Source organism: Canis lupus, chromosome 38 (assembly GCF_011100685.1).
Source record: "Canis lupus familiaris isolate Mischka breed German Shepherd chromosome 38, alternate assembly UU_Cfam_GSD_1.0, whole genome shotgun sequence".
Taxonomy (NCBI): Eukaryota; Metazoa; Chordata; class Mammalia; order Carnivora; family Canidae; genus Canis; species Canis lupus.
This window is the reverse complement of record NC_049259.1, coordinates 18,270,267-18,339,718: the sequence shown is the minus strand read 5'-3', so window position 1 is coordinate 18,339,718 and position 69,452 is coordinate 18,270,267. Positions and strand designations below refer to the sequence as shown.

General features: G+C 40.0%; 2 protein-coding genes and 1 non-coding gene across 4 annotated transcripts; 2 read left to right on the top strand and 1 right to left on the bottom strand.

Annotated features, from left to right (window-relative positions):
* Positions 1 to 10,510: 10,510 nt before the first annotated feature.
* Positions 10,511 to 61,648, bottom strand: TMCO1 (transmembrane and coiled-coil domains 1). Of its 2 annotated transcripts, XM_038586214.1 has the most exons (7): positions 61,419 to 61,647; positions 60,506 to 60,583; positions 55,231 to 55,290; positions 43,569 to 43,615; positions 41,886 to 41,953; positions 27,817 to 27,961; positions 10,511 to 11,095 (listed from the first exon to the last, which is right to left on the bottom strand). In XM_038586214.1, exons 1-7 carry the CDS (start codon positions 61,486 to 61,488, stop codon positions 10,997 to 10,999), a joined length of 567 nt encoding a protein of 188 aa, XP_038442142.1. In that variant the 5' UTR covers positions 61,489 to 61,647; the 3' UTR covers positions 10,511 to 10,996. The 2 variants fall into 2 exon arrangements, with proteins under 2 accessions (XP_038442142.1, XP_038442143.1); XM_038586215.1 differs by lacking the exon at positions 60,506 to 60,583 and having other exon boundaries at positions 61,419 to 61,648.
* Positions 23,174 to 23,663, top strand: LOC100684998 (AP-4 complex subunit sigma-1-like). The gene is given in 1 exon segment (XM_038586216.1): positions 23,174 to 23,663. A coding segment is annotated over 1 exon segment (435 nt). The 5' UTR covers positions 23,174 to 23,188; the 3' UTR covers positions 23,624 to 23,663.
* Positions 61,649 to 61,893: 245 nt separating the features above from the next.
* On the top strand, positions 61,894 to 62,022 carry MIR8798 (microRNA mir-8798). Its single transcript, NR_128738.1, has one exon. It is a non-coding gene; the product is annotated as a microRNA mir-8798 (primary transcript).
* The last annotated feature ends 7,430 nt before the right edge of the window (positions 62,023 to 69,452 follow it).

Here is a 69,452-nt window from a genome sequence, read left to right as displayed (position 1 = left end):
CATTCATATTAGGGAAGATCATCTGCTTTACTCAAAGTCTACTGATTGTTTATCACATCTGAGAAGTACCAGCACAGTAATTTCTAGAATGGTGTTTGACCCAGCTGCTGTGCACTGCAGCCTAGCCAGGCTGACCCGTAGGATGCCCCTCCACAGATACCAGGCATTACCAGTGGTTATTTTGGGACAGGTAGTAAAAGAAGGGACAAGAGGACAGTGCTGAGGAAAAAGACATGGACTTTTGCTATTTACATATCTTTATAAATATTTGATTTTTATCAAGCAAGCGGGAAGCCTGCTTCTCCCTCTGCCTGTGTCTCTCTCATGAATAAATAAATAGACTCTTTAAAAAGAAAAACAAAAGCCAGGTATTCAGTTAAAGTGGCATTCTAAGATAAAATTGAGGATGTAGCAAAGTCTCAAGAAAGAGCAGGGGCTGCAGAGGACCCGGAGGAGAGATCTAGGCAGCAGAGGGCAGGTGACAGGGAGGAGGAAGGGCTAGGCTGGTGGAGACGTGCAACAGGAGGAAAGATGTGGAGGTGACCAGAAAGGTGAGGGGGACCCTCCTGGGGCCACCACTCTTTTTCTCTTATTTTTCTTTATTTTTTAAAAAAGATTTATTTATTTTAGAGAGAGAGGGAGCATGCATGCATGAGTGGGGGAGGCACAGAGGGAGGCGGGAGGGGGGGGAGAGAGCACAAGCAGACTTCCTGCTGAGTGCAGAGCTCCGCCCTGGGCCTGACCCTGAGATCACAACCTGAGCCGAATCAAGAGTTGGATGCTTACCGGACTGAGCCACCCATGGGCCCCTTTCTCTCCTATTTTTAAGGTTGGTCGTTATGTCAAGGGAGCAACAAATCTTTTTTATTGTTTTTGTTGTTTTCATGGAGGCTTGAGGAGTGAGAAGGAGAGTCCAGTAGGAAAGGGAAAAGGTAACACACCTGCCGGGTGTCTACAAGGTCTGTGTCTTATGCTCAACCACAGGGAGCCCTCCCACTGGCCCCGTTACACCCATTCTAGAATCCTCGGTGTGTGTGGTCCGTTCTCCCTCCCTTGCTCAGTGCAGGGGACAGGTGGCTCCAAGAGCAAAGCGCGTCACCCCCTAGACCAGCCAGCGGAGCCAGTTACCATCACTAGGTGGCGCACGCCCCCAAGCAATAGGCGGAGCAGGCCCTGCCCTAAAAGTTAGAAAACTAGAGAAAGCAAACCCATACAACAAAAAAGGAATTCAAGAAAGAGCTCAACAGATTCAAATACCTATCGCTTTTTGAAACCTTGACCACCAAGTTGCTTTATCCTGTACCCCAAAACTTGAGGCTGGGTGGATATTGGTCAAGATAGAAATATCCCTGCAGCAGGTGGTAGCAAACAGCGAGATACAGAATAAGAGGCTGACGGCCCAGCAAGGACCTGATGATGGCTCCCACAGGCAGCCCATCTCCACCTCGGATGGCCTGAATCATCATCCATACAGCTTAATATTAGTAACCTACTCAACAGCCATTTTTCCCTTGTCCTAGGCTAGCAGAGCCCTGATTTTGCTCCAGTGTCTAAGTCCCCTCACATAATTAGGGCAAGTCACGAGCCAACCAGATTTCTTATTCCCCTTGGTATTGATGGGTTTGGGGATGGACATGTGACCCCAATCCAGTCGGTGAGCACTGGAGAGGCCGGGTATCTTCTAGGAAAAGATGCCCCCCCCCTTTTTAAAGATTTTATTTATTTTAGAGAGAGCGAGCGAGCTGGGGGAGGAGCAAAGGGAGAGGAATAAGCACACTCCATGCTGAGCCCAGAAGCCCATGCGGGGCTTGATCCCATGACCCTGAGATTGTGACGTGAGCCGAAATCAAGAGTCAGACCCTCAACTAAGTGAGTCATCCAGGCGCCCCAAGATTTCCTACTTAAAAAAATTTAATTTCTGTTGTTTAAGCCACTCGGTTAGTGGTACACTATTGGAGCAGCTCTAGCAAACCAATCCAGGAAGCCAATGGAGAGTTTTGAGCAGAAGAGTTGCACAATCCGGCTTACTTTTGCTACGTTACAAAGCGTGGAATCAAATGGACCAGTTAGGCTGCTGATGCAGTAAGCTCCGGGGGGTGGGGGGGGGAGGTGCCCACTGGGGGGGGGGGGGGAGGTGCCCGCGGGCCACAGCAGTGGTTTAGGTAGAGGCAGTGAGAAAGGCAAAGCCCAAGAGAATATGCTGATTGCGTGGGTGTGAGGAGTGTGGGCGAGAGGAACCAAGGGTGCCTGCATCTTACTCATCTTCAGCTTGTGGGGCCTCCCCTCCTCCTAGGTACTCTTGTCATTTTGTGTTGACATCTCTTTTTCATTTAAATAATATCCCCCAGAAATTGGTCTTCTTCCTTCACAGTCTATAGATTCTCCTCATAGATCACAGCCAAACCTATGACTTTGTCACTGGCATTTCGATGACTCCCTGATACATGGCTCCATCTTTGATCTGCCTTCTGAGTGCCAGAAACACACCCAGACGCCATCAGGCATTCCCGCCTAGCTATCCTACAAGCTCCTTTCATTCCTTTTGTCTAAATGGAATCATTATTTCCCCCCCAAAGTGTGCTTCTCTTCCTATATTCCCTTCAGTGTACCTGGGAAGTTCAAATGTGGCTTCAGCTTCAGATCTAGGGGCTTAAATAGTGTTGTCAAACTCCCTTCTCCCTCCCTGCTCCCCCCCCCCCCCCCATATCTCTGCTCTACTTCTGTATGTTTATTGGATTTATTCTCTGGTTCTTTTATATTCACCAGAAAAAAATGGTGAACGGTTTGAGCCTATGTACTCAGAGCTTGTGATCCAAAAGCATGAGAGGCCTTCGCTTTCCTTTGATGTCCTTATCAAATATTAGAGTAGTTCCTAGTTGGTTTTGTTTGGCCCACATGCCCAGTCTGGAGCCCAATTACGGGGCCAGGAAGATAGAGTACTCTAATTGGCTAGCCTTGGTTCTATGCCCGTCTTCAAGGGGACAATGTGAATGACACGACATACCACACGGAGCAGGGGAAGTATGGTTCCCTAAAGGAAACTGTTACCGGAAAAAGGAATGCCAACAGTAACAGGGGACCTAGACTCCAGTCAGACACCATTATATTCACAGTGATTCAAAGGATTACTTAGAACACTTAATTTTTATGTGTTCACTTGTCTATTTGACATCTACTTCCCTCACCCAGTTGGAGCTCATCAAAGAGTGACTGTGTCTTTTTGGTGATCACAGCATCCCCTGGCACACAGTAGGTGTTCAGTAAGTATCCGATGAATGGTTGGCCTCCTAACCCATCCAACACCCTGCCTTTTCTAATCTACATCCACCCTGCCACCAGAGTGATCTTAAAATGTCAATCTGATTGTGCCATTTCTCTGCTTGTAATCACTGGCAAATTGGGAGATTTCAAAATTCCTCAGGTAAATCATGGATAGATAGACCTCATGTCTATCAGTCATGAGGCTTGTCAGTTCTCCATTCCTCCCTAATGCTCCAGTCAACTTCAACTATCTACTGTTTCTTGCCTGCTTACTTTTGTTATGTTATTCTGTCTCCAATGCTTTTCTTCCAACCTTTTCTCTGCCACTTCCAAAAAATCCTTCAGAATTTGGCTGTTGCCAACTTTTGGAAACCGTTCTTGGATCTGTTAGACATCCTCCTCTGTGCTCACAAAACAATACAGTGTTCCTCTCAGCCTACGTTGTTGATTTATTCAAATGCTGCCTGTCTATATTCTAAGCTCCTCGAAGGCAAGGGTTTAATACTAACTTTTGCTGACCAGTACCCAAAATCCTCCCCAAAGAGAATCAATGGTTTCTTTCTCTATTCGTAGCTACTTCTATGGCAGTATACATCACAATCATCAATGTGGCTCATCCTTCTGGAGGATACTGTATCATTAATCCCTGCACCTGCCCTGGTGCTGCTGGGTTGCTCTGCCCTAAAAAGTCAACTGCGGAGTAGAATCACATGCAAAAATATTAAATGTACTCCAGACACTTTTAACTTAAAACATACAAATATACACCCATTCACTATTGTTTGGAGTCTCACTATTTTTGTGTGTTGTATGTGTGTGTGTGTGTGTGTTGGGAGGGGGTTGGGGTTTGTTTTATTTTGGTTTCTTGGTTTTGTTTTGATCATGACTGGCTCATTTATTCCAAAGAATTATTATTTGTTTTCCATGAATACTTTTTTAGCAGTAACACAAAAGAACCAAACATTTGCAAGTTTTTAAAAATTGGAAGAATTCAAATAGAACCTGTAATGACAAAAATCCCATATTTTACGGTGGATGCTTTCCAAAGATAAAATGTTTATAAACCAAAATGTATCATCTCTGATTTCCAGTTTTGGTTTCTTTAATGTGGAAAATGAACTGAAACACTAAGAAAGGACAGAAGGGCTGAATCTTTCTACATTTTTACTACTTTTTTCAGGTTCTGTTATTTCACCCACAAATACGTCAGAGCAATTATTTTTAGCAACTTGCTTTTATTGAGTCATTCCAAAACATTCAGTTTTCATAGATGCAATTCTTTTTGCCTTCACATTTCATTGATTTGCATAATATTTAGTCAATTTACATGATTAAAATTAACAAAACAAATAGCATTCTGCAGTCACGGGTGGGAGCTGGCGGACATAAGCATGGCTAAGAGCATTCGATACACTGTGAACATAAGCGTGGCTAAGAGCATTCGGTGCACTGTGAGCATCAGTCAGCATGCTCTGCAGGGGAGCAGAGAGGATGCAGAGGAAGGCCTGAGTAAGAGGGGGTTGGATACAGGACCTCTGACTATTTACCCCATTTTCCAGATGAGGCAGCTGAAGCTTAAAAAGAACTGGCCCATTTTTAATAAGTTTTCATATATGAAAAACTCAGAGATACAGAGAGGAGAAAGAACCTGGCCGTCTAAAGGTCAAATAAAACTTATTAGGAGGTGGTACTTGAAATGAGTCTAGAAGGGGACAGGAGGAGATCACACAGGTAAGCAGGGGAATATTCCAAGCAGAGAAAACAAGGGTGATAAAGTCCAGAAAGACTGTAAAAAATGAAGAATTCTCAAAATAAATTCTGCTGGAGTCTAGGTTTATCAGGGTATGAGGGGGCAGCAGAGATCCACACTGAGATGCTTTTCTGTGCCAAAGAGTTTACTCAGAGGCTCCTGGGAGCCACTGGACCACTTTCCTTGAAGAAGAACACAGTTAGACTTCTTTTTTTTTTTAAATAATTTTTATTTATTTATGATAGTCACAGAGAGAGAGAGAGAGAGAGAGAGGCAGAGACACAGGCAGAGGGAGAAGCAGGCTCCATGCACCGGGAGCCTGATGTGGGATTCGATCCCGGGTCTCCAGGATCGCGCCCTGGGCCAAAGGCAGGCGCCAAACCGCTGCGCCACCCAGGGATCCCCACAGTTAGACTTCTATCTTAGAAAGATGCTACATGTCAGGATAGACAACAGGCCAGAGTAAGGGGGGCTTCCAGGGAGGCTGCTGCAGGGGAGCTGAGGGACAATGAGGAGGGCCTGACTCTGGGGGCATCCACACACGGTACTCTCTTCCCACAGGGCCTACTGGCTTTATCCAACAAGGACGGGCAAGGACATTATCTTTCCATATATGTGGGGGCTTATGAGTGGGGTTATACCCACAAAAGAAGTAGGATAATGACTAGCTCAGTGCCTCTCTGTATGTAGGTTAAATACGCTTTTTTGGGCTAGCCCAGAAACCTAGTAAAACATTATATATCATTTTTATAAGGCAAAATTAAAGAGCATGTCCTAAAAGTTGAAAATAAAATCAAACAAATGAATAAACTCAAAGAAACGATTCCAGGTAACTTGAAATCTCAGTGATTTGCTATGAAGTCAGAGTAAGATGTATCTTAAAGAATTCCACCCTTACCAAAACAAACAAACAAAAACAACAACAAAACCCCACCAAAAAAACCAACCCACCAAACTTAAACTATTTCTAGTAATCATATTGTTGGCAACAATAATGGTAATTACATTCTGAGACTTCTGGATAGATATTAACGGGATTATGTTAGTGAATTATGTGATATTGTAATTCTATCACTTCTGGTAGTGGAAACTGGAATTCTTAGGATGGGATAAAAGAGATATGGATTAAAGAAATTAAGTAAAAATTTTGAGGCCCTAAGTTTAAGTAGGGAGTAGGGTATCAGTATAAATTCATAATGTAATTTATCTTAAAATGACAACAAAAAACGTACTGCCTATCTTAGTCCACAAAAAAGGCCTAGAAACGTAGCAATCCAGTCTCAGGGAGCATCCTCAGTGCTCTGATTACAGTGTCCAAATACCATTTTCCAGTAAAAAAGAACCAGGCCTCCTTGGAAAACGTGTTGCTTTCAAGTCAGGCAGGAAATTTAAGATGGTTCTGAAACATCTGGTCATATCACTCAGCAAGGATGCTCCCAATGACAACTAGAGTCATGCCAAATGGACCCAGAAGCCAACTTCAAAAGCCTCTCATTGGCTAAAAATGGTAGAATTTCAGTATCCACAAGAAAAATAATTTCAGTGACTTGAAGTGAATCAACTGCTAATCACACACACTCACACAAAAATTGTTCACCACAGTCATTCACACTAGTGAATGACTGATTATTCTGAAGACAAGACAATCCAACTTTTATTCTGGCTTTCCCCCCAAAAAATTTACCATTCTGTAACCAAAAGTAGATGGAGGGGAAGGGTCTATCTATAAAGGATTTTAATAAACTGAAGAGATACAAGAAATTAGAACATCATTTTTTAATCTCAACTAATTAATGGATCAAAAAGCTGCTAACATCTGGCAAGTTGAATTTAAATAAAATAAAATAAAGAAGGAAAAAGCTGCTAACATCACAAAAAGAGACAATAAACAGTTAAGTAAAACAGGTATGCAATCAGCAAGACCCGAACTAAGGGAAACTCTACAGGATAAACAGCTCAGTTTCTTCAATAAATAAATTGCAAGGGGAGAAGTGAAATAAACAGTGAGGAACTAAAATCTGAGTGGACTCCAAACCCTACAGCATCAGCATCACCTTGCACTTGTTAGAAGTGCAAATTCTCAAGTGCCACCCCAGACTTAGAAACTCTGGGGGGGATCCCAGCAGTCTGTTTTAATAAGCCTTGTAGGGGATTCTGATGCACTCTAGTTTGAAAACACTACAAGAGACTGGAGGAGATTTATAATGCTTATCAGCCATATGTAATATGGTCTTATTTGGCTCTTGATTCAAAAAAGATTGTAATGAATTTTGATATCTTTAGACAACTTACGGAATCAAGAAATTATTAATTTTTTAGGTTATATAAATGATGTTAAGATTATACACACACATAAACAGGGCAGCCCTGGTGGCGCAGTGGTTTAGCGCCGCCTGCAGCCCGGGGTGTGATCCTGGAGACCCGGGATCGAGTCCCACATCGGGCTCCCTGCATAGAGCCTGCTTCTCCCTCTGCCTGTGTCTCTGCCTCTGCCTCTCTCTTTCTCGTTGTGTCTCTCATGAATAAAAAAAAAAAAAAAAAAAAAAAAAAAGATTATACACACACACAAACATATTTAAAAGCATTGAGATATTTAGGGATAAAAGATGGGATGCCTAGGATTTGCTTCAAAAACACTATAGGAGGCCGGCTGGGGTAGATCTAAGATTGGCCACGAGTTAGTACTTGTTGAAGTTGAATAATGGGTATCTCAATGTTTTTTATACCTTTTAAGACTTTTTCAGATTTTTTTCCATTTTAAAAAGTATAAAAACTCAGAGATAAACGTAAATTAAAAGACTGTAACTTGGGATCCCTGGGTGGCGCAGCGGTTTGGCGCCTGCCTTTGGCCCAGGGCGCGATCCTGGAGACCCAGGATCGAATCCCATGTCGGGCTCCCTGCATGGAGCCTGCTTCTCCCTCTGCCTCTCTCTCTCTCTCTCTGTGACTATCATGAATAAATAAATAAAATCTTAAAAAAATATTAAAAAAAAAAGACTGTAACTTAATCAGAATTAAAGCAAAAAAAAAAAGAAAAAGAAAGTATAAGAAAGTATATGGCACTTTTACTTGTACTGAAGGTCAGTACTGAAATACACAAAGGTGTAGGTATACCAAAAAACCCCTAGTACCTATCAGTACGTGGCAAAGTGATTTTGACTTGGATGTATGGGAATTCTGGATGTTCATCAAACCACTGATGTCACTGTAAGTCCCTGATCCCACCGAAGAGGATGACTTCTATGGGAAATCAGGGACCACAGTCTAGTTAAGGGCCTATGAGTAACTACACCCATTTCCTTTCCAATTTCCAGACTGACTGAGATTTTGAAATGCTATCTGTTAATAAATTCAGATTTACCTGCATTTTTTTGAATGTTTACTGCTTCAGCATATTATGAGTGCAACCTGAGTAGGCTAATGCAGGCATTAAAAATGCTTGTTTTTTTTCCCCTTAAACTAGATGGTCTGGATCTAGTCATCCAAATGACTAGTCTTGAAAATTTTTCAGGGTAAGTAATTAAAAAAAAAAACTAATTATGGGGTTGCAATAGCCCCTAATATATCCTTGAATTCACTTTCTTGTGATGTGGTAGCTTTATTCTTTTGTAACACATCTATGGTGCTCTTTTAGAAACAGGGTGAATAGCTGTTACTCTCCTTCTCCCCTTTTACTCTCCCTCTTACCTTCTTCTATTGAAATACACTTTATGAAAACCTAGTCCATGGGACGCCTGGGTGGCTCAGTGGTTGAGCATCTGCCTTGGGCTCTGGGCTTGATCCTGGGTCTGGGGATCGAGTCCTGCATTGGGCTCCCCATGAGGATCCTGCCTCTCCCTCTGCCTGTGTCTCTGACTCTCTCTGTGTCTCTCACGAATAAATAAATAAAATGTTAAAAAAAAAAAAAGGTAACCTAGTCCATGACACATTTAATTAGAAAGTACTATCATCAAAACCTAAGGAGGTAGCCAGTAGGATGGACCATGTATTCTCACTTTACAAAGACATTGGCAGAATTTTCAGTGTGGTTCCTTCTCTTTTTAGGTTTTATTTTAGACAGTCCATCACTTTTGTCATCATGTTATCATGATCATTATTTTCGTCACGATCATTCTTTTAGCTATTATTTTGCCCAGAATGGTCAATGACATGGGGAAAAGACCATTAGAAATCATCACCATCCAACATTAAACACCCTGTCTGATAAAAGTAACCTAGAAATAAAGATTTCTGTTCCATTTCATCTGCTTTTATGGAGTTTTTGCTGTGTTCCCACCCATGTGACTGCTTTAAGAAAAAAACGAAAAACAGAAAAAAACCCAACTTTAGGGTTCACATTCTTGACCTGAAGAGATAGGAGCGGTGGGAAGAGAATCAGCACATACCTACGGGGAAGTACTGACGAGCCCGGACTATGTAACTTTAGATGGCTTCACTTCAAATCCTGACTCTGCCACTCACTAGCTAAGTGATAGTGAGGAAGTTACTTAACCTCTCTTGTCTCAGTTTCATCTTTTAAATGAGGGTGAGAACAGTCATTACCTTATGGAGTTTTCTCAAAATAATTAACTAGATAACCCATAAAACAATTAAATTTATCCATACAGTTTATCAATTTGTGTTGACCATTGTTTCTTATATCCCACACCTTCCTCCTGGTATTCTTTTTCTGTCCTGGCAACACATATATATTTCTTTTTTTAATATGTAAGTTCTATGCCCGTCATGGGGCTTGAACTCATAACCCTGAGATCAAAAGCTGCATGCTCTACTGACTAAGTGAGCCAGGCACCCTGGAATCATATCCTTTAATAATTCAGCTATCTTGGATTTTGTAGCTCTGAAAATACTGCTCCCAGTTTTACCCCCAAACTTATGGTTTAGCAGTACATAAAATTCTAGGCTGATAATTATTTTCCTCAGCACTGAAGGTATTATTCCGCTGTCTTCTGGATTTTATGCCATTCAGAAGTTTGCTATCAGTTTAGCAGTTGTTACTTTGCAAATGACATGACCTCTCTCACTGGTTGAATACATGCATCTAAGGAGTATGTATTTGTTACTAGAGTATCACTCCATACAAGATTTCCAATTTCATGGATCAGGCAGGGGAAGATCACGGTAAAAGCATCCTCTCATTTTTCATGAAGGACCATGGCAGGAACTAAAGGCCATTGTGATCAAAAGGAAGCTCTGCAAGACTGCATACCTATACCCTCGCCTCCGGGAGATGACTAAGAGTGACTTCCCAGGAATCCAGCAGGGTATAAAAGGGATGCTGAGGACTCTCATTTTTACACTCACGTGAGTTACTTCTTTCCTTTCCTCTCATGCTTTCTACTTCCTACAATAGGACAAGTCTATATTTTGAGCTTATAAGGCAAGTATGATAAAATAGTACATTTAAAACTTTTAGTTTAGCCCTTTGTGGCCAATGTTTATGTTCAGATTACTAAAAACATGTATCTAGGAATATGGTACAAAACAGATCTCACCTTGTAGATGAAATAGCTAAAATTTTGGCTTCTTTATTCATCTTCGGTCATATATTTGGCTTGGAAACAATGTACAACAAATAGTTCCAATTAAGATATCACAAACTGAATTTTTCTTCCAGAACTCTAAATGCTCATGGAGAGCCAACTTCCATGGTACAAGGCACATAGCACACACTTGAATCGGTCCCACAGAAAATATTCATGTAAGCCAAACAAGAAAGATGCTATTTGTTTCTCATTACATAAACATCACCTGAACTTATCTAACCAACAAACATATTTTTTTAAATTAATCTGTGACTGAAAGTACTATCATGTTTGTTGGGTGCCATTCTCATTAGAATAATATCCAAAAAGTCTAAAAATAACTCAGAACTAGAAAGTGGCCCAAGCCCTAAGGCTGTCTATGGCTCCTGCTACAAAATAGTTGCCAGTCTAATTTGAATGTTTAAAAAGAATGACGGGTATTACAGGGTTCTTCTTGATTTCAAGAAAATTTCCCAGAAGGAGGTGGAGGGCCAAGAAATCCACCTGCCTGCTTGGTGGCAGCACGTGAAGGGGCAAGACCAAGAATCTTCTGGATGTTCTGTGAAGAAAACAGAATTAAAATTCAGTTTTAATATGAGATATTGAGAAGAGTGTTTAACATAGATCCCATATGAAGAGAAGGCATACAGATTAAAAGTACCGTTATGATCTAAAACTGGACAATTACTACCATGTTATTTTTTAAAAGGCCTACAACATGATGGAGATCATAGAAGAATAAAAGCCCTCTCACCTAATGTGACCTTGGTCTACAACCAAAAAACAAAAAAGCTGATTTTTTCAAGTGGAGAACCATTAAAAGAGGTAATCTTTTATTTCAACAAGAAGCATATAAAATATACTCATTAGCTGTTTCTTATAGCAAGGCCTTTTCTTTGAATGTGGAACATTAGCTGTATTTTAGTCATTACTGCACCGTCAAAAGCTGAAACTGAAATATACAATTTCAGTTTTTTCAAAGTGGTAAGGAAACTTAGGTTCCTGCAAAGCAATGGGAGTCCAAAATCCTCCTACATTTCTAGCACTTCCCTCATCTTTTCCACTTGTCATATTATATCTAATTCAGCAGTTTTTTAAAAAAAATTCACCTTCATTAAAGTATTTCTCATAAAAATAACTTTTTATACTCATATTTTATTACTCACTATAACATTAAATTAAAGTATGTAAATACGACATCAAGCAAAATCAGCATAAACAGTTTTAGGATAAATACAGGCTCTTGAAAAGCATGACTCACCCGGTAGGAGCAGACAGGTGTGGGTGCAGAGTGCAAACCATGAATGGAGAGTGGGATGTAGGGATTAAATGCTACGCCTTTTTAAAGAGGAAACTGAGAGGGTTTGTAAATGTGGAAAGCTTCAGTAAAGATCAGGTGTTAAGATTCTGTATAGCATTCATAAGAGGGAAAAACCTTAAAGATCATCTACATTCTCTTGCTCAATTCTTTCATTTTTACATTTGAGGAATTTCAATGAAAACCTGGAAAAGTATGATGGTTTGTCCAAAATTACAAAGTTAAATGAAGAACAGAGTTAGAATTAAAACCCGTGTGTTTTGATTCATAATCAGATAAGTTCTCTTCAGCAGTATTTCCTGTGTTAAAGTTCTAGTCTTCAGAACAAACTACACCCCACTGGTAGGCAGGTTAGCATGTGTACATTCACTCAATAGTTATTGAGCACCCACTGTATGTAACGCACCATGACAATACCCATATCCAGCCTTCTCTGAAGTGTACACAATCCCTTAATCCTTCCATCATTGGGAATGAGGACTACTACTGATTTGAGTGTTTATATTTCCAACATAGTACCCTGTCAGAATATAATAGAATATGTAAATACGAAGACACAACTTTAGGAACTCATTCAAATTACATTTTAATATTTTTATGAATACGTTTTAATATTTTTATGAATGATCATAAAATACTTCATCCATCCACTCACTCACAATACTGCAGCTTGTGCTTTACTAAAAATGAAATCTGAGAAGAAGCTAAGAAGAAAAAAAAAAATCAATCATTAGGTCAGCCAGCTTCTCCTTAGTAAAGTTGGAGAATGTATTACTTTTATAATAAAAATAGCTCCTTTTTTGCCTAATTCTAAAAAGGTGCACAAAACAGTAAGACCAAATGATATAATGTCACTAATTTCCAATTTCTTTTACTTTTTTTTTTTATCCAATTTCTTTTACTTAATCAGTAAGTCTTTACTGACCACCTACAATGTAGCCAGCATTAAGCAAGGCATTGTGGGAAATTACTTTAAAAATAAAATCTGAAATAAGACATTACAGAATTAGCCGGTGATAAACACATTTGTCTAGTTAACAAACACAATAATACAGTCTAGACAAAATATACTAGGCATCCTTGATCAGTTATTCTGTAGAGACAGGGGCCAATTAGGTGAGTCCTTACCATTTCAGAGATAAAGACTAGTGTAAAACTACTGATGCCCTTTAAATTGCAAGTTTACTGTAATTTAAAGAAGACAATCAAAGGAAAATAGGAAATATATTGAAGGGTAGACTGTTGATAGTCTCATTTATGAAATAACAACATATAAATGACTATTAGACACAAGTCCACTGCTCTAGATGGGGAAGAGCTCAAATAGCAATAGAAATGTTAAAACAGGGCACTTCAGCAGCCAAGGCTGAAGTTCATGGAAATCCAGGCAGCTGTATACTTGTGGCAAGAGCCCTAGGCTTCCTTTGGGAACTCTAAATTAAGTTTATCAGTGTTACATTACTCAAGAATTTGCATTTTAATATAAATGCTATCTACTGCATGCAATCCTATCCTTTAGTGAAATTCTAAATGATCTTTTTAAATTCCTATGGTCTCACAAATGAACCCAGGTTTTATGATGGTTTTTCTCAGGGAAAATTTTCTCTGTTTCCCTGTCCATGAAGTCTTTTCAGTGTAGGAACTAACTGAAGCTCTCAAGATGCAAAAAGACCTGGGTAAAAGAGTAGAGGTCACCATTCTCCACGGCAGTAATAACATCCAACATTTCTATTAACTTTAAAGTTTATACATAGTTCTTAGGACTAGATGCCAGTCCTTAGTTATCCTTGCTTTGGAGATGAGAAAGTTGAGCCAGAGAGGTTACAAGCCAGGACATGAACAGATATACAACTTAAAGTACAGTTTTCCTCTATTAAACCACTAAGAGATCCTTGTCTTAGGAATAAAAAATTTTGGGACACCTGGGTGGCTCAGCGGTTTAGCGTCTGCCTTCAGCCCAGGGCATCATCCTGGAGTCCCAGGATCGAGTCCCACATCAGGCTCCCTGCATGGAGCCTGCTTCTCCTTTAAAAAAAAAAAAAAAAAAAGGAATAAAAAATCTTGTAGTAGGCCTGCCTATAAAAAAATTCTCAGTTATGAAGACTATGTAAGCACATGAGTATGTTATATCGTTAAGTAAATAAATGCATATAAATTCAAACCCACAGAAGGTACAACACACCAAGAGTAAGCCCTAATATAAATTATGGACTTTAGGTGATAATGAAATGTCATTTTAAGTTTACTGACCAGAACAAATGCACCACTCTGGTGCTAGAGGGTGGTAGTGGGGGAGACTGTACACATGTGGGGGCAGGCACTACATGGGAAATCTCTGTATGTTTTTTTTTTAAAGATTTTATTTATTTGACAGAGAGAAAGAGAGAGAGAGTACAAGGAGGGGGAGTGGCAGGTAGAGGGAGAAGCAGACTCCCTGCAGGGCCTGATGCGGGACTTGATCCCAGGACCCTGAAATCATGACCTGAGCTGGAGGCAGATGTTTAAATGACTGAGCCACCTAGGCACCCAGGAAATCTCTGTACCTTCCACTCAAATTTGCTGTGTACCTAAAACTGCTCTAAAAAATAGTCTATGAAAATGCATATAAAACTGTAAAGATATGGGACGCCTGGGTGGCTCAGCGGTTGAGCATCTGCCTTTGGCTCAGGTTGTGATCCCGGAGTCCTGGGATCGAGTCCCACATCAGGTTTCCTGCATGGAGCCTGCTTCTCCTTCTGCCTATGTCTCTGCCTCTCTCTCTCTGTCTCTCATGAATAAATAAAATCTTTAAAAAACAATAAATAAAAATAAATAAAACTGTAAAGATACATGAAAAATAACAGTTTATGCCCTTTTCTCATTCCTTGCCTCCAACTTTTTGAAATATTGCTAACCAGGATAACTTATTTTTTTTAAGGATTTATTTATTAGAGAGAGAGAGAGAGAGAGAGAGAGCGAGCTAGAATGAGCATGAGAAGGGTAGGCAGCAGAAGGAAAAGCAGACTTCCCACTGAGCACAGAGTCTGACATAGGGCTTGATCCCAGGGCTCTGAGTTCATGATCTGAGCTGAAGTCAGATGCTTAAATGACTGAGCTACCCAGGCACCCCTAAACAGGATAATTTAAAATAAAGACACGTTTCTATGGGTGCTATCTCAAAGTGCTAGGCATTGTTCTAAGTACTCCACACGCATGTTCTCATTTAATCCTCACAACAACTCAGTGAGGCAGGTTCGTTATCCTTACATGCAGATTAGGAAAAGTCAACCAGCAGGCCATGATTCAATACATTCTTACTGAACATGACCCTGTAACAGATATTTTTGTATGTATTATCTCCTTTATATCTTTCAATATGTATTTTGCTAAAAGACAAAAGCTATAATAATATATTAAGATGATATGGAACACTTAATATATATGCAAAATACAGTAATATTGCTAAGGTTACAGAAAAATATAAAACAACTATTTTGAATTTCTGTCCAGTCTTGTGTAATAGGATAACAACTGAGGAGTGTGTGTCAGAAGGGAAAAACAAAGGAAAAACATTTTCCCATAATCATGCCTTCTACTGGCAGGAAACCCAGAAAAACACCATTACAGGATTTGCGTTCCTTCCTCTTTGCAAAGGATAAGAACCGGTGATCAAGAAAAGGAAGTTGTTGGTTGCTAACTGGATATTTTGGGAAGACCCAGGTCACTAGCCATAAACACATTCTGCTTAAATGTTATTCCTTAGTCATTTGGCTAAAATAACTCAGCCATGGCAATCCTTAGTTTATCCTTTGTTAGTTTCTCTGGCATCAAGCAACCAGTCTTCACTTCCAATTGATTACACTTTCTCAAGTTCTCAAAACATAATCTTTAGTAGAGCCATAAAGCTGTGTGGAAATCCAGTCACTTCAGATGGCCCTATCCAACAGCCCCAGGGTTTTCACATTCTATCTAGATAGGTTGTTTGGGAGAATGATGTAGAGGTGAAATATTTACTGAAAACAATGGCAGTACAGTGGGGTCCCTGAAATATTACGGGGTCAGCAGTAGAAGATTTTTGAGTCCCGGTACTGGCTAACCAGGCAAACCAGCAAAAAAGCAATGTCTTCTCACCTTACCAAATCTCAAATGTCCAACCCCCTATGAAGAAGGAGGTTGACTAGAAGGAGGCTGACTAGATCAATCACTTTCAACCCTTTAGGCCACAGAATCCTTTAAAAAAAAAAAAAAAAAATTCATGAAAAAAACCCACTACAGAAAACGGGTAAAATACTGTTAGGGACTTGAAGCCTCCTGCTGGGCCCTTCAAACTTTTCTACCAAGCACTTTAAAGGAGCCAAAGTCCCCTGTGGCTCTAGTATTCTAGAATGTGACTATGCTGTAACAAACTATATTGCAGGTTTCAACATCTATCTTCCAAAGCGGAAATCAAAATTCTGAAAGGAACATGAGCACATCAAATCTGCACTAGAGTAATGCCACTTCCTTTATAATGCTGATGACATTTTCTGTCCTAGGTTGTCTAAAGGCCTTGCTTGTGATAAAGGTCTTTTTTTTTTGAGGGGGTGAGGGGTACCCCCTCAGGGGTCAGAGGGGTCAAGTGATCAAGTGACAATCTGAATCTGTCTCTCTCCTAACCATCTTTCCAATGAAAATTTCCTTAGATCTTGTTTAGCCCTTTATTTGAGGATTAGTCAAGGAGAATGTTCTGAATTTTAGTTTAGTGCATGCAGGAAGACAAGATGCATGTTTGCATGTTATATGTACGTATGTATGTTATGTATTTTTAATCCTATAATGAACAGTAGGACACAGCTGGTACAGAGTGGGGTATCTAAAACTCAGAATGAAGCTGAAGTCTTACTGGTTCGAAAAACCAAAAGACAAGGATTAGGGTAACCACAGCAGCTTAAAATTGAGTGAGAAAATCCTGGAAAACAGTTAACAAGAGGGGTTCAAAACTACATTTAAACTGCCCAAATCTCTTAAACTATATATGTGTGAGACAGCCTTCATGCAGCCCAGCTGCGACTGAAATAACTTGAGATTTCAGGTAGGTAGGTACTGCCTACCACAAAGGAGAGAGTGTAGAGCCTGAGTGTCAGGTTATCTGCCTGCTTAACTAAAAAACTCAACACTCTCCCAAAGAGTAACAGAATCCAGAGTCTTTACTACCTATCCTAACAAGGTCCAATACACAATCCAAAATAATTAGATATATCAACACTGTTTTTTTTTAATTTTTATTTATTTATGATAGTCACAGAGAGAGAGAGAGAGAGAGAGAGAAAGAGGCAGAGACACAGGCAGAGGGAGAAGCAGGCTCCATGCACCGGGAGCCCGACGTGGGATTCGATCCCGGGGCTCCAGGATCGTGCCCTGGGCCAAAGGCAGGCGCCAAACCGCTGCGCCACCCAGGGATCCCTAGATATATCAACAAACAAGAAACCAGATCCATACTTAAGAGAGCAGGCAACAGAGTCCAACCTTCAGATTGTCCAAATGCTGGAATCAGTAGATAAGGTTTGTATTTTAAAGCAGCTAAGTAGGGCAGCCGGGGTGGCTTAGCGGCTTAGCAGTTCAGTGCCACCTTCAGCCGTTGAGCCATCCAGGCGTCCCAAGTAAATAAAATCTTAAAAAAAAAAAAAAAAGGGCAACTAAATAGGGGCACCTGGGTGGCTCAGCTGGCTAACCGATCAACTCTTGGTTTCATCGTTTAGTACAGAGTCTGCTTGAGATTCTCTCTCTCCCTCTCCCCTCAGAGTTTCAGGGTCCTCTTAGACAATACTGAAAAGACAAAGGTGTAAGAAACTGGTATCACAGAAGAAGAAGAAGAAGAGAGAAAGAATGGGCAGAAAATAACCTAGCAGGATAAAAAAAAATTAATATGCTAGGCAAATCCAGCCAAACTGCTGAAAACCAAACTTAAAGAAAAAAATCTAAAAGCAGCCAGAGAAAAGTGAAAAATTATCTACAGGGATACAAAGATATGAAGGACTTTTTTTTAATATTTTATTTATTTATTCATAGAGACACAGAGACACACAGAGAGAGAGAGAGAGAGAGAGAGGCAGAGACACAGGCAGAGGGAGAAGCAGGCTCCACACAGGGAGCCCGACCTGGGACTTGATCCTGGGTCTCCAGGATCACACCCTGGGCTGCAGGTGGTGCCAAACTGCTGCGCCACCGGGGCTGCCCAATATGAAGGACTTCTTACAGAAACAGTAGAGGCAAAAAGATAATGGAAAGGCATTTTTAAATGCTGAAAGATTAGAACAAACAAAAAAACCCTAGTCAACCCAGAATTCTATATCCAGTGAAAATATCCTTTAAGAATAAAGATAAAATAAAAATATTTTCAGATAAATGAGGATCAAGGGTATTTGTCACTAGCAGACTTGCACTATAAGAAACACTTAAAAAAAAAAGAGAAAGAAAAAGGAATCACTGAATGCTGTACTGTGAGGTATTGACATCAAGCCATGGCACACAACAATTCCCCACTCAGGAGTCTTATATTCACTACGCACTATCAAGCCTCCATGCTTTTACTTATATTATTTCCCAGACCAAGAATGTTCTGATAAGATTGGAAAACCCCTACTTATCCTTCAAGATACAACTAAAATGTCCCATTTGTATAAAATCTTAGTTTCATCCCTTAGCCATTTTGCTTCCATAGCACATTTTTTTTCCTCCAATACTATTTTATACATGCACACACGTATAAAGAGCATCAGTCATACTCCACTTAAGGGTCTTTCCACACAGACTATGAGTTTCACAAAGGTAGAAACCACTGCTTCTTACCCTGTACTCTCAGCATCAAAGAATTCCTGGCATAATATAAAGACTTGAACCAATCGTCAGCAACCACAGGCAATACTTTAAATAAAGCCTTAAACTCATGCACTCATACAAATCACAAAGAGATCAGATTAAGGTAATGCCTGAATAATCTGTTGTCACTTACTAGTTAAGCTATCATTTTCTGAACCACCTGCATTCTCTAATTGATTTAAAGTTAAGTACTAAAAATGCAAACACTCTGCTTGTAGATGAGCTATACTGACATTAATGAACTAAGCTCTAAGTCTTAAAGTGACATATATTAATGATGAGGGACAGGAGATGACAGGCATTTAGTCTTCTCATTTTGATGGCCTTAAGATATACTGACACGACATAATTAGAACCTGTTTTTATACATACACAGGGCATATCAAAATCTTTGCCCTGAGAAAGCCAAGAATGAAAAAATAAATAAAATTTACTTATTTTTATCATTCTCATGACACACCTGTTGAGAGAGACAATAACAAATTCTCACTGATCTTTTACAGATTATAGTCATACATACATACAGTTGCATGTTAAGAGATGGGTGATAAAAAAAAGAAATAAAACTTTCCTCCATTCTTCCTCAGCACCACTAGTTCTTTTTGCTTCCAAAGAAAGAATTCCATTCATAGGTTTTACAGTCATATAAATTCATAAGAATGGGCCAGTTTCTTCTTAGCTGTTTACCAGGTAAATTTGCTTGGGTTTTTACTGAGATTTAGAGCACTTTTTATACAAGAGATCACCATTTACACAATCTACTACTGACTCATAATAGGGAGAAAATAAAAAAAGCAAGTACTTTAATTTTGGGAATTAAGGAAATTTCCTTCCATTCTTGAATTTCGTCACTACCCAGGACTAACTTAACACCCCTGCTGGAAGCTGGCAGACCTACCATTTCCGCTGCTACAAATTCACACAAAAGAAATAGTTGCAGTGTGAAGGTCAAGGCAGCTAATCATATAATCACTAAGCATTACAGAATTTTTAAAAAGGAGAAAGATAAAATGGGAAAACACAATTAGATTTATTTTCAGTTAATGACATATCATGCTGTTTCAATCTATAAAAAGCAACCTTATCCTACCTTGAGCCAGGAAACAAATATTAATTTACAAAATACCCCAAAGGAGGGGGCACCAGTTGATTTTTTTTAAAAATGTGACTGCTAACATTCTATATCATTGTCTTCTGATTATCCTAACATGTTGAGGTTGTCCACCAACCCCCTCGCACCTTTGTAAAAACAGACTCAGAGAGACTCAGAGATGTTGACATTCCCAAGGATAATTAGCCAGTAAAGTGGCAACAAGATTCAAACACTGGTGTCTTACCTCCAAATACTGTATCTCCTCAAACTTACAATGTGGTCCTCCTCTCTCCCCATCACTTTAAAGTTTCTAAAGTAGGAATGTGGCTTAAAATCTATCATATGATCAGTATAGCGTTACTTTTGCTCTCCCTTGAAATCTTTTAAGGTAATGGTAAATCAATTAATAATATCCTAGCATGGAAAAAATATGTACTAGATGAAAAACAGATTCACAAATACTTATGTGAACTAGTATTATATCATAATTTAGGTTCAAAGTTCAATCTTTGTTTCTGCTTCTATTCTGAAGGACTAATATAATAGAATTAACTTTAGGGGCACCTGGGTGGCTCAGTGGTTGAACATCTGCCTTCAGCTCAGGCCATGATACCAGGGTCCTGGGATCGAGTCCTGCATTGGGCTCCCCGCAAGGAGCCAGCTTCTCCCTCTGCCTATGTCTCTGCTTCTTTCTCTGTGTCTCTCATGAATAAATAAATAAAATCTTTTAAAAAAAAGAATATAAATGTACTTCTATATCCTCATATTTGATAATGATTTTTTTAAAGTGAAGCTATAGGTAGAAAAATTAACCCTTTAATTTCACAAGAAACAAAAGTTCCATGACGGCAAGGACCATAATTTTGTGTCAATTTTGTTTAAAACTGTATACTAAGCACCCAGCTTGGAGCCTGATACAGATCTGTGCTCAGTTTTGTTGAGTGAATAAACGAACAAACAATCTATCAAGGGATTATTACTAATGTGATGATGAGCTCTTAAGGATGGGAGAGAAGACTGAAACAGAGAGATACCCTTAATTCCACTGAATATCATACCTCCATCATAATAAGGGGAGCATTATTGTCATGTCATGAAGGGCATGTTGGTTTAATTACACCATCACTCACATTTAGTAAAGGAAGTGGATTCTGGTTAACATTGTAGAGATGTTATTAACTGACATATGTAAATATAATCATAATCTTTCACAAATAAAAGACTTTAAAAACATAAATTCAGGAAATCCAGTGGTAAAAGTATCTAATCACTTCAGCAAACTCTTGATACTTTCAAGGTACTGCTAAGAAAGGATTCTCATTCTCCTAGATGCTCTACTCTAATTTACTACTATCAGAAGACTTCCTTGTTAAAACAAGCAAGGCCACCCCCACTGCTGGAGGTAACTTGCATAAAATACACGTGGTTTTTACACGTTCAGCATAAAAATTAACCCTGAGCAAATGAAATTATGGTTTCACTCACTGAAACAAAAACATGAGAAATTACTCGTACCTTTTAATGTTAAATGGTCTCAGGTTGGTGGTGAACTGGCCTTAAGATTAACAGTCCTGGGTAAAATGATGCAGTAACTGAACACCAGCTGGCAAATCCGCAAAAACATTAAACATAAAATTGCAGCATGACCCAGCAATTCTATTTCTGAGTACACCCAAAAGAAGTAAAAGCAGAAACTCAGAAAGACATCAATACACCATGTTCACAGCAGCATTAGTCACAACGGGCAAAAGGTGTAAGCAACCGAAGTGTCCACTGACGGATGGATAAACAAGAAGGGGTATACACACACAATGAGATATTATTTGGCCTTAGAAAAGGAAGGAAATTCTGACACTTGCTACAATATTGGATGAACCTTGAAAACATGCCAGTCTCAAAAGGACAAACATTATATGATTCTATTTATATGAAATCAAATCCACAAATACGAGTAGTCAAATTCATAAAAAGAAAAAAGAAAGGTTGTTGTCAGGGATTGAGGTGCAGGGGTGATGCAAAGCCTATGTAGGGTTTTCATGTAGGAAGATGAAAACATTTTAAGATGGATGGTGGTGATAGTTTTATAACAACGTAAATCAACTTAATGTTGTAGAACTGTCCAGTTGAAAATGGTTAAACAGTAAATTTTATGTTGTGTGTATTTTAACACAATAAATGAGAAAGATTAATAGCACTGGAATTACTGGATATAGGAAACAGGAAGTAGCGTCTGGACATAAAGAGAGGATTAACTGGAGGATTCTGCAGGAATACGGCTACCACAGGCAGTCACACTGGTAAGTTTAAGCCTCTGAGACTCTCTAGGCAGGAGATACTCATTTGGCCTACTCCTATTCCTTTACCCTGAGGGTTCAGATCACACTGCCTGGCTCACCCTATGACATCAGCACATTTCAAAAGACCTCTTATCTGAACAAGATGTGAAGGAAGGAGTGCCTCCACTCAAACACCTGTCACTGGGACTGAACAGACCTTCAAATTTCAAAGGTGAGTTTAGATAGGCACTCCAGAGAAAATCCTATGAGGCTGATGGCAAGGATTTGTTGTATTCACATGCACACCAGATTCAAGACCAATCATTCACCTCGCTGCATTCTTTTGACCCTTTGGCTTCTTAGGCTTTGAAAAAAAAGGAGTAGGCAAGCTGCGATCTCAAATGAATCCGTTTTTATGTTTTCCTTCCTAAAAATCCACCTAATAGTTGGCAAAGAAACAATAAGATACACCAGTATGAACTCCAAATGGATTAGCTAATCATTTAAGTGCAAAGAATGAAACCAAAAAAATACTAATAGAAAACAGGATGAATTTCCTTATAACTTTGGAGTGCAGAATTTTCTAACCATAATCTAAAATCCAAAAGACCAATCTGACTGAAAAAGAAAAAAAAAAACAGCAAACAAAATTTTGTGTGGCAAAAACCATTGTAAGTAAAACTGAAACACAAATGACAAAGGACGCCTGGATGGCTCAGTGGTTGAGCATGTGCCTTTGGCTCAGGGCGTGATCCCCGAATCCCGGGATCAAGTCCCACATCAGGCTCCCTGCAGGGAGCCTGCTTCTCCCTCTGCTTGTGTCTCTGTCTCTGTGTCTCTCATGAATAAATGAGTAAGATCTTTAAAAAGAAAACAAAAACAGAAAAAAGTCAAAATGGCTGCCCCAAGGAAGCCCGTACCACGCAGCTAGCAAGGGCTGGGGAACAAGCTTCTGTGGGAAAGGGGGAGAGGGGCTCTCGGAAGAGCTCTCGCCAGAGCCGTAGGCAGGACTATCGCCCCCACTCCGCGCCCCCCCCCCCCAGCTGCACAGGTTCTAATTACAGAATTACAGGCACCTCTTGACATAACTTTTGAACTATCTGGAAAAACACTGGCCAGAAAAAAAAAATGATAAATTTTTTCCTAATGGTGAATAAACAAGGACAGACCCGACTTTCTAAATACTGTGAACATGTGGAGATTAATAAGCGTACACTTCTTGAAACGGAAATCATAAAGAGCTGTCTCTCCTGATCCAGTGAACAATGCTCTTTCATTGAATTTAAGGATTTCAAGCTGATATATCGACAGTATGCAGCTCTCTTCATTGTGGTTGGAGTTAATGGCACAGAGAATGAGATGGCAATTTATGAATTTATCCATAACTTTGTGGAAGTGTTAGATGAGTACTTCAACCGAGTGAGTGAATTAGATATAATGTTTAATTTGGACAAAGTACACATCATTTTGGATGAGATGATGTTAAATGGCTGCATTGTGGAAACAAATCGGGCAAGAATTCTTGCCCCTCTACTCATCCTTGACAAAATGTCAGAAAGCTGAATGATGGCTCTGCCAGACAAGAGCTACTTGTAAGTGAGAATACCATGGAATGAATACCTTTCAACATCTGTAGCCCAAAAAATCTGGAAGACTCTGTATTGCAAAATGGGGTGTCTTCCAAAAACAATTTAAATAGGTGTTTCCCACACTTCCTAAATGGAAAACAAAACTGCACATTAAAATATGGTGTACAAAGAAAACTTTTCTCTGAACTAAGAGACAAGTTTTGTTTTCTAGCCATAAGCATTTTTCTCCCCACTTGTTCAAATTTTGTTGCGTTCTGAGGGTAACTTTTTTGTTCTTTGTTTCTCTTTGTACATTTAATTCCGGACTAGCAGCATGGGAAGAACATGTGACAACTATCAGCCAATAAAATTTTAAACATAGTAAAAAAAAAAAAAAAGAGAGAGAGAGAGAAAACAAAAACAAATGACAAGCTAGAAAAATTATGTGTGACTTACAGTACACGGAGAGGGCTAATCTCCAACATAAAAGCTAAAAAGTCAAAAAAAAGACCAACAACCAGGGACACCTAGGTGACTCGGGTTGAGCATCTGCCTTTGGCTCAGGGCGTGACCCCGGGGTCCTGGGATCAAATCCCACATCTGGCTCCCTGCAGGGAGCCTGCTTCTCCCTCTGCCTATGTTTCTGCCTCTTTCTCTGTGTTTCTCATGAATAAATAAAATCTTAGGAAAAAATATAACAAGTCTCTCTCTCTCTCTCTCTGTGCCTCTCATGAATGAATAAATAAAATCTTTAAAAAATATATAACAAGCGGACAAAAACAGATAACCAAAAACTTCTATGATATAAGGCAAAATATGACCAATCATTATGGAAACCTGAATCATTCTATATTAGTTTTCCCATTACTCACTCCATTTTATATCCCCAAACAAGCAAACAAAAAAACCCCAATTCACTATGTTCTCTTAAAACTACTTTATACCACAGTATATATCGGAAACCAAGTGGCCTACTTCTTTGCCTAAGAATGGCCTCACTGGGGAAATCATAGTACATCTATTATTTGAATTTCTGAAAGCCTTCTGTTTTATGGCTGCTCTTTTCACAGGCATCTACACAATTACCATGTAACCTAAGATCCTAAGAAGTAAACAAAACAAAACAAAACATGGAAATAGTAAGCTAACAAGCATTTTAATTCAGAGAGAAGCTTATATTTCATAGTAACACTTCAAATGCTAAGGTATATCAGAATGGATAGAAGTTCATAATCCTCCAATACATATGCTAACAACTAGTGAGGAACAGGTCAGAAATATACAGCTACTAAAATAAAAATTATAAAATTAGGTCACTGGTGATTTTTCTATGATTTTTAATATATTACAATACCTTGTTTAAAATTTGGGTAATAAAATGATCTGCCCAAGATGAGCACCACTCGGGATGCGGCAACAAGTCAGAATTCACCATTGATTTTGGGGAAAAGAACTGTATACAAAACAAATCTTTCAAATACAACACTGTTATATTAGCTATGCAATACTGTAATATTGTCCCATTCCAGGCACTGATAATATCAGTGTATGGAAAGGACAAGTAGAAATCAAAATTTTGAGTATGCACCCTTCCCGGCTCAAAACACATTGAGTGTGTGTGTGTGTGTGTGTGTGTGTGTGTGTGGCCAGGGGTGGGAGTTGCCACCCTTTTCCTCCCCTTCTCTGTACTCAATAAGCAATTATTTTATTAAGCTGTACCACTGAAGGATCTACCTTCCTATTTAACTTTATAGCACATATTAAGCACTGTAGTTCTCAGGGGCTAGCCTACCATGCTGGTCCACTGACTGTTTTTATAAATAAAGGTTTATTGGAACACAGTCAATACTTATTTATATATTGTCCATGGCTGCTTTCATACCTTAATGGCAGAGCTGAGTAGCTGTGACAGTCTCTGCCTGAACCTTCCAGGATTAGCAGACTATGGCTGACCCCTTGCCTGGTTTTGTAAATAAAGTTTTGCTGGAACACAGCCATTCATTCATTTACATACTGTCTAGGACTGTTTTCATACTATAATGGCAAAGTTGAGTAGTTACAACAGAGTGTATGGCCTGAAAAGTAAATACAAAAATATTTACTATCCAGACCTTAACACAAAAGATTTGCTGATAAATGAACATTGCATTCCTGATAAGATTTAACTGCTCAACAAACACCTCACCAGATTCTCTGAAATAACGGAAAGGAGTTTAAAGACCAGCTTGACCTGAACTTCCTCAACGATCATTCTTAACATTTATTTCATTTTAAAAACTCTACAGCTTCAGGGCAGCCTGGGTGGCTCAGTGGTTTAGTGCCACCTTCAGCCCAGGGCATCATCCTGGAGACCTGGGATCAAGCCCCACATCGGGCTCCCTGCATGGAGCCTGCTTCTCCCTCTGCCTGTCTCTGCCTCTCTCTCTCTGTATCTCTCATGAATAAATAAATAAAATCTTTAAAAAACACACACACACAACAACAACAACAAAACTCTACAGCTTCAGATGGTGATTTCTAGGTAGCAATGTCCAGGTAGTGCAAATGGTCCATCTAAAATGCCTTTTGTGAGCTATCACACATAAAGTATTAATATCTGCATGTAATTAAAGTAGAATTGCTCTTAGTTGCTTGAAGTAGAATGTATGCATCACTGTAGTTCATTAATATTTGGACACAAGCTGGAATTTAAAAATTTCGGATTTAAATAATCAAATTTAAGAGCAACATTCTGGAAATCAACAGACCTCTGCTAAACCAACAAAGGAGATCTGTGTTGTCACTATCCTGGTTTTCATGTTTAGACAGACTAAATAAAATGCTTCACTACAGAGACATTTTGAAAGGTGTATTATACATCTCAGTTACACAAGAATACAACTTCCAGTGGACATACCCACTTAGCTGCTCCATAAACATCTCCAACAGCTTATCTTCTACCCAACCTACTCCTTGTTCCTCTATACCCCCCTCTTAATGAGACTAATCTCCATTTGGTCACCAAAGCCATACCTGGGAGCACATAAATTTCTCCTTTCTCACCAAGTTCTGCTTCTTTACCTCTGCATATGTCTCATCTTTGCCCTCTCCCTTTCATCCTTCTCATCACTGCAATAGTTTAGGACATAACGATTTTTTGCTAGACAATTTGGATAGTCTTCTGGTATTTGTGCACCTTGCCAGGCTCCTCTCACAACTATCCTTCAGAAAGCAGTTAAGTGTCAGAAAACGTTGCCAGGAAGCCTTGAAACCTGGTTGCACTAAATCTACAAAAGGAGGAGGTGGGAGGCAGCCAGAGAAAGAGCATTCACAAAAAGTAAATCTGAGTGAGTGGGACATGGGAGCTGTCAGGCAAGTCAGAATGGTTAGAATGTTGGATGAGAGATGAGGTGAGGAAAAAGCCTTAAGCAGTAGATCTTTGCAAGTTTCAAACTATAATTCCATTTCCTACTTTTCCTCACATGCTAGGCCAACCAAAAAAATCTGCTACCATTGACAGTATTCAGAAGAAGAAAAAGTACAAGTCTCATGTGTCAACTTCCCCATGGCAATGCCTGCTGAATGGTAGCTGTATTCAAAAACTGAAATATAAAAAGTTCTTAAGCCAGAGACTTTAATTAACCCCTCTTACTTTTTAAGTTCTATTTCAAAAAGCTACTTCATTCTCTAAACCTTTCCGCCTGAATCTTCCCCCACTAATCAAATGTTATGTTTCTCTCTGGGGTCTCCCAACGATCTATACTTCTCTCTTGGCTCTGTTTTTTCACTATGAATGTCTGATAATCATGGTGGCCAAATGTAAATTTTCTAATGCAGACTTGAGTATCTCAACTGTGAATAACCTAAAGTCACCCAATGTTACGTTTGTGTTCCTAAAGTGCCAAAAAGCACTGGCATAGAGAAGAAATGATACTGAGAAGACCAAACTTGCTCTTCACTTTTGTATCTTTAGATGGTTCCAATGAAGAAGGAACCTAGGAGCTCCAAGAATGGGATATGGAACCATGTTTGGTTTATGGCTACTTCTCATCCCAAAGAATCCACAGTCTAGATCCATACACATTTAAAACAGCTTCAGAGGAGCTACTGGGATTCTATAATATTTCTGGTATTAAAAAAGTAAAAGCTAATTTAGGGCCAGAAAGCAAGGAAGAATAAATGTATTTAATAGTGGATATGGTCACTCACCTGTCGAATTGACATGGTACAGAGAATATACAGAAAGATGAAGGAACAGTCTGTGGTGTCATCCCCCAGCAGATTTCGATGAGACAGTCCTTGGATATAGGAAAGGGGGGTGAAAGGCAGTTTTGCCACCACTCTACCATCAAATCTAAAAAGGAAAAAACAAAGAATTGTTATTTTTGGAAGACTGACAAGCTTCTTAGTTCCAGGGAAGAATCTGAGACAGAAATAGAACTCTTAAGTCCCTTGATCTCTAAAACACAAAGAGTAAGTAATATTCTAAAAAGAGACCTAAAGAACAAGGATGTAAGGAAGGGCCTAGATTTTTCCATCAATCTTTTTCTAAACTGATTCTTAATTCTTTCAGTATCAGAACCCCTTAACACTCTGAAAAATTAATGAGATGCCTACATTATTTAAAGGTTATAGTTATCAATATTAACTGCTTTATAAATTAAAACTGAGGAATGTTAAAATATTTATTAAATTATTTAAAAGGTAGCAATAAATTCATTATATGTTAAGACAAATATTTTTATGAAAAATAACTATCTTTTCCAAAACAAAAAAGAATTTAGTGAGAAGAAAGGCTTTTTTTTTCTTTAGGCAAATGTCTTTAATGTTTTCCTTAATAGAATATTGCTGGATTCTCATAGCTGCTTCATGATTCAGGCTGGTGCAATAATGTATATTATGAAGCCCTGAAGCCTCTGGGAAATTCCACTTTACACTAAAAAGATAGTAAGAATAAAAAAGGAAAATAACATCTCAGAATTATTTTGGCAGTAATGTTTATCTCAAGGACTTACTAAGAGTCTCAAAAAGCTCCAGGGATCCCCAGACTATACTTAGAGAATCACTGTTTTAAACTATGGCACCAATAAGTATTTAAGAACCCTTTTTTTCCAAGACTCAGAGACTCCCAATACACACCTTAAACAGGCTAAACACTTCTGAATAGAAATTCATGGAATATATAGTGGTGAATGAAAAAAGTAGATTCTTAAAATGCACACACAATACTCTTGAGATAACTTTTAACATACTGTTAGTGTTTGAAAGTTTTTTTTTTTTACTTCTAAATTAGAAAGGAAAATTTTTTTTAAAGATTTTATTTATTTATTCATAGAGATGCAGGGAGAGAGAAAGAGAGAAAGAGAGAGAGAGAGAGAGAGAGAGAGAGAGGCAGAGACACAAGCAGGCTCCATGCAGAGAGCCTGACGCGGGACTCGACCCAGGGTCTCCAGATCACGCCCTGGGCTGCAGGCGGCACCAAATCGCTGCACCACCAGGGCTGCCCGGAAAAAATGTTTCTAAAAGAGAAAAACTTAGAAAAAAGCTATAAGAAAATGCATATCAGCATTTATGTTGAAGTGCTGAGGATGTTAGCTTCTTTCATATTTTTCTATAAATAAGTAGTATCAGTCAATAACAAAAATCATAAAAATTAATGTGATTAAAGATAGTGATATTTTACATTAGAGAAATATATGACTGTATCAGCTAAATTATCCAAATAAAGTCTCTAATTCCAGTTAAAATAGCCAGAAAATTCCCTCTTAGAAAAACACTTGGGGGGGCTTGGGTTGCTGTTGGTTTAGAGTCCGACTCTTGATTTCAGCTCAGGTCAGTTGTGAGATCAAGCCCCAGGTTGGGCTCCATGCTCAGCAGGGTCTGCTACAGATTCTCTCTCTCTCTCTCTCCCTTTCCCGCTGCCTGTCCCCCACGTGCTCTCTAAATACATACATACATACATAAACAAAATCTTAAAAAGAAAAAAGAAAAACATCCGGAAGCCTGGCTGGCTCAGTCAGTGTAGTGTGAGACTCTTGATCTCAGGGTTGAGTCCGAGCCCCACCTTGGGTATGGAACTTACTTAAATAAAAATTAATACACACACACACGCACACACACACACACACACACACACACACATATAAAGGAAAATGCTTGGTATACAAAATGTTTCTAGGGAGAGGAAAAAGAGAACTAGCAATACCTCTTTGTTTCCGGGGGAAAAAAAAATCCCTAAACACCCAGATCAACTACTTTGGTTCTAAAAAACTTCTTAGACAACTGTGCTGCCAAGAATATAGAAGAGAGTGAATTTGATACCTTCTATATGACTGTCCACTTACTACTTCCAACTGCCTTTCTAGTGCATATTTATACAGGGAAAGGCTCAATCATGAAGTGACTTTACTTGTATACGACAAAAGTATTTAAAGATCTGCTTGAAATAATCACTGTCATTCTCTTCCACTAGCTTCACAAAAGCAAAACAAAAATAATAGCTTTTTCAGGGGAAGATATTCCCATTTTCTCACAAGTATTAGGTGCAGTTGCCCCAATATTTTCTGGTTATACGCTATACACAACATGCTGCTCTAGGTATGCCACTCTGACCGTCCTACTGCACAGTTAGACTATAGGAAGGGATGGAACAGATATAAGCTGTCTATCCCCCCTTATTGCTAACATACAAACCCAATAAATTCACTTTATGTAGTCATTTTATTTTCTGTCATTTTCAACTTGAAATTATAACCAAAAAGCAAAACCAAAAATAAAACCTTTTTAGAATCAATAAACAAATTCAGTAAAGTTTCAGGATATAAAATCAACATACAAAAATCATTCTATGCATTTCTATACACTAAAAATGAGCTATCTGAAAAAGAAATAAAGAAACTAATCCTATTTATAATAGCATCAACAAAAATAAAATATTTAGGAATAAATTTAACCAAGGAGATAAAAGATCTGTACAATGAACACTCTGACACATTGATGAAATACGTTGAAAAAGACACAAATAAATGGAAAGATATCTGTGTTCATAGATTCGAAGAGTTGATATTATTAAAATGTCTATACTAACCAAAGCTAGCTAGCTATTTATTTTATTTATTTATTTATTTATTTATTTATTTATTTATTTTTAAGATTTTATTTATTCATCACACACACACACACACACACACAGAGTGGCAGAGACACAGGCAGAGGGAGAAGCAGGATAAAAATTAACTCAAAATGAATGAAGAACTTAAACATAAGACCCAAAAAGGTAAAATTCCTAGGAAAAAACACAGAAAAAAGTTCCCTGACATTAGCTAGGACTTTCTTGTATATGACAGCAGAAGCACATGCAGCAAAAATCAACTATATTAAATGAAAAAGCTTCCATATAGCAAAAGAAATAAGCAACAAAATGAAAAGGCAATCTATGGAATGGGAGAAAAAAGCATGTAAACCATGTATCTGATTAAAGGGTTAATATCCAAAATATAAGAAACTCAAAACTCAACAGTAAAAAAAAAAAAAAAAATCTGATTTTTATTTTTATTTATTTTTATTTTTTTATGATAGTCACACAGAGAGAGAGAGAGAGAGAGAGAGAGAGGCAGAGAGAGACACAGGCAGAGGGAGAGAGAGAAGCAGGCTCCATGCACCGGGAGCCCGACGCGGGACTCGATCCTGGGTCTCCAGGATCACGCCCTGGGCCAAAGGCAGGCGCTAAACCGCTGCGCCACCCAGGGATCCCAACAATCTGATTTTTAAAAGGGCAGAAGATCTCCATAGACATTTTCCTCAATAAGGTATACAAATGGGCAAGTACAAGAAAAGGTACTCAACATCACTAATCACCAAGGAATTATAAATCAAATTCACAATGAGGTATCAATTCACTTCTGTAAGAATGGCTATCATCAAAAAGACAAGAGATAACAAATGCTGGCAAAGATGTAGAGAAAAGGGAATCCATGTACAGTGTTGGTAGGAATGTAAGCTGATGCAGCCACTATGGAAAATACAATGGAAGTTCCTCAAAAATAAAATAAAAATATAACTACCATATGATTCAGCCATTCCACTTCTGGGTATAAATCCAAAATAAATGAAATAAATTCCTATCTCAAAGAGATATCTGTACTTCATGTTCATCATAGCATTAATCACAACAGCCAAGACAAGAAAACAATCTAAGTGTCCACCTACAAATGAATGAATAAAGCAAATGTGAGATAGATATATACACATTTACACAATAGAATGCTACTTAGCCACAAAAGGGAAGGAAATCCTGCCATTTATAACAACAGAATAAACCTTGAGAGCGTTATGCTTAGTGAAATAAGCACAGACAGAGACCAAAATAATATGATATCACTTAGCTATGAGATCTAAAAAAAATGAACTCATGGAAACAGAGTGAGATTGGTGGTTGGGAGACGCTGGGGGATGGGAAAAATAGGAAAATGTTGGTCAAAGGATACAAACTGGGCAGCCCGGGATCCCTGGGTTGCGCAGTGGTTTGGCGCCTGCCTTTGGCCCAGGGCACGATCCTGGAGACCCAGGATCGAATCCCACATCAGGCTCCCGGTGCATGGAGCCTGTTTCTCCCTCTGCCTATGTCTCTCCCCCCCCCCCCCCCCTCTCTCTGACTATCATAAATAAATAAAAATTAAAAAAAAAACAAAAAAACAAAACAAAACAAAACTGGGCAGCCCGATGGCTCAGCGGTTTAGCGCTGCCTTCAGTCCAGGGCGTGATCCTGGAGACCCAGGATAGAGTCCCATGTTGGGCTCCCTGCATGGAGCCTGCTTCTCCCTCTGCCTGTGTCTCTACCTCTCTCTCTCTCTCTCTGTGTCTCCCATGAATAAATAAATAAAATCTTAAAAAAAAAAAAAAAGATACAAGCTTCCAGTTATAAAATGAGTAAGTTCTGCGTATCTAATGTACAGTCTGGTGATTATAGTCAACAATATTGTATTATATACTTTAAGTTGCTAAAGCAGTAAATCTTAAATGTTCTCACTGCCACAACAAAGTTATAACTATATGAGGTTACGGATGTGTGAACTAACCTTACTGTAGTAATCATTTCACTCGATGTGTATCAATTCACTACATGTAAATCACGTGTGTACACATACATAAACAATGTTATATATTATATGTCAGTTATATCTCAATAAAGCTGAAAAAAATATTTAGAGAAAAAAAGGAAAACTATTTATGTCCTATAAGTTATTCATTTCTGTGTATCTACTATGCATGACACCTTAAGCCAGCCATAAATATGAAAAAAAAACTTCCATGAATTCTTATTTTTATTTATTCTTTATTTATTTTTAAGATTGTATTTATTTATTCATGAGAAACAGAGAGAGAGGCAGAGACACAGGCAGAGGGAGAACCCCAGGCTCCATGCAGGGAGCCCGATGTGGGACTCGATCCCAGGACCCAGGGATCACGCCCTGAGCTGAAGGCAAATGCTCAATCTCTGAGCCACCCAGGCGTCCCAAATTCTTAATTTTAATGAATTGATTTTTCTAGGAGACTTGAAGATCATCACAGGAATAGCTAAGTGAAGTGGTATCTAGCCTAATAAAGAAGAGTCAGTGAACAAAAGGGAAAGGTACAAAGAGAGAGATAGCTTATTTTTTTTTTTTTTTTTTTTTTTTTTTTTTTGGAGAGAGATAGCTTATAAATATCATTATACCTCAGTAGATTATTTCTTTCAGTACACTTACTCTGTGGTTCCAGAAGGCAGGACCATGACTCATGAGTATGGGAAGGTCCAGTAAAAGGAATTACTTTCAAACCCTAAAAACTACTCAATAAATGCATGTTATTTCAGAAATCACCAGATTCCTCATTGTTGGAAATAACTGAACAAAGGAGGGAAAATTACCTGTTAGAGGTATTTTTTTTTAAGATTTATTTACTTATTCATGAGAGATACTGAGAGAGAGGCAGAGACACATGCAGAGGCAGAAGCAGGCTCTATGTGGGGAGCCTGATGAGAGACTCGATCCTGGGACTCCAGGATCACACCCTGAGCTGAAGACAGATGCTCAACCTCTGAGTCACCAAGGCGTCCTATGCTAGAGGTATTAGTGAGGGGATTTTTGTACTGGGCCAGAAGTTGTGTATTAAATGACTTTTCAGGGATCCCTGGGTGGCGCAGCGGTTTAGCGCCTGCCTTTGGCCCGGGGCGCGATCCTGGAGACCCGAGATCGAATCCCACGTCGGGCTTCCGGTGCATGGAGCCTGCTTCTCCCTCTGCCTGTGTCTCTGCCCCTCTCTCTCTCTCTGTGACTATCATAAATAAATAAAAATTATTAAAAAAAAAAAAGTTAAATGACTTTTCAGATCTCTTCTAATTTTAAGATTGTTTCTATTCAAAAGATTTTATTTATTCATGAGAGACAGACAGTGAGAAAGAGAGAGAGGCAGAGACACAGGCAAAGGGAGAAGCAGGCTTCATGCTGGGAGCCTGATGTGGGACTCGATCCTGGGACTCCTGGATCACTCCCTGGGCCGAAGGCCGGCACTAAACCGCTGAGCCACCCAGGGATCCCTAAGATTGTTAATATTTCAACTTTATGGAAATGATCCAGGATGAAAGAAATAAATAGCTCAAAGCAGGGCCTCCTATTGCTTCTTTGGAAATCTGGAAACTCCAGTCCTTTCCATCTTAATCAAACCTCAGGCTTTTTTCTTAAAATCTGCCAGCTGTCAACAAATTTTAAGATTAAAAGGTATATTAGAGATAGTGTATCCCATTCTACAATAAACAGATGATTAAGGTGAAATGCAGAGAAATTATGTTAAAAACCGAAAAATATAATCATAATACGTACTAGAATTTTCATTTCATATGCCAGCTTATAAAAAACAGAGATATAGGGATCCCTGGGTGGCGCAGCGGTTTGGCGCCTGCCTTTGGCCCAGGGCGTGATCCTGGAGACCCGGGATCGAATCCCACGTCAGGCTCCCTGCATGGAGCTTCTTCTCCCTCTGCCTATGTCTCTGCCTCTCTCTCACTCTCTCTGTGACTATCATAAATAAATTAAAAAAAAAAAAAAAAGATGTTATTTAAAAAAAAAAACAACAGAGATATAGACTTTAAGGTCCTCACGGTCTTAGACAGAATAGTAATATATTTTTATTTTTTAAAGATTTTTGTTTGTTTGAAAGAGAGAGCACACCAGCAGGGGGAGGGGCAGAGGGAAAAGCAGATTCCCTACTGAGTCAGGGGGCCTGACGTAGGGGCTCAATCCCAGGACCCTGAGATCATGAAATGAGCTGAAGGCAGCCACTTAACTGAATGAGCTACCCAGGCACCCCATTAATATATTTTTTAAAATGCACAGGCACAATGACCAGAGCAAAAACATGACTTAGAGCCCAACAATTGTGCTCCTTGGCATCTATTCAAAGGAGTCGAAAACTCATGTGCACACAAAAACCTGCACACGGGTGTTTAAAGCAGCTTTAATCATAATTGCCAAAACCTGGAAGTAATCCAGATATAAATGGATAAACAAACTGGTATATCCAGACAATGAAATATTATTCAATGCTATAAAGAAATGAGCTATTGGCCATGAAGAGATGGAGGAACTCTAAATGGATATTACTAAGTGAAGGAAGCCAATCTGAAAAGGCTACATACTGTATGAGTCAAACTATATGACATTCTGAAAAAGTCAATACTATGGAGACAGCAAAAAGATCAGTGGTAAAAAAAAAATAAATAAAAAAAAAAAAGATCAGTGGTTGCCAGGAGTCCGGGTGGTAGGAGAGAAAGGAATGAATTGGCGGAGCAGAGAATTTTTAAAACAGTTAAATTACTCTGTTTGATACTATAATGATGGATACATGCCATTAACATTTGTCCAGACTCACTGAATGTACACCAAGCGTGATCTCTAATGTAAACTGTGGACTTTGGTGGTTGATGTGTCAGTGTAGGTTCACCAATTGTAAAAATGCACCACTTGGGCAAGGGAGGTCGCTGATAGCAAGGGGTAGAAGGTATATAGGAAATCTCTATCTTCCTCTCAATTTTTCTGTAAACCCAAATCTGCTCTAAAAAAAAAAAAAGGCTTATTAAAAAATTAATACAGCACTTAAATTAATAGTAAAACACTTATATTACATGAACTTCCACCAGTATTGCAAAGCAAAATAAGTAAAAAGCTACTGTTGTCAGTGTTCTGAATAAGAATGTTGACAAAAAGAAAATAGTGTCCTTAAGAACTAAGAACAGTCTTCCTTCTTGCCAATAGTAGCCTTCTATAAGAAGTTTGAATATAATGAAGATTTTCATGTCATTTTCTTCCTAAAGACATTGTATTTGATTTCTTTGATGTCTATGGCTTAAAGAAAAGGCATCTAATATTTTATCTTGTACTACTGAACTGCATAAATAGGCATTTCAATATTGGTGTAAGACTTAAAAATGTAATCACTAAGTAGTTGCTAGGTAATTATACAATATATGTTTTTCAGATATGGCCCTTGACTCAAGAGATTTAAGAGTGGAGAAATAAAACGGAAATACATAAGATATCATGGAACACACAAGAGATTGCCATTCAGTGTTAGATGGCTCACTTGAGTGACGATGCTATGAAAACTGCAGAGAAAACCCACGGGGCCTCCGCTGATGAGGGAAGTGCTCTGACCCCCACATGAGCTTGTATATAGCTTTGAAAACTATCAAAGCAGCAATATGGCTATTATATTTGGTTGCCATCTTTATTTGGCTTTCTTTAGTATTTCATTATGAAGTATTTAACCCTCTCTGGTTGTTCTAATTCAATTCAGCTTAGACCTAGGGAGGAGAAGAAGGCAGCAGAGAAGAAAGGAGGGAGGGGAAATTTGGAAAGAATGAAACCAAGTCATTTGTCTGATCATATATGATTATCTATCTAGAAAATCAGAGAACCAAATTAAAACCTATTAGAGTTTAGCAAGATGGTCAGTTACAAAATAACAAAAATTGGTAACCTACTTTTATACCACTAGCAATGAGCTAGAAGATATAAAATACATGCAAAACCTATTTGAAAATAAACTACAAAAGTTATAAGATAGACTTAGCAGAAACACCATGTTCCTAGATGGGAATATTAAAAATTATAAAAGTGTTTAAGATTTTAAAATTAACATATAAATCAAATATCATCAACATATAATCAAAAACTTAAGTCAAAACTTGAATGGGATTATCTTAGGGGAAACTGACACATTCTAAAATTCCCATGAAAGAATGTGTGTCTCAAGGGGTGCCTGGGTGGCTCAGTTGGTTAAACATCTGCCTTCGGCTCAGGTCATGATCCCAGGGTCCTGGGATCGAGCCCCACATCAGGTTCCCTGCTCAGTGGGGAGCCTGCTTCTCCCTGTCCCTCTGCCCTTCCCTCTCCCCCTTCAGCTTATGCTTGCTTGCCCTCTCTCTCTCTCAAATAAATCTTGGAAGGAAGGAAGGAAGGAAGGAAGGAAGGAAGGAAGGAAGGAAGGAAGGAAGGAAGGAAGGAAGGAAAAGAATTGAAAAGTGAAATGAAACAAAACGAAAAGACTGACTCAGGAACAGTGAGCAGTGCAGTTAGAACACAATAGTTTGTAGACAGTAAAAACAAAGTCGAAGAACAGGCTGGAGCCAACACATGGAATGCCATGAAAGCCAGGTTAAAGAGTTTGGACTTAAATCAGTAGTCAGAGTGGCACAATGCAACATAAGGACTTGAGTAGAGACACATGAGTTATAGCCCAGCTCAACGTTTTCTAGCTTTAAGACTTTGGGCAAGTTAAATAACTTGGGAGTCTCATATTCTCATCAGTATAATAAAGACTATAATCCTCATTTCAGAAGGTTGTTAAGATTACAAAGGCAACATATATAAAGGCCAACAGTGGCCAACAGACTTCCTGTTCCATCAGTAGCAAATGTGGTTATTAGACAACGGGTAACATGCTTTTGGGGACAGTTAACTTACTGCTGCAGTGACAGGAGGCACCCGAGGATGGAGAGCAGCTAGGAAGCTACTGGCATGCCCAAGGTCAAGCGGTAATAGCAGAGTGGAAAGGCAATGAGCTGAAACCCGGATGAGAGCTGGTGCAGCATGGATGAAGAGGAGGGAGAGGAGGGAAGTAGGGAGGAAGGGTAGGAGGAAGGTAGGAGGAAGGGTAGGATGGGCAGATGGATGGATGACTAGATAGACACAAAGAGTTGAATAAACAGGAACTCTTAACTGATGGAACAGAGGACTGACAATGTTAGAGATAACTCAGTGTCTAACGTTACACTTGGGGCAGGGTAGATACACAAGAAACGTGTGCTGAAAGGAAGAGGGGGGTAAGCAATAAAGCTTTCAATTCCAGGTTAGCAGAAATGAGCACCACTGAAAGACACAGAAGTATCAAGAAGAGTGTGGCTTTGGCAGAGAACGTGATGAGTTCCAAGTAAGCCTCAAAAATAACGTAAAGAGAAATAAGTCTCTCTGATGCTCAGGGACAGACAGGCATGTTCCGCAGCCCAAGGAAAAGGCAAAATATAGCTGGGGTAGGGTGTTATTACTATAAAACTTCTCTCTCTAAGAGAGCTCTATAATGGATCTTCTACAAATTACAAGGTCCTCTACATAAAAAAGAACAGTAAATTTTTAACTAGTAAATCAATATTTCCTATATAGATGTCTATTCTATTTGAAGGCAATACATGGCATGAGGGCTCAGGCTGGGCAATTTTCTTTTATCTCCCACAGTGTGAGGCACAAAAAATGGCATGCAGCTTTTTGACCTGAATAAACATTAAAAATAGTTGAAACCTATAAATATTCATGTAGCACACTCACAAAAAATTGAGAACTGGAGGAAGAATATCAAAGGAAGGCAAATGAAAATTATTAACTCAAAAGAGAAAGAAATATAAGAAATATGGTATAATACTTTGTGGTTATGTGATTCTATGACTATATGCAGATATGTCAGCTTCCTTTAGTAACTAAAGCAATTATAGATTCAAATCAAAACTGTATGCCAAGCTCTAGTTTTAACTACAGAAAAGAAAGAAAGAACAGGCAAATTGTTCTAAAAAGGTAATCTAACATTACGTCCTACTGTAAATAATGAACATAAGCCAAAATGATTCATTTCCATGTTTCACAACTTCATTTACAATACAAGACTTCTCCCTACGTAAACCTAAAGTCAACACTCTCATCATTAAAGAGATATAGTCTTTGAAAATTAGATTTATATTACTCTAACCTGTCAACAGGATGCACATGATTTTGCACTATTTTTTCCAAACACTATTGATAAATTAATACTGAAATAAACACTCTCAGTATTTTTTGCTGATATTAGCCTGTCTTATTACAAGACTCTCTGAGCTATCCTACGCTGAAATAAACTATGACCTAAGAGTCAGTAGAAGACATTTTCATTTGAGCTGAAGCCTTTATTTGTTGGTGCAAGATTCTAGTGCTCTTCTAATCTCAGTTGTGGAAGCCCATACAGAAACAGGGACCAGCAACTCTAGGTAGCTTGGAATGCTGAGCCTCCTACATGGGGAGCAGTCCTCCAGTCTTGTGATGGACTTTATGGGAATGAGAAATAAACTTCTGTTAGAGAACACACACACACACACACACACACACACACGTGTGCGCGAACATATTTTCATCAACTACATTCAGACTTTTAAAGTTTTAAGAATTTTGTTCCAGTGTAATTGGTTTGCTAACTAATATTTTCATAAGTGAACCACTGACATCTTGCAAATTAATAATTATAATTAAAAAAATTTTGGTTCAAGGGGTGCCTGGGTGGCTCAGTCAGTTAAGCATCTGACTCTTAAGACTCTTGATTTCAGCTCAGGTTGTGATCTCAGTGTCCTGGAATTGAGGCCTGTGTAGTCATCTCTGTGGCCAGCAGGGAGTCTGCTGGAGATCTCTCCCTCTGCGCCTCCTCCTGCTCATATATGCCCTATCTCTCTCAAATAAATAAATAAATCTTAAAAAAAAAATTATGTTTCACATTTCAAATGGCATCAAATTCTTATCTCAGAATAGTATAAAAACCATGACAGTGGAAACTGAGTTGTATATTTACAAATTTTTAAGATTTATTCAATAAATATCTTTACAAGCCTTGAAACTCTAAGGATATGAAAACTGTTACATGTGAAGACTATAAGGAACTTACAGTCCAGTAAAAGCAGACATAAACATAAATTTGATAAAGAAACATAAGAATGAGGAATAGAATAAAGTGCTGAACCTCTAGCAAAGCAAGACTCAAATTTGTCACAAAAATCACTCAATCAAGCTAAGGTCAATCAGAATAGACACACATGCACACACAACACTAACCTTAAAAATATTATTTAGTAGTATGCGTGAAGAGAAACCTAAGGAGAAGTTAATCATTGAATTTAAAATGTATAGCTGAGGACTTACCCAGCTCTATACTGTCCAGAGTACACTTTAAAAAGAATATCTGAGTATTTGTGTTGTACCATGGACACTTAGTGGTTAACTATAAAACCTTTCAGTGTTTGCTTTGCCTCATAATTCATGGGAATATATACCCAAGAAATGAGATAAAGTATGGCAGGATGAAAAGAGTATTGAGTTTAGAATTACAAGCCAGAAATCATGAGACTTCTGGATACCTTAGGCAAGTTATTTTACCTTCCAAAGGTTCCTTTCAGCTCTAAAGGTTCTATGATTTCAGTAATCATTAGTCAAAAGGAAATTTTATATTAAAATCATTTGGACACCCACTCTAGTCCCTCACCTAAGTAAAAATAGCCACTCACTTTCTTCTCCCTCAGCTGCACTTCACACGGATTTCTAGTATAATATCCATCAACATATTTGTTTATCTTTTCTTCCCATAAAACTGGCTATTACTGAGGGCGGGGGCCACACCTTATTTGTCATATTCTGATACTCCCACAATGCCTGGCACAATGTGGGCACTGAACTAGTAGGGAGGAAAAGGGGAGGTGCAGGGAGAGAGAGAGACAGAAATGAAGCAGGGGAGGAAGAGTAGGAGGAAAGAAAGGAAAAGAGGGAGGGAGGGAAATTCTCATTCCTGTGGGATGATTCAGGTGGGCCTTGAAAAGTAATAAATGACTGCCTGTCATGTCTGGATACTTTCCCAGTTTCTGTCAAAAGCAGTTCCACGATTACTCAGGCCTGCTACCTGCCAGTTTAGACAACAGTAACTTAATTTATCATTATACAAGGTAATGGTTGTTAAGACTCTAAAAGAGTCAAACATCTCTATAAGACTACCCTCATTTTGAACAAGTATGCTAGTCAGTAACTTAAAACACAGGGGGCATATTAAATTCTCTTTAGAGGCTCCATAATACCTTAGTCTTTACCTTGTACATAAAAGATTCTCAATATTAAAGAGGGTGAGGAGGTGCCTGGGTGGCTCAGTCAGTTAAGCATCTGCCTTTGACTCAGGTCATGATCCTGGAGTCCTGGAATTGAGTCCCACATTGGGCTCCCTGCTCAGTGGAGGGCCTGCTTCTCCCTCTCCTTCCCCTCCCCACCGTTGCTCATGTTCTCCCTCTATCTCAAATAAATACAATCTATAAGGAAAAAATAAAGGGTGAGAAAGTTATCATATAATTGAATTCTCTCAAAATTGAATTTCCTTGATTTTGGTAATTGGATTGAAGTTATATATGAGATTATCCATGTTCCTAGGAAATACACATTTTAGTAGTTATGGCAGCTCCTCAGTGGCTCAGTCTGTTAAGCATCTACCTTTGGTTCAGGTCATGATCCCAGGGTCCTGGGATGGAGCCCTGGGGGAACTCCCTGCTTAGCAAGGAGTTGACTTCCCCTCTCTCTCCACCCCTCCCCCTCTCCCTATGCTGCTCCCCCTGCTTATGTGGGTACTCTCTCTCTCTCTCTGTCAAATAAATAAAATCTTTAAAAAAAAAAAAAACAAATTAGTAGTTATGGATAAAAAGGGCATGAACCCTATACTCTTGAATAATTAAGAAAAATACATAAATAATATATATATGTAATAACATAAATAATATATGAGCATATAGTTGATATGGAGAGACAGAAAAAGAGAAACAAGAGAAATGTGAATCTGGATAATGGATATATTATTCTTGTAACTTTTCTGTAAATTTGAGATATCAAAATAAAATATTACCAAAAAAAGTTAATTGCTTACAAATACACACACGGAAAGAACAATAGTTAAGTAAAAGCATATTACTAAAGGGTACTCACATAGAATTGAACATTCCCATTAGGGCAGTAAAACAAAAGCCAATTGCAAACATGGATTTCATTCGGACCTATAAAGAGACCAATAAATTGTCATTTCACACCAAAGTCACCACTAAAGCACACCCCAAAATCGTGATTTCACGTCATGTTTAAAATGCACCCCATAGCAAAAAGCTATTTACTGGCTAACCCACCCTCCACCTCCATGCCCTTCTCCTTGCCCACGTCTGGTGAACAGTATTGGGGTGGCCATGTGACAATTCTGGCCAGTGAGTTACAAATACAAGTACTAAACCAGACTTTGAAAAGGGACAAACTTGGCCTACATCCTTTTAAGCCTTCTGCCCATTCTTCTTGCCTGGAATGAAGAATATAATGCCTGAAGATAAAGGATAAAGCACCTTCAAATAAACAACCATAATCTGAGAATGGCTAACCTAAGTCCTTAATGACAGTACTGAGCTGCCATACCAGTCCAGTACTATCAACTTCTGGATTTCTTTCACAAGTAAAAAATCTTCATTTGTTTAAGTTGTTGTTGGTTAGATATTCTATTACTTGCAGCTAACTTCTTAATTACATATGTGGTAAATAAATAAACGAAAGATCATAAAGATGTAAGATTAAGATTAATAGTTATCTCTGGATGATAGTTGTTTGTTTTTTGCACGCTCTTCTGACTGAGTTAACCTGGCACCCCTGGATGACAAGGTTTATCAGCGATTTTTCTCTCTTCTTTCTGTAGTTTCCAAATTTAGCCTCATAAACATTTAATAATTATGTCAACAGAATAGCTACTTTCAAAAAGATGTACTTCTAAATTATAGCCTTACTCAATAAGAATTTCAAGGAACGGAAGATAATATAGCAAAGGTCTCTTAGAAAGCAAACACAATTGTTGCACAGTTCAGATGTCCTGTGTTAAACATACAGAAATTAAATAGAAAAATTAGTCAAGCTATATAATTAGCCTATCTATGCTTTAGAAAAACTCTTCAACAAACTCTATTCTTTATAAATGATGAGTAAATGGGTAATAACATTATTTTCCTTTACACTTTATGGTATGCCTGATATACAGAACAAAAGGTCTCTTAAAGAACAAAGGCAACAATAAAGGCCACCTATAATGCTCCAACTCAGATCCTGGTGTGACACAGGTCACCAGAAAACCAAAGATTCACCAATGACATAAAAAAGAAAAAGAAAATAGACTACTTCATTTGAAACATAAGGGCAAAGCTAATTAAGAACTGTGAAAGGGGGATCCCTGGGTGGCGCAGCGGTTTGGCGCCTGCCTTTGGCTCAGGGCGCGATCCTGGAGACCCGGGATCGAATCCCACGTCGGGTTCCCGGTGCATGGAGCCTGCTTCTCCCTCTGCCTGTGTCTCTGCGCCTCTCTCTCTCTCTCTCTCTCTCTCTGTGACTATCATAAAAAAAAAAAAAAAAAAAGAACTGTGAAAGGGACAAATCATGACCTCTGAGACAGCCTGAAAGAGCTACCCTTATTATGGAGATGAAGTTCAAGCCCAGAGCATATTTTCATTTCCATCTTATCCGGGAACACCCATGACATTATTGGGTGAATTTCTGAAAAGGTAAGTACAATGTACATAATATAAATCAGTCTTTTGCTATAAAACATTTTGTGGTTTACCACAATATTATACTTTAGACTCTTACCATGGAAAGGTCCCTGTTGTTATTTTTCAGTTTCTCTTCTTGCCTCTCTGTAAAGAATTAATGAACTGGTTAATATACACAATGCTGAGCACAAAGCAGATGTTAAACTGTCACTGGTGACTACAAAAGCATTTCTGTCTCAGGATCACTTAATAATAAGAAGAGCTGAATATCTGGAATATTGTATGCTTTATATTAGTAGCAAACTCAAATGCAGCAGAGCACTGAAGTGTTTCAATTTAAATAAATAAAAATCTTTATTAAAAATTACCTCTGGTATTAGTGTCTTAACTCTGTACACTAAGATATATTTTAAACTACAGTGATGGAAAAGTGTAAACACAATGTTTGTACTTAGGTTTCAAACATGAGTTACTCATCTCATGTTTTTTCCCCTTCTTTCATTTTCTTCAAGAGAGCAGAGTCCAAAAACTAAAAGTCAATCAAGACATATTTAAAATTCAGGTTTTTTCATATTACAGTTAATTACTCTAAAAATAAGCGTCGTTTTCTAGGTAAGTCACTTAGAAAGCTAGACAATTTCACATATATTTCCAGCAAGTTGTTACATCCATTTAATCTGAACTGCTTAAGGAAGTCTCAACGGTACATTAATGCCCTTATTTACTGTACTCCATCAACAGAAGGGATTTGTTTCCAGGAAGAAACTGAAGTCCCACAAAGGGAAAGTGACTTGGTAGAGACCCCATGGGCATTCCATGGCAAAGCCAGGACTAGAATCCCAGTTTCCCAACTCCCAACCCATTGACCTCTATGTTCGCTCTGATACTGTTCTCTTTGATCATGTATTATTATCGCCATTTATTTAACAAATACTGGTTACCTACTATGTGCCAGGCACTTTTCTGAGCACTGGAGATACATGAATGAAAAAAAGTACACAAAAACCCCCACCCTCATAGGAAGACTACAAAATAAAAATATAAGATCCTTTAAATTTTTTTTTTAAGATTTTATTTATTTATTCTTTTTTTTTAAATTTTTATTTATTTATGATAGTCACAGAGAGAGAGAGAGAGAGAGAGAGAGAGAGAGAGGCAGAGACAGGCAGAGGGAGAAGCAGGCTCCATGCACCAGGAGTCCGACGTGGGATTCGATCCTGGGTCTCCAGGATCGCACCCTGGGCCAAAGGCAGACGCCAAACCACTGCGCCACCCAGGGATCCCTTATTTATTTATTCTTGAGAGACAGAGAGAGAGACAGGCAGAGGGAGAAGCAGGCTCCAAGCAGGGAGCCCGACGTGGGACTTGATCCCGGGTCTCCAGGATCACGCCCTGGGCTGAAGGTGGTGCTAAACTGCTGAGCCATCCGGGCTGCCCATAAGATATTTTAAAATAAAAAAGCCATACCATTAGAATAAACTGGTGCGAGGGCTAGCAAATTTGAGCAGGTAAAGGAAAGGAGGAACTAAAAGAGGCCTACAGGGAGGCTGACTTGAGGAGTGGACCACAGTTTCCAAACAGTACACAGCGGGATGAAGACATGACCCCTTGCCCTGAACTGCTCCTACCCAGTTTATTCGCCCTGGGAGGGAAGGATATGGGGAGAAGAGAGTAGGATGCTGCAAATATATGGAAGAAAAGGAACAGAAAGAATGGAGCTAAGTCTACCTTGGGGGTGGGAACTCCTTTGCTATCTAGGCAGTCCTCTTACAATGTAACAAGACGTTTTTAAATTGGGAGGGGTAAGGACTGGGGAATGAGATGACCAGAAGGTAAGCAGGCATAAAATAACTGGAGAGGGAAGGGACTACCACTACAAATAAAAAAAAGGTATAGGAGATCTCCTATGCTAGAAGCTTTGACATATTCCTGACTCCCTCCTTTCTCATCCAGACACCACATCCTTTAATTATACCTCATACATATTTTTTAAAGATTTGTTTTTTGAAAGAGAGAGAGCGTGCACACTTGCAGGGGAGGGGCAGAGGGACAAGGAATCTCAAACAGACTCCCTGCTGAGCACTGAACCCAACACGGGGCTCACCCTAGGACCTGGAGACCATGACCTAGGCAAAATTAAGAGTCACACACTTAACCGACTGAGCCCCCCAGCAGGCCATAGAGCCTCACATACCTCATAAATATTTATGAACCCCTCCTCCTCTTTCCCTTATCCTTAGGATTTCTAACTCCTTTTTACCTATGTTAGGTCTTCTAGCATGTCTAACTGCCCCCAAACTTGCTCCCTCAAAACCATCTTTCTGACATAGCTGCTTGTCAGATGTACCTAAAATGCAAAACTGACCAAAACTATGACACTTCCCAGCTTAAATTCTGGCATGGCCTTTCACCCCCATAAGGTCATGATCTAGCGTCACCTGCAAGTCTGATGTTTGCCTCTGCTTACTCTGCAGCCCCATTTCCAATCTCTCCCATGAGCCGTTACATTCCTGAAACACCAAACAATTCTAAGCTGCTCTCTATGTGAAGGTTTTCTCTAGATCCAGTGTCTTTGTTCATGAAGTCCTTTCTACTTGGGTGACCAACTGTCCCAGTTTTCCCAGGATTGTTCCCGTTTTAGCTCTGAAAACCACACATCACAAAAAACTACTCAGTATCAACCAACTGGGATTTCTTCCTAGAATGTTTTATCCTGACCCTATCTAACCCCTTCCTGGCTAGCTAGTACTCAACTTTTAAGCCTCAGTTCTTGGTCACCTCCTTTTCAAAATCTTGATTCCTTAGTCAATATTACTCTATAGAGCTTTCTTTTTTTTAAAATTTTATTTATTTATTCATGAGAGACAGAGAGAGAGAGAGACAGACAGACAGACAGGCAAAGGGAGAAGCAGGTTCCATGCAGAGAGCCCGATGTGGGACTCCATCCCGAGTCTCCAAGATCACATCCTGGGCTGAAGGTGGTGCTAAACCACTGAGCCACCCAGGTTGCCCTCTATAGAGCTTTCTAGAGTTATGAAAATATTCTGTATCTTTGCTGACAATAAAGTAAGTACTAATTACATGTGGCTCCCAAGCAAATAAAATGTGGCTAGTGTAACTGAGGAACTAAAATTTTAACTTCATTTAAACTTTAATTTAAAAAGTCAAATGTAGGGGATCCCTGGGTGGCTCAGCGGTTTGGTGCCTGCCTTCGACCCAGGGCCTGATCCTGGAGACCCGGGATAGAGTCCCACATCAGGCTTTCTGCATGGAGGCTGCTTCTCCCTCTGCCTGTGTTTCTGCCTCTCTCTGTGAGTCTCTCATGAATAAATGAATAAAATCTTAAAAAAAAAAAGTTAAAAAATAAAATGAAAAGTCAAATGTAGCTCATGGCTGCTGTACTAGACAATGCAATCTTAAGACACTGGATTAGAATTCCTTTCTTTATGCTTCCAGAATATTCCTTGCACATCTTTATCATTATACTGGGTTTTTACATTCTCTTGTAATGATCTGTTTATATATCCATCAACCCAACCAGATGGCAACCTCTTGGAGAACAAGGAATCTCTAAGCCTTCTTCATCTCTGTATCCTCAGTACCTGGCAAGTAGTTAGTTGCTCAGTAATGTAGTATGTGTTCAGTATCACTTCATGAATGATTCAGCAATATAATAAAAGCTGACCTGAAGATACAAAATACCAAAAATCCTTTTCTAGGGAGTAGTCCTTTACGATGAAGCTGGTAACCTGAATAGGCAGAAAAGGACAAAGAGCCTAGAAGTTGAGAGCAAACTAAGGTGACATAGTTTCTCTAAAGCTTTAACATTTTTTTCACTTATGTCCAAACAGAAACAATAACCGTAAATATTATCAAGGTAGACTCTATATATACATGGCTTAACAAGAATATAGCAGCACAGGTTTATGATACATACCCCAACAGTACCACGGTTCTTAAAGATTTGCAATTCAAATTGTTAATAATTACCTACCACACAAATAAAGTAGTTTTAGTGGGCTTCAAATAATTCATAAATAAGTTAATACTCACTTGATTTTTGAGGAGGTAAAAGATACAAATATCTTAGATGTTTGCTTTCACTCCTGCCTAGCTCTGGTAAATTCATAGCAGAGCACTATGAGCTGCACAAGGTTCAGTTAGATGGGACAGCAAAAGAAGCTAAGACTAATTCTCAGCATAGGCATTTTACTCATGGACAATTACAGCTGATCATGTCCGAGGCTACCTGAAAGGTGTATGTTACAGACTCGAGTGATTTCACATTTCACCAGGGACCACGCCCGACAGAAGAGAATCAAAAAGACAGTACACAAAAAGGTATAGTTGAGGGTGCTTGGGGGGCTCGGTGGTTGAGCATCTACCTTTGGTTCAGGTCATGATCCTGGGGTCCTGGGATCGAATCCCACATAAGGCTCCCTGTGAGGAGCCTGCTTCTCCCTCTGCCTGTGTCTCTGCCTCTCTCACTCTGTCTCTCACGAGTAAATAAATAAAATCTTAGGAAAAAAAAAGATGCCTCTAGAGAAAAGGGACAAAAAAGAAGACAGAACAAAGAAACAACAAACTAAACAAATATATTTAACAGGGAAACATACATGCAAAATTTCATCTGAAATGAACCTGATCTATATGTGGGTAGGAAATGCAAAGACACCTCAAGAAGCATAAATATTATAAAAACAAAGAAGTTAATACTCAAATGTTCTCTCAGGACACCTGGGTGGCTCAGTGGTTGAGCATCTGCCTTTGGCTCAGGGCATCATCCTGGGGTCCTGGGATCGAGTCCCACATCAGGCTCCCCTGTGAGGAGCCTGCTTCTCCCTCTGCCTGTATCTCTGCCTCTTTCTCTGAGTCTCTCATGAATTAAAAAAAAAAAAAATCTTCAAATGTTCTAGAAGATGTAACAGTCTTTAGAAATCCAAAAATGTCCATTTAAAAAAGAGTAAATCTGATCTAATGGAAGTGCTACCAATAGAGAAACAATTTCAGGTACTCCCCAAGTTATGAACAACAAACTTGCAAATCCCATAAAGCCACAGTTAGCTTTATATACCTCCCCTTACTCCCACTAACCCCTCAAAACTGATGATACCGGGATACCTGGGTGGCTCAGCAGTTTAGCACCTGCCTTGGGCCCAGGGCATGATCCTGGAGTCCCGGGATCGAGTCCCACGTCAGGCTCCCTGCATGGAGCCTGCTTCTCCCTCTGCCTGTGTCTCTGTCTCTCTCTCGCTCTGTGTCTCATGAATAAATAAAAAAAAATCTTAAAAAACAAAAACAAAAACTGATGATACCTTTATTTATTTATAAAGATTTCATTTATTTATTCATGAGAGACAGAGAGAGAGAGAGAGAGAGAGAGAGGCAGGCAGAGACATAGGCAGTGGGAGAAGCAGGCTCCATGAAGGGAGCCCAATGCGGGATTCGATCCCAAGATCCTGGGGTCACACCCTGAGCCAAAGGCAGATGCTTAACCGATGAACCACCCAGGTGTCCCCTGATGATACCTTTAAACAGCTGCTGGGAAAATGCCTGATCTAGTCTTTCCATTTTCATTTTTCTCCATTCCCAACTCTGTTAATTGCATCTCAGATGATCATATTCATATTTTCTCTATCTCCACACATACATGTTCTTTTAACCCCTTTTTTTTCTTTCACTTCTTAGAAAATCATTAAACTACTTCTTTATCTCCTTCTATTTGACTACCAAACCTTGACTTTAATAACTGCTGGGCGAAGATTTTTTTCAGTTATTCATTCTCATTATTTTAAAATATAACACTCAAGTTTTGCAAGGATATTCTATTAGACATAATGAAAAGTGAAAAATTTAAGTCCTTAAAAGTACTTAAAATACTCTTTAAAGGGGATCCCTGGGTGGCGCAGCGGTTTGGCGCCTGCCTTTGGCCCAGGGCGCGATCCTGGAGACCCGGGATCGAGTCCCACGTCGCGCTCCCGGTGCATGGAACCTGCTTCTCCCTCTGCCTGTGTCTCTGCCTCATTCTCTCTCTCTCTGTGTGACTATCACAAATAAATAAAAATTAAAAAAAAAAATACTCTTTAAAGTTTCTACTTCTTATATTCTGATTAAATCTATTTTTCTTTAAGCCTCAATGGTTTAAATAAATTTTAAAATATTATTTCACATTCAATTTTATTGTTAGTTACCCGTTATTACCAAAAACAAAAACAAAAACAATTATCCTAAGAATGAAATTTTTATGTTCCATTCTAGGTTAGAGAAGTTTATGAAGACTGGCCTGTTACTACTACCATGTAAAATATGGCTTATATGAGGATAACCCAAGTTCTAATAAACTATGTTGAAAATAATGCTTTAAAAAAAATTTTTTTTTAAATAATGCTTTTAAAAGAAGCTGTTTTTCCCTTAAAAAGGAATTGTGTTTCCCCAGGGGAATAACTTCTAAAAAAGTCACATTATCAGGTAAAATAAATGCAAGCAATTTACTCTGAAATGATAATGTAAACTGTTTATTAGCAGGGAATGAATATTTGAGCATTATGATTTATGAAATTATGAGAACAGTTTTTGGCTGGATGATGGTAACAATGCCAGAGATTCTCATGCTTGAAATGTTTAATTTCTAGTACCACAAATAGTTAAGAGTATATTGAAATAAGTATAAGTGTTTGGCTCTCTCTATTGCTCTGGGAGTAAGTTAGCACTTAACTGGTATCACTTAACTAGCATAAATCCTCTTAAGAGGTTGTCTCTTGAGCCCAGTAAGGTAAAGGAGTCACTGTCTCAGTCTCATGTGATTTCCATCCAGCTGGTATGTTACTTAAAGAACCACAGTTAGTGGGGTGCCTGGGTAGCTCAGTCAGTTGGATATTTGATTCAAATTTAGTTCAGGTTGTGGTCTCAGGGTCGTAGAATCCAGCCCCACATCTGCTCCATGCTCAGCATGGAGCTTGCTTGTCCTTCTCCCTCCGCTTCTGCTCCTTACTTGCATGTGCACACTCTCCCCCTCGCTCTTGAATGAATGAATAAATAAATAAAATCTTTAAAAAAGAAGAAGAACCAAAACTAGTGAGATGCTCTTCTGAGGTAGAACCACTCGGCATTTAGGAGTCCAAGGCTTCCAAGATGGTTGTGGTCCCCAGTCTCTTATTGTTATTTTGACATCAGAAAATGTCTGTTTGAAACCTCCCTTGAAGACCTAGAATTTAAAGATGCTGAGTGCTAGAAGTAAATAGTATATGGCATTTAGTATGCACTTGTGCTGTGGGAACTGTTCTTCATTTTATACCATCTGGAACCTTAAAATTTAATACAGGGGAAAATCATACCTCAATCCCTCCATTTGGAAGGAATTCTTTTTTTTTTTTTTTTTTTTTAAGATTTTATTTATTTATTCATGATAGAGAGAGAGAGAGAGAGGCAGAGACACAGCCAGAGGGAGAAGCAGGCTCCATGCAGGGAGCCTGACATGGGACTCGATCCCGGGACCCCAGGATCACACCCTGGGCCAAAGGCAGGTGCTTAAACCGCTAAGCCACCCAGGCTGCCCCTAGGAATTCTATATACTCTCTTACTATAAGAAAGCTGAGGAAACTTGAAGAGAAGGAACTGGAAATATGAAAAAATATAAACATACATTTGTGTTTTAGAATGACTCATTATCCCAGATGACAGGGCAAAATGAAAAATTTAAATTCTAAAAGGGAATACTCTATAAGGAGGTTATATTTCTAGTAGCTATGGGAACCAACTAGTAGCAATGATGACATCTATTCTGACCACAGAACGAAGAGATATCAAGCCAATTTTGAGGAACACTTCATCATTTACCTAGGTCAGCAACTAGTGTCTTTTCTGTCAAAGAATGGAAATCAACACAGGAGGCAACTGGGTGGTCTCATTCAATCAACAGTTTGGGAGAATGAGAACACTTTCAAATAAGGAAGAGATGATCAAAATAACAGATGCATCTCTCTAGATTCAAAGAGTTAGGTATCCCATCCCATCTACATTCAGAATTGTGTTGAATGGAAAGCCAATTAATAATATACCCTTGAAATTTCATGTAGATTTGGTAATGGAGAGGAAGCAAAATTTAAATTAAATGCTTGAAACAATCCCTGAAACAATCTTCTTTTATGGAAAATCCAAGTAGTATAGATAAAGGCCTAGAATGTGTATATAAATTCAGGGGCCTAAAATAAATTAAATTTTAAGAATTTCCTCCCATATCTACAAGTCACTAAGAAAAGAGATACCCACCCCCCTCAGTCAAGCTTCAGAATGCCTGCACTCCCTTCCCCAGCCAACTTCTGGGGATACTGGCCTCTTACCATAGTCTTCATTGAGGGTCAGCCTTACAAAGATTCCTATCGCCCCTGCTCTGCCACTACTGACCCAGAAGGTAGTCAGTTCATAAGCTTTCTCATGACCTATGGTGTAAAGAGACAAGCTGAGCCAACCAGATTCCTTCTCTCAGAAATTTAAAACAGAAAATCTTGGCGACAGTAAATCAACTGACTGTCGAAGTACAAACAGAAAAATGATAATACAACACAATGGCTCTCAAACTTTAGTATGTCTGAGAATATTGGGGAAGTTTGTTAAAATAGACTCCTGGGTCCCATATCCAAAGACTCTGATTCAGTAGTGTGGGAGGAAGACTCAGAACCTTTTACTCTTAACAAATATCTCAAAGCAATACTGATGTAGGGGGTCTAGAGAGCACATTGTGGGTAACACACGTATATAGAAAAGACTGTAGGACACAAGCCAAACAAACTTAGGTGTAGGCAAAACCTAAATGCTAGAAAAACACTAGAAAGTGGGGGAAGGTGAACAACAAAAAGAGAAAGAAGTATATATTAATTAATAGTGCGGCCTCAGGAACACCTGGGTGGCTCAGGTGGTTAAGCATCTGACTCTTAATTTGGGCTCAGATCATGATGCCAGGGTTGTGAGATGGAACTCCATGTTCGATTGGTTGAGCATCTGCCTTTGGCTCAGGTCATGATCCCCGGGTTCTGGGATCCAGCCCTGAGTCAGGCTCCCTCCTTAGGAGGAGACTCCCCGCTGAGGAGGGAGCCTGCTTCTCCCTCTTCCTCTGCTTACCACCCACCCCCTGCCAGCTTGTGCTCTCTCTCTCAAATAAAAATAGATAGAATAATTAAAAAAAAAAAAAAAAGAATGGGGAACCTAAGTGCTGCTTGGATGGCTCAGTCAGTTCATCTCTTAATTTCAGCTCAGGTCATGATGTCAGGGTAGTGAGACTGAGCCCCATGTCAGGCTCTGCACTCAGCAGGGAATCTGCTTGAGATTCTCTCCCTCCCCCTCTTGCACTCATTCTCTTTCTCTCTCTCTCTCAAATAATAAATAAATAAATCTTTTTTTTTTTTTTTAATGGGAACCTAAAATCTTTGGTTCAAATGTAAGACATTCCAACTTCGAATTAATGGCTCTACTCAAGACCATTACCAAAGAGCTACACCTAGTAAAATCAGTGGCAATTTACCTAAGTTCAGGTTCTTGCCATTTTTGCACCTAGAATACTTAAAAAGTCTCATGACTTCGTACCTCTAGGATGATCCCTTCTCCTATTTATCTCCCAACTATTGCTAGAGTTGTCTTTCTTAAAATCTGATGTCAATCAATCCTGTTTAAATCCTTTAGGGATCCCTGGGTGGCGCAGCAGTTTGGCGTCTGCCTTTGGCCCAGGGCACGATCCTGGAGACCCGGGATCGAATCCCACGTCGGGCTCCCGGTGCATGGAGCCTGCTTCTCCCTCTGCCTATATCTCTGCCTCTCTCTCTCTCTCTCTCTGTGACTATCATAAATAAATAAAAATTTAAAAAATTCCTTTAATGGTTATGGAAAGATGGAATGCCTTCTGAATACAAGTTAAACTCCTTACCTTAGTTTAATTTATAAAGATCTTTATAAACAGGCTCTACTTTCTTTTTTTTTTTTTTTTTTTAAGATTTATTCATGAGAGACACAATGAGAGAGAGAAGCAGAGGGAGAAGCAGGGTCCACGCAAGAAGCCTGATGTGGGACTCAATCCTGGGACTCTAGGATCATGCCCTGGGCCGAAGGCAGGCACTAAACCGCTGAGCCACCCAGGAATCCCTACTTGTTTCTCTAGCCTTGTTTGTTTATACTTTACACATTACCTCCTTCTGTTTGTTATACTAAACTATTTTTAATTTTAGGTATATATCTTGCTATTTGATTCCTCTACACTTTTATATAGAATGTACAGAGCTTAAAATTAGATTTCAAAGTTGCAAATGACCCCCTTCTCTACCACTAACCTAATTCCTTCCACCACTGGCTGAGGGCAAATATTTTAACTCAAGCTTCAATTTTCTCATCTATAAAAATGAAGTAACACTTCACTACTGCATACAATTAGTTGTTAAAAGAATTTAAAAACATGTAACGTGCTTACCTCAGTGTGTTGCAGATGGTAAGTGCTCAATAAGTTTTGACCACTATATTATTTATTTATTTATATTTGTGTTTAACCAATTTGCACTAAAGCTTCAAGATTCAACTAAAACATTAACGCTTCAAAGAAAACCTAATTCCCTAGTTTGGTTTAGCTCTCCTTTCTCTACTTTTTTTTTTTTTTTTTTAAAGATTTTATTTATTCATTCATGAGAGACACAGAGAGAGAGAGAGAGGGGCAGAGACACAGGCAGAGGGAGAAGCAGGCTCCATGCAGGGAGCCTGATGTGGGACTTGATCCTGGGTCTCCAGGACCAGGCCCTGGGCTGAAGACGGCGCTAAACCGCTGAATTACCTGGGCTGCCCCTTTCTCTACTTTTTTAACACTCAGAATATATCTTTATCATACCACGCTGGTCTGTTTTCCCTCTCTACAGACTTCCTAATAGAATTTTTTCTACTTTGTTTCTTTAGTACATACAAGAGCAACTGACACAGAGTAGATGCACAGTAGCATCCTACTATAAGACTAAATGAGTAGGCCATTTAAAAAGCACCAGGAACACGAAATTCAAAAGCCTTAATGAGAACAGGACAGTGGCATAGTTCAGCCCGGTAGAATTATCTCCTGGATATAATGGCAGCGATTTGCGTAGAGACATAATTTCTGAACAAAACACACAGTCTCACACTTTTTTCCTGATTTCAGAATCAGGAAGCATCATAAAGTAAAAATATAAATCCTATGTAATCATTTATAAATTGTCTTTTTGGAACAGAATTACATTCTGTAATTAAGTTCTAAATTACACTGAAAAACCAAAAGCATGTCATTACTTTCCAGATCAGATAAAAATTACTCAGCAACAAATTTCCTACCCCCTGGTGGATTTCCATCACCAGTCAATTCTCAGTAAGGAAGCCATGGCAACAATACAAGTTACTCAGACTTAACTGGAAATAATCATCTAAGATATGGGAAAAAAAATACACTTCTACAAACTATGCCAAGATCCCTCAGCTAAGTTCAAAAGCCACAACTGTCAGCATCATTTTACTGAAACAGAATTTCAAAGCTAAGAGCAAAAAGTAGCAACTGCTTAGATTTACCTCACAAAATGGACAAGAGAGAATCAAGTAAGATAACATATGCAAGTGCTTTATAAACTACAAAATTATACAAACACGAATCACCACTGTTAACAATTTTATTATATTTTCATTACCTAGTTTTTTTCCAATTTAATTTTCCAAATTTCCAAAATTTATTTTTTCTAAAATTTGTGCAGACCAATAATTCATCTTACCTATTTTCTTTTTTTGTTGTCGACCAGCTGACTCTGTTATTGTTTCCTTCTTCTTTTCCACTGTAAACAACACACAATAACACAGTAAAAGTTAATTATGCATTATGCTAAAGAAATGAAGGATGCTTTATCATAGCTGAACCAATGTAAAAAAGCTCACAAGAAAGTTACACATTGCCTTTGATTATGGTCATTAGCAAGACAATTGATCTGCTCCCAACCTACTGACAAGAGAAGGCAAACAGAAATCCAAGACTAAAAAATCAACCAAACGCCCAAAAAGGATTATATAAGGACACAATAACAATAACTAGTGAAACATAATAAGAACTAAGAAGGCTTTCAGGCCATCAGCTAGGGTGATTGCCGTTGGTTGAGTCTAAGCAGTTTTCAAATTCTGCCCTCAGATAACTATGATTAATTACAGTTTCATTCTCATATTCACTAAAGAAGGTAGGAATTCATTTATTCAGTTATTGGTGCCTAAGTAATTGGCATTGTTCTAGGTAGATAAAAAGATAAACACGATCCGTGCCCCCTAAAGAGTAATCTAGTGAGGTAGACAACTGGATAACAATTATGATACAGAAAACTGGCAAGACAGACATATGCACACGGTAAAGAGATCAAGACAGTCAAAAAAGCTAAAACCAGGGCACCTAGCTAGATCAGCCAGTGAAGCATGCAATTCTTGTTCTCAGGGTTCTGAGTTCAAGCCCCAGGCTGGGCAGAGATTACTTAAAAACAAACAGAATAAGCTAAGCCCTGGACCCACAGTAGGATAAAGCAAGACTAGTCCAATGAATGGAAAAGAAGGCCTGAGTGGCTACAGAATAGAGCAAGGAATAACATGACACAGGATGTAGTTGGAGGAGAAGGGAAGAGAAACCAGACCGTGCTAGACCTTCCAAGCCCCACTTTTAACCTAAAAGCAACAAGGAAAAACTGAGTATCTTGAGAAGGGCAAGTACCATGATAAGATTTGTGTCTTGAAAAATTACTTTGGATGTACTATAAGGAATAAATTTGAGTGGCTGCAAGGAAACCAATGAGGAGGCCATTGCAGTAGATCACATGTGGTAGATGCCCATGACAGAAGGGTGCCTGTGTGGCTCAACTGGTTAGGCATCTGCCTTCGGCTTGGGTCATGATCCCGGAGTCCTGGGACTGGGCGCCATGTCAGGCTTTCCGCTGAGCGGGAAGCCAACTTCTCCCCGTGCCCCTCACTCTGCTCCTATTCTCTCTCACACACTCTCTCTCAAATAAATAAAATCTTTAAAAAATCTTAAAAGAAACATGACAGAAGTTTAGATTAGGTGCTGGTAGCAGAACGGGAAGGATGTGGAGAGACTGCAAACTTTCCTGGAGAACAGTAAGAGGGCTTGAGAGTGGACTGCACATACAGGGTGAGAGAAGAGGTTCAAATCAGCAAGTATTTATTACACATTTACTAAGTGCCAGTCGTTCTAGGCGCTAGGATGTATCAAAGCAACAACAAAACCGTTGTCCTAGTGAAGCTTTAGTTTTAGCAGGTGGAGATAAACAATAAACCATAACACAATAGATCGTATATTAGAAAGGGACGAGATGGGCAGTCTCAGGGTGTGATCCTGGAGACCTGGGATCGAGTCCCATGTCAGGCTCCCTGCATGGAGCCTGCTTCTCCCTCTGCCTGTGTCTCTGCCTCTCTCCTCTCTGTGTATCCTCATGAATAAATAAATAAAATCTTTAAAAAAAAAAAAGTGGGGGGGACAAGAGCCATGCAGGGTGGGGGACAGGGGGAAGAGCAGGTATGGAAGATCAGGACCAGCAGTAGAGGAGATGAGCAGGCTGCAGTTTTATTTTTTTTTTAAAGATTTAAAAAATTTATATATTCATGATAGACACAGAGAGAGAGAGGGTCAGAGAGAGAGGCAGAGGGAGAAGCAGGCTCCATGTCAGGAGCCCAACATGGAACTCAGTCCCAGGGCTCTAGGACCACGCCCTGGCCCAAAGACAGGCGCTAAACCACTGAGCCACCCAGGGATCCATGGGCTGCAGTTTTAAACAAGGTGGTTAGGTTAAGATTTAGAAAGGTTGGGGCCCCTGGGTGGCTCAGCGGTTGAGCATGTCTTCAGCCCCGGGCATGATCTCAGAATCCAGGATCAAGTCCCACATTGGGCTTCCTGCATGGAGCCTGCTTCTCCCTTTGCCTACATCTGTGCCCCTTTCTCTGTGTCTCTCATGAATAAATAAAATCTTAAAAAAAAAAAAAAAAACTTAGAAAAGTAAACTTTGAATGGAGATCTGAAGAAAATATAAGGGTCAGCAAGGCAGATATCATAGAGAACATTCCAGGCAGAAGGAACAGCCAGTAGAAAGGTCTCGGCACAGGAGTGTGCCTGATGGCACAATGGGGAATAGCAAGCAGGTCGTGTCGTTGAAGCAGAGTGTGTGAGAAGGGAAAGAATATCGGAATAGTACAAGGGGAAGCTCTGCAAGCCACTCTAAGGACTTTGGCTGTTCTTTAGTGAAAATGGGACACCATGACAGGGTTATGAGCAGAGATGGGACATGATCTAATAGGCTTTAAAAAGAATTATTCTAGGGGTGACTGGGTGGCTTAGTCAGCTGAGCATCCAACTCTGGATCTCAGCTCAGGTCTTGAGCTCAGGGTTCTGAGTTCACGTCCTGCACTGGGCTCCACACTGGATGTGGAGTTTACTTAAAAAAAAAAAAAAAAAAAAGATTATGGCTGTTATATTGGGAGCAGACTGTAGGGAAACAGGAACATTTGTTGGAGACTGCTGCAATAATACATGCAAAGGATAAAGGTCATTATCAATGGAGATAATGGAAAGTGGTCAGACTGGATACGTCTAAAAGCAATCCAAAAGTATTAGACGTGGGGGGTGAGAGAAGAGTTCAAGATAACTGCACAAGGATTATGGCTTGAGCAAGTAGAAGGATAGATTTGCCATTGGCCAAGATTGTGAAAGCTATAAATGAAGCAGGTTCAGAAGTGAGGAAAAAGTATTCAATTTGGACATGCTGGGTTTGAAATGCATCTTAGACATTACAGTGTAATTGACAAATTGATATATGAATCTTTTGAGTATAGTTGACGCATGATGCTAATTTCAGGTGTACAACATGGGGATTCAACCCCTCTACACATCATGCGAGGCTCACCACAAGGGTAGCTACCATCTGTCACCACACAATGCTATTACAAGGATATGTGGATCTTTTTTTTAAGATTTTATTTATTTATTTGAGAGGGGGAGAGAGAGAGAGAGCAAGCGAGAACACAGGAAAGGGGGAGGGAGAAGCAGACTCCCTGCTGAGCAGGGAGCCCACTGAGAGGCTCCATCCCAGGATGCTGGCATCATGACCCGAGATGAAGGCAGACACCCAACTGACTGAGCCACCTAGCCGCCCCAAGGATATATAGATCTTGCACTAAGGAGAGAGAGCTAGCGACATAAATTTGGGAGTTACTACCAAATAGAGCATGTGATCGAATTTACCAAGGGAGTAAGTGTAGGGTATAAAAACAAGTTTGGGGTGCCCAACAAGAAGTTGAGAAGAGGAACCAACAAGGAAATTGCAAAAGAATGACTGGCAAGGGGTACCTGGGTGGCTCAGGTCCTGATCTCAGGGTCCTGGGATCAAGCCCCGCTTTGAATCCTGTGCTGGGCACAGAGCCTGCTTACGATCCTCTCTCCCACTCCCTCTGCCTCTCCCCAGCTCCACCCTCCCCACCCCCACCTAAAATGACCTGCAAGATAAGAGCAAAAGCAAGAGAGTGTGGTGTCTGGAAAGTGAAGAAAGTGTATCAGGGTTTCTGGCTTGCACTATCAGAAGCATGGAAGTACCATTTGTCACAAATGGAAATACTGGAAGAGAACCACATTAGTGAAAGGAACAGAAATGTGCTTGGTTTTTAGTATGTTGAGGTGCATTATCCACACTGAATAAATCAAGGAATGGTAAACTATAATTTTAAAAGCCTGGGTTTGGTTTCTAAGCCTTTGTTCTGCAACATTAGTATGTTATTTAACCCTTCTGAGCCTCAGTCTTCTTTTCTATAAACAGAGGATAACAGGGCAGCCCGGGTGGCGCAGTGGTTTAGCACCGCCTGCAGCCCAGGGCGTGATCCTGGAGACCCGGGATCGGGTCCCACGTCGGGCTCTCTGTATGGAGCCTGCTTCTCCCTCTGCCTGTCTCTGCCTCTCTCTCTCTCTGTCTCTATGAATAAGTAAATAAATAAATCTTTAAAAAAAAAAAGAGAGAGAGGATAACATTTATACAAGTAACCACAAATGGTTGCTACATGGGTCAAGAGAGATATTGTAAGGAAGAAAACTTTAAACTCTTATGAGGACATAGAGACATGTCACAGGATACAGTCAGAAGAATCTTTAAAATACAAAAGTTATATTTAATCCTTTTAAGGTGGAAAAAAAAACCCACTGAAAGCCACATCAAGCCTACAAGGAACCACTCATATTATACCTCGAGCAGCGGCCTCAAGCTGTGTCCTGTGGAATTCCTGCTTTATTTCAAAGAACACAAACTCTACTTGTTATTAACCTTTTCCCCAAACTCTCCTTCAGCCTCCTCACGTAACTGAAACTTGCCTTATCCCTCAAGACACCACTTACCCTGATACTAACAATAACGACCTGTCTCTCCAAATACATATTCTCACTACATTTTCCATATTCTTGCACATATCCTATCTTCTTCACCTGGAGTTCCTTCCCTCAGCTCATTCTCTTTTTAAAATATTTTATTTACTTATTCATGAGACACAGAGAGAGGGACAGGCATAGGCAGAGGGAGAAGCAGGCTCCATGCAGGGAGCTCATGTGGGATTCGATCCCAGGACCCCGGGATCTCGCCCTGGACGGAAGGCTGATGCCCAACCACTGAGCCACCCAGGTGCCCCTCAGCTCATTCTCCATCCAAGAAGGACTGCAAGGCCATCTGCATCCCAGAGGCCTCCACGGCCCCTCACAACTGAACGAGATCTCTTCTTCAGAACACATGAACTAGTACTTCTCCCGTCCTGTGCTCTACACCCACGTGTATTAAACATTCCGCATCAAATATCCAACCTTGCATCCATCTCCACACAGCCTTCGGTTCAAATTGGATGCGTCTTTGTACTCCCAGATACACCTTTATTTTTGTATCTGTCTTGGTGCTCCTGAAACATTTACTGTCAACAGCAGCCACTAACCAGATGGGCTGAAACTGTATCCAGAAGGATGTTGCCGTCCATACTCACACTTTTTACTCTGTTTCTCCACTTCCGCTTTGAGTCTCTTGTACTTGTCTGTCCTGTAAACCAGGACCCATGTTATACCTGAAATATGGGAAAAAAAAAAAAAAAAGCAACATGCTAATTTCTCTATTAGAAATGTCTGTGATGGGGGGGGCAGCCCTGGTGGTCCAGCGGTTTAGCACCTGCCTTCAGCTCAGGGCGTGACCCTGGAGACCCCGGATCGAGTCCCATGTTGGGCTCCCTGCGTGGAGCCTGCTTCTCCCTCTATTTTTTTAAAAATAAAAATAGGGATGCCTGGGTGGCTCAGAGGTTGAGCGTCTGCCTTTGGCTCAGGGCGTGATCCCGGTCCTGGGATCAAGTCCCACATCGGGCTCCCTGCAGGGAGCCTGCCTCTCCCTCTCTCTCTGTCTCTCATGAATAAAAATAAATACAATCTTAAAAAATAAGTAAATAAAATAAAAATAGAAAAATAATAATAATTTAAAAAAAAAGGTCTGTAATGGGCACAACAAACTGGGACTAGTGCTGCCTGTGGGGGTAAGGAGGGATCTCAGCTTTTTGCTTTGTATTTACCAGTCGTTAAACGTTTCTTTTTATTTCTTTTAAGTTTTATTTTTTTCGTTAACGTTTCTTAAATGTTAAGACGGACTCTTCAACCAAAAAAAAAAAAAAAAAAAAAAAAATTAACGGAGGCGTCTCCCCAAACACGCAGAGCGAAATCGACCCCAGGCCTAGACCGGACTCCACGCCGCCCCCGCCCGCCCCTGATCCCGAGCTCCCCGCATCCCAACCCCAAGCAAGCAAGGCTGACGGCCGCTCCCTTGGGCGGCGCGAGGGTCCCCAGGCCGAGGATGCTGCTCCGGGCCGGGGCGGGGGGGGGGGGGGCATCAAACGTCAGAGAAGCAGCCGCTCTCACCCTCGGCCAGAAGAGCGGTGCACACGGAGATAAAAACGATGAGCAGCGTATCCGCGAACATGGTGCTCATCTTCGCACTTCCCCTCCTGCACTCCCACCCGCCAGGGGGGAAGCGCTCTCAAGAGCCCGCGAAAAATGAGACGACGACGACCACTTCCCTGGCTCTCCGGACCGCCCAGCAGCGCTCGGACAGCCGGGAGACCCACTTCCGCTTCCGGGGCACCCCGGCGCCGGAAGCGCTCTTTCCGGAGCGTTGCGTGGCCGTGCGAATCTGAGTAGGGCGGGGCGGGGCTGGCGCTCAGGCACAATCTCGCGAGAGCTGGGGCTTGAACTTCCGGGACGCAATGGCGGCGGCGGCGGCCGCTGCAGCGGTGGGCCTGGGCGTGCCGGCCCCTGCTCGCGGGGCTTCTAGGCGCCCTGTTTTCCTCCGGACTGCCGTTGGTGCGGCCTCGTCCGCGGCTTCTGCCTCAGCCCCACCTCTGAGGCCGTTTAGGTAGCTCGCGGAACTCCTGCGGTCGATGCGAGGCCCCGGCTTTGGAGCTGGGGACGCGAAAATGAGTGTTAGTCGTGGCTGCTGGCTTCGAGGAACCCCCGTCCTAGCCGAGGAGAGAGACTTGTGCACGCGGTGTGATTAGGGTTGTCATAGAGGTATGGCCAGGGTGCCGCCGCGGCGAGCCAGTCGGGGGGCGCGGGGGTCCGAGGAGGCCGCGGCAGGAGCCCAGGCAGCGCCCGGGGGAGTCGGGGCGCTGTGCGGGCCGGAGGGGCCTTTGCGGGCCGAGAGGCGGCGGCCGGGGAGCGTGTGGCGTGTCGCCGGGCGGGGGGGCGGGGGGCGGGGGGGGCCTGGAGGGCCTGGAGAAGGGGATGTGAACCCGCCCGCCCGCGGTGCTTGCAGGTAGATGAGCCTCCGCCGGCTGCGCAGAAGGAAGCGGAGGGAGGTACCAGCCCGAGTCCGGGAGCGGGCGTCTCCTCCGGCCCGAGCAGTCGGCGCTCGCATCCCGACAGTTTCCCCGCCAGAAGGAGCACCCCGTTTTCGCCGTCTCCCCCGTTTGCCAGCAAAACCCCAGAAATCCCGAGTTCGCGGGAAGGCCCGGGTTCATCAATGCCGACGACTCGAAATTCAAGTTTTAAGATGCTGTAGAGATGAAACACGGTGTCTTTAGAAGCTTGGTTTCAGCCTGCGTTGGGGCGTGCAGGTGTCTGAGGCTGATCCTGTTTTGTGCGTCTGTGTGTTCATGAAAATCTGGAAAGCCGGCCGAGCCGTGGTCTCCCCCCTTGACGTGTGCTTCCTGTCGTTGGTTCCTTTTTTTCTTGAACTCCAGTGTACTTAACAGTGTATATTAATATACTGTTGCATTAGCATATTGTAATATGCTATTGTAATATGCGGTATAGCTTACTGTTCTATTAGTATAGTAGTAACATACTGTTATATTACCCTGTAGCGCTGCTTTTGGCCTTTCTTAGTTTTATGTGCATTTCTTGTCTCTTATTGAGCCTTAGCGTCAGGGAGCTTGTCTCATTTTAACAATGAATTTTTTTCCTGTGTGTCAGGAACAGCGGTGGGCACCGTAGGGTCAGAGAGGGTGACTAAAATATTAAGGTTCTCCCTGGATGTTGTTATACGTTATTAAAAGGTCTAATTAAGGTATTCGCAAAGTGTTACAGGAGCATCGATGAGGGCAAGAGTGGTTCCTCTCTTGATGGAGTTGGTGAGAAGGCTTCACAATTGAGCGAGATCACTAACGACTAAAAGGGCAGAGTAGGGTTTTTTCAGCTCTGTATCGCTCATGGTAAATATTGAAGCACAAGAAGAGCCTGACTTCTTTTTGTTTTTTGTTTTTATTTTTATTTATTATTATTTAATTTTTATTTATTTATGATAGTCACAGAGAGAGAGAGAGAGAGAGAGAGAGGCAGAGACACAGGCAGAGGGAGAAGCAGGCTCCATGCACCGGGATCCCGACGTGGGATTCGATCCCGGGTCTCCAGGATCGAGCCCTGGGCCAAAGGCAGGCGCCAAACCGCTGCGCCACCCAGGGATCCCGAAACATAACAGTTTTTTGATTGTTTGTTTTTTTAAAAGATTTTATTTATTTATTAACGAGAGACACAGAGAGAGAGAGAGCCAGAAACAAAGGCAGAGGGAGAAGCAGGCTCCATGCACCGGGATCCCGACGTGGGATTCGATCCCGGGTCTCCAGGATCGAGCCCTGGGCCAAAGGCAGGCGCCAAACCGCTGCGCCACCCAGGGATCCCCTTCTTTTTTATTTTTTTAAGTACAGTTGGCAACACAATGTTACATTAGTTTCTGATGCACAAGATAGTGATTCCACTACTCTGTTGTACTAAGCACAAATGTAGCTACCCTCTGTCCAGAAGAGCATGACCTGCTTTTTTTTTTTTTTTTTTTTTTTTTTTTAAGATTTTATTTATTTATTCATGAGAGACACAGGGACACAGGCAGAGGGAGAAGCAGGCCCCATGCAGGGAGCCCGACGTGGGACTTGATCCCGGCCTCCAGGATCAGGCCCTGGGCGGAAGGCAGACGCTTAACCGCTGAGCCACCCAGGCATCCCTCAGACCTGGTTTTCAATTCTAGCTTTGCCACTTAATTGACCCTTGTCCTTAAGCATCTTATTTTATTTAGTCTTTAAGCCTGACCTTCCTTATTTGCAAAATGATAACACAGTTGCATAAAACTTAAGAAGTTTTTTTTACGGAGAGAGACAGACACAGGCAGAGGGAGAAGCTGGCTCCCTGCAGGGAGCCCAATGCAGGACTCAATCCCAGGACTCCAGGATCACACTCTGAGCCAAAGGCAGACACGTAACCGCTGAGCCACCCAGACGTCCCAAACTTAAGTTTAAATGACAAACAGTATATTATAAAGTATTTAAAGCTGTGCCTGGCCCAGTTGATCAAATTCAACATGCTTTTGATTGTAAGGTGAAACATTATTTTATATACTACTAAAAAAAGAAAATAAACAACTAGTTAAACCATGACACACCATTGATTGTAAAATGCATCCCATTCAGAAGCGTTAAAATGTGGGGGGAAAAGTCACAATCAAGCAAATACAGTAATGAGGAATTTCGATTATTCCTGTGTAAAAGTTGACTACAGAACTGTGGGATGCCAGGATAACATTCCTTCTCTTGGGCAACAACATTATGACCCTATTCCCCACATTGAAGAATAGTGCTGGAGGCAAGTTAAAACAATGTTTTCTACATTCTGCTAGATTCCTTTATCATGTTTCCAAGTTTTCTAAGCTTTTAGTTGTACTAATTTTTGGATTTCAAAGGTTTTCCCCACAAGGACCACCATTTCAGAGTTTACCATCTTGTTCCAATCTCTATGCCTTTTACAAGGCTTTTGACCTGGGACTTCCTTTTACTGTTCCTTTGGGTGGGATTCACTATTTCATGTCCCCACATCTTTCTCCTGTCTTTAGTTTATACTTTATGTTGTGGTACACCTTCAAGTAACTTGTGGAAGGTAAATGAGAGCTAACCCTCAGTGTACTTACTAGAAATATTAGTAACAATACTGTTTGTAAATAAATATTTAGTGCTAGGCTAGACATCATAAAAGATTATGAGAGAAATTAAACCCCTGCTTATAACTGAGATGAACATATATAGGCAACTTCTCTGAGTCTCACTTTAAAGTTGTAGAGGTAAAAGTCCCTACCTTCCAGAACTGCTTTGAAATTTATATAGAATTGAGAGCAAACTTCTGAAGTCAGACTACCTATCACTCCACCAGATGTATAATTTTAAGCAAATTCTTTCACTGTACTGTGCCTTGGCTCCTTAAATATACAATGGCATAATAATAATAGTGCCTAAGTCCAAAGGGCTTTATTTTTTTTTAAGATTTTATTTATTTATTTTAGAGAGCATGAGTGGCAGGAGAGGTAGAAGGAGAGGAAAGAGAATCCCAAGCAGACTCCATGCTGAAGTGCAGAACTGGATGCAGGGCTTGATCCCATGACCCTGAGATCGCAACGTAAGCCACTGAGCTACCCAGGTAGCCCCAAAGGGTTTTACCTTTTTAAGGATTATGTGAGTAAAGTGATCAAAACAGTACTAGGCTCATAAATGGCACATTAAGTGTTAACTGTTATTGGTTCTGTTAAACCACCTAGCACATCTTTGAACTATTTTTTTTCACACTATCCATTTTCTCTGGAATCTTGTTCTACACAAAAACTTCAGTTACCGTCTATCTACTGATGATCCGTAAAGTAGTAACTGTAGTCTGTTTCTTCCCTGATTTTCAGACCTAATATCTAACTGCCAAGTGGGCATTTATATTTGGAGAAGCCAGACAAAACCCATCCATTTCTTTAACCCAAACTCCAATCTTCCCTTCTTCCCTTCTTCTCCTAATAAGTAGCACCATCATGTACCTCGTCTTTCAACCCAGAAAACAAGAATTATCCTCTAACTCCCTCTTCTCTATCCTACACATTCTAACCACCAAAAGTGATAAATTCTCCCTGCTTCATTTCTCTTTTTTTCCCACATCTTTCAACTCTTGCTACACTTTAACTTAACTGATTTTACCATCGTTTTCCTTTGCATTACAGCCTTCTAACTGATTGGTCTCCAGTTGCACAATCACCTGTTCCCTCCAAGCCATTCTTTTATGCAGCCAACAGTGATCTTTCTCAAATACAAAGAATTTTTCCCCCAATAAACTGGTAGGACTATATAAAGACCTTCAGAAACTAACAGTGAAAAGATTATGAGGACCGTTCCCAAAATATACTTTTTTTTATTAAAATATTTTACTTATTTATTCATGAGACATAGAGACACAGGCAGAGGGAGAAGCAGGCTCCATGTAGGGATCCCGATGTGGAACTCGATCCTGGGTCTCCAGGATCAGGCCCTGGGCTGAAGGTGGCACTAAACTGCTGAGCCACCCAGAGTGCCCCCAAAATATACTTTAAAACAAATGCTAAAGTGAAATGTAAGTTTATTGTCTTGGAATATTTTATTTTTTCAAATAATTTTCACTCTGTGAGTGTCCCAAGTATGTGTTTAATTTGTCTTTTGGGTAATCCAGCACAAAGTTTGAGGACAGAGACTGGGTCTTGTTTATTTTTGCATCTCCAGCTTTTGGAACATGGCCTGGCACAGAGAAGCTTCCCAATATGGAACAAATGAATAAATGATACTGTTGAGAGAGAGGACAGTAGGTTGGACAAATATCTTGGAGGAACCAGGAATTTTAGCTGGACCTTGAGGAAAAAGTGAAATTAGGAGGTGGGAGAAGCAGTGATCAAAAGCATTGAATTGGCAATGAGAAAGAGAGGACATCATAGCTTGTATGTAGTTAAAACAACTAATAAGTGTGAAGAGGCTATATGTTTAATAGGAATAGAATTGACTAGGTAAAGTGACTATTACATCTGTAAGAGATACATGTCTGACCTTTAGGAGATCCGTAAATCTGATTCCATAGACAGAACCTTGTATGTGCATTTTTTTTTCCTGAATCAGATGTATAGTTTTTATCGAATTCTCAAAGGAGTTTATAAACCAATAAATATTAAGATTTATGTTGTATATTTGAAAGACTGATAAGTCTTAAGCTTGATGCTGTAACCAGTTAGTGTTCAAAAATTATTTGCTACAGTACTCCTTAGGAGCAGAAAGGAGGAAACGAGAACCTAAGATCTGGAGATAGAGCCTGAAGATTGGGACTTTTGACATTATATGCGAATTTTGCATTAAGGGACTAAAGTTTCTAGTGACCAGAGAACTGTAATTCAGAACTACTTCTTTCAGTTGAAAAAAAGTTGGTCCATCAAATTGGAAAGGAAAAGTTAAAATTAATCTTTGTTTGCAGATGACATTATCTTTTTTTTTTTCTTTTTTTAATTTTTATTTGTTTATGATAGTCACACACACAGAGAGAGAGAGAGAGGCAGAGACATAGGCAGAAGGAGAAGCAGGCTCCATGCACCGGGAGCCCGACGTGGGACTCGATCCCGGGTCTCCAGGATTGCGCCCTGGGCCAAAGGCAGGCGCCAAACCGCTGTGCCACCCAGGGATCCCCGATGACATCTTATATATAGAAAACCCTAAAGATTCCACATAAAAAAAAAACAAAAAACAAAACAAAACAAAAAACCCCCAAATGTTAAAAGTAGTAAACTGGGGCACCTGGCTGGCTCCGTCAGTTGAGCATTCAATACTTGGTTTCTGCTCAGGTCATGATCTTAGGGTTGTGAGATAGAGCCCTGCATTGGCCTTTGCACTGAGCACAGAGTGGGCTTGGGATACTCTCCCTCTGCCACTCCCCCCACTTGTGTGCACGCTCACTGGTTCCCTCTCTCTCTCTCTCTCAAATCTTTAAAAGAACTAGTAAACAAATTCAGAGAGGTAGGATACAAAATCTACACATGAAAAATCAGTTGTGTTTCCATGACAATGAACAAGAAGGAAATTAACAAAACAATTTGTAATAGCATCCAAAACAAATACCTAGAAATAAATTTAACCAGGGAGACAAAAGATTTGTTACTGAAAATTACAAAATACTCTTGAAAGAAATTAGAGAAAGCACAAATAAGTGAAAGACATTTTGTGTTCATGAGTTGAAACACTGTATTGTTAAGATGTCAGTACTACCCTAAGCAGCCTACCTATTCGGTGCAATCCCTGTCAAAATTCCAGCATTTTTTGCAGAAGTAGAAAAATCCGTCCTAAAATTCCTGTGAAATTTCCAAGGATCTTGAGTAGCCAAAGCAATCTTGAAGTGGAAGAGTAAATTTGGAAGTCTCATTCTTCCTCATTTTGAACCTTAATCTCAAGCCTCAGTAATCAAAAAAATGTGGTACTGGCATAAGGAAAGACATAAACCAGTGAAATAGAGAATCCCCCAAATAAACTCTTGCTTTTATGCTCAAATGTTTTTCAACAAGGGTGCCAAGACCATCTTTCAGCCAAAGGACAGGTTTTTCAATAAATGGTGTTCAGAAAACTGGGTATCCACATGGAAAAGAATGAAGCCCTTCTGCCATACCCTTGTATACAAAAATTAACTCAAAATGGATCAAAAACTTAAACATGAGAGATAAAACTATAAAACTCAGAAGATATCACAGGGGAAAAAGCTTAATGACATTGGATTTGGCAATGATTTTTTGGATATAGACACCAAAAGCATGGGCAACAGCAAAAATTAATAAATTAGATTTTATCAAAACCTAAAATTTGTGCAGGAAAGGATACAATGAACAGTGAAAAGGCAATTTATGAAATTAAGATGTTCTCAAATCATATATTGAGAAGATATTAAAATTCAGAATATATGAAAAACAATTCAACAACAGCAAAACAACGAACATGGGCAAAGGACTTAAACATTTCTCCACAGGAGATACTCAACTGGCAAATAAACTCAGCATCACTAATCAGGGAAATTCAAAATATGAGATATCATGTCACACCCAGTAGAAAGGCAACTATTAAAAACAAAAAATAGTATGTTGGCAAAGATGTGGAGAAATTAGAATACTTCCGCATTGCTGGGAGGAATGCAAAATGGCACAACCACTGTGGGAAAACATATGGTGCTTACTCAAATATTAAACAGAATTACCAAATGATAGGGGCACCTGGGTGTCTCAGTTGAGAATCTGATGCTTGGTTTTGGCTCAGGTCATGATCTCATGGGTCGTGGAATTGAGGTGTATGTTGGTCTGTGGGCTCAGTGGAGAATCTACTTGATTCTCTTCCTCCACCCTCCCCTAATTTGTGTACACGCTGCAGTCTCTCTAAAATCTTAAAAAAGAATTACCAAGGGATTCAGCAATTCCATTTCTGGACTTCTATCCAAAAGAATTGAAAATGGGCTAAACCATGTATATACATCATTATTCATAATAGTCAGTAGGTGGGAGCAACCCAGGTGTCCGTCAATGTATGAATGTATAGACAAAATGTGTGTGTGTGTGTGTGTGTGTGAAATTCTGACATATATGGCAACATGGATGAACCTTGAAGATACAAT

Coding starts and splice junctions, on each gene's coding strand:
- TMCO1 (XM_038586214.1), bottom strand. CDS start 61,488: ATGAGCACCATGTTCGCGGATACGCTGCTCATCGTTTTTATCTCCGTG. Junction 43,616..55,230: donor ACAACAAAAAAAGAAAATAG/GTAAGATGAATT, acceptor AATTCTTTACAG/AGAGGCAAGAAGAGAAACTG. Junction 27,962..41,885: donor ATGGGAATGTTCAATTCTAT/GTGAGTACCCTT, acceptor TTTCCTTTTTAG/ATTTGATGGTAGAGTGGTGG.